The sequence below is a fragment of the Salmo salar genome, chromosome ssa04 (genome assembly GCF_905237065.1).
Source record: "Salmo salar chromosome ssa04, Ssal_v3.1, whole genome shotgun sequence".
NCBI lineage: Eukaryota > Metazoa > Chordata > Actinopteri > Salmoniformes > Salmonidae > Salmo > Salmo salar.
This window is the reverse complement of record NC_059445.1, coordinates 4,419,356-4,481,523: the sequence shown is the minus strand read 5'-3', so window position 1 is coordinate 4,481,523 and position 62,168 is coordinate 4,419,356. Positions and strand designations below refer to the sequence as shown.

The window sequence follows — 62,168 nt, the reverse complement described above, 5'->3', positions numbered from 1 at the left end:
TATAGTTAGATCAGCCAGTGCATCACCATGAATATATCACCAGTACATCACCATGAATAGTCTGCTATGTTAGATCCCAGTGCATCATCATGAATATCAACCATACATCACCATGAATACGTTAGATCCCAGTCATCATCTGAATAGATCAACAGTACATCACCTTAATTTTATATATCACCAGTACATCACCATTATAATCAACTACATCACCATTATTAATCCCAGTACATCACCATTATCCCAGTCATCACCATAATATCACCAGTACATCCCTGTTTAATCACCAGTGCATCACCATGAATAGATCAACCAGTACATCACCATGAATCATCAACCAGTACATCACCATGAATAGTCTAGCTTATAGTTGATCAACCAGTATATCATCATGAATAGTCTAGCTATAGTTAGATCAACCAGTACATCACCATGAATAGTCTAGCTATAGTTAGATCAACCGTACATCACCATGAATAGTCTAAGTTAGATCAACCATTACATCACCATGTATAGATCAACCAGTACATCATCATGAATAGTCTAGCTATAGTTAGATCAACCAGTATATCATCATGAATAGTCTGCTATAGTTAGATCAACCAGTACATCACCATGTAGATCACTCTCACCATGTAGTCTCTATAGTTAGATCAACCAGTACATCACCATGTATAGATCAACCAGTACATCATCATGAATAGTCTAGCTATAGTTAGATCAACCAGTATATCATCATGAATAGTCTAGCTATAGTTAGATCAACCAGTACATCATCATGAATAGATCAACCAGTACATCACCATGAATAGTCTAGTTAGATCAACCAGTGCATCATGTAGATCAACCAGTACATCACCATGAATAGTCTAGCTATAGTTAGATCCAGTCATCATCATGAATAGATCAACCAGTACAGCAGCTCTGAGCACCAGAAAGTTCACCACACACCGTTCGAGTAGTACCAGTGCGTCCTCACTCTGAGCCCTCTGCCTCAGCACTGCATTCCTGAACTGTATCTCCCATTCCTCTCACGCTTCAGGTGACTCCTCAATTCATGTTTTCAAAAGACCAGGAACAGGCAGCCAGGGTGAAACAAAAAAGCTGGTACAGTGTCTAGATGCATCATTCAAACAAAAAAACATTAGCCAGCTAGCTAGTGTAGTGTCGTGGTTTTCATTAATCTGGTGACTGTTATGTATCGAATCAACTAACTAGGTGTAATTGTTACTCGATTAAATGAATCATGAAACAATTAACTATTTAAAATTTGGGGGCACCACGGAAGGAGTTGTTTACCGAGTTGCCATCTCCCGAATTAAACCCTAGATGATCTATAAGATATATATCGATAACATTCATCTAATTAATCACTTCCTCATATCAGTCTCATAATTCTGAACGTCACATACTCCCTGCATCTGCACAAACCCCAGCCTTACTGATCATTCCGTACCACACAAATTGATTTAATTATTTATTTACTAAATAATTAATGATAACACAGGATACCCACACGCAAACACATGGTATAGGTTATTGATTAGAAACTTAATACAATGGAAACAGGTCCCTAGCAGACTGACACATTACGACACTTGTTACATAAGATGGAGAGGTAAAGAGAGGGAGAGAGAGAGAGAGAGAGAGAGAGAGAGAGAGAACACTTGGATACATTTGGAAAGTACGCTCACAGTAATCACAATACTTTGCCCCGAACCACCGCACGTTTGGGTAAGAAGTAATGAATGTATTTACGTGTTGAATGTCTTCCTTGATCGTGTATCTCTGTTGGAACCAGTCCTTCGTGAAAAGGGTTCCGCTTCGTGAAAAGGTTTCCGCTTCATGAAAAGGGTTCCGTTGGGCCTTAGTTCTTAAGTGTAAGGCTCTGATTGTCCACAAGAGGTCACAATGTCCTTCTTCTTCGTTGTCCGTGTTTACTTTCACTCATTCTGGAAGAGTGGTCCAGTAGAGCTAATCAGCCATGTCGATGATCCCCAGTGGGGTGATGAAGGCAGTCTAGCCAGCAATGGTTTGAAGAGAATAACGGATGGTCTTACTTAAATTCACTTTCTTAGGTACAGTACTTAGAACAGCTATTTAGCCGGAACATTGACTGTTAGAGGCTACTTTGTCATCTTCACCTTGTGTTGATTTTCAGGGTCATAACCAATGGAGACCTAAGCTACAGCTAGAGTCTTTCTGGTGTGGTATGTTAATTCTCAACTCAACCTTTATGCACTCTGGTAAAAAGGGGGGTGTTTCCGTCATGCTGAAGCGCTCTCTGAGCTCCCTCGGGCGTGGCTACTTACTGGGCAAAGTATCATCAAAACTATGATCTCGTTAGGAAACTAAAATCACATTCCTATATTAACAAAAATATTCTCTTCATCCCTGGTATTTCATATACAACGTAAAGGATGGAAACCTGACATACAGTGTGAAAACTCTTCATGTTACAATATTTTTGTTATATCATTTTTATACAATTTTTTAATGACATCACAAAATAAACATTAATTTCCCATATTCCATCTCTCATCATACGCATTCATTCGGATGTTAAAATTATTGTCCCAGTGTTCACTGTTGGACGTTAGAGTTTTTGGGCGGCAAAACGTCTCTGTAACAAAAAGATTCCAATCTCAATACTAAAAGGGTAGAGAGAGAAAGTTTCTCCCATCCTAGAGATTTACAATTTACGACCGGGCGTGAGGTGTCATGAAACCCCCACATCAATCCCTCCTCCCCTCTGCGGGTGAGAGGGGTCTGATGGGTGTTGATCCATTGTAACCCGGTCTTTGGATCCTCACAGGGAAGTCATGACACTAGCTAGCCAAAAAGTGTTCCCCTGTCAGTCAACCTGTAAATCCATGGCTCAAAAAACACCAGATACATGCAATAAAAACTCGATGTTATCAAAAAACGACAGAGCTGATTTGAAAAACAACAATTACAAACAACTGAATATGTACTTAGGCTGCTAGCAGGGCTTCTAGGGCGCCATGGCAACTCATAGGACTCGAAGATAGGAAGAGGGAAGGGAGATATAGATAAGGGGGAACAGAGAAACTAGAGGGGGAAGAGGGAAGGAGAGAGAGATAAGGGGGAAGAGAGAGAGGGGAAGGGGGAAGAGCGAGAGGCTGTGTGGGGGAAGCAGAGAGTATTGTTTAACTCTGTAATCTGTTATCAAACAGAGAGAGTATTGTTTAACTCTGTAATCTGTAGTGGGCTGTTTCTTTACTCTGATCAAACAGAGAGTAGACCTTTGTCTCTGACAGAAACAGGCACAGAAACACAGTATATGGTATTTTCTGCGTTTTATTGTTGAACATTTGGTCAGTGTCTTTATCAAACACCGTTGTTTATATAATAAGATGTTTCTCCCCTGTCTATTTAACTCTTCTCTCTCTCTTCACTCCTCTCTTTTCTCTCTCTCTCCTCTCTTTTCTCTCTCTCTTCTCTTTCTTCTCTCCTCTCTCCTCTCTTTTTTCTCTCTCTCCTCTTTCTTCTCTCTCTCTTTTCTGTCTCTCCTCCTTCAGTCATTGCATACAGCAGATTGTAGAGAGTGTTCATCACTGCCATGTCAATGGTATCGTTCACAGGGACCTGAAGGTTTGTATGGTCAGACCATCACCATCATCATCACCATAATTATCACCATCACCATAACCCCATGTTTTACATTGTACATCTGAAGGTGTCTGTGTGTGTGTGTGTGTGTGCGTGTGTGTGTGTGTGTGTGTGTGTGTGTGTGTGTGTGTGTGTGTGTCTGTGTGTGTCTGTCTGTGTGTCTGTCTGTGTGTTTGTGTGTGGGTTTCTTTGTCTGTGTGTGTGTCTGTATGTATTTATGCCACAGTGTGTTGTTGTGTTATTGTGTGTGTGTCTGTATGTATTTATGCCACAGTGTGTTGTTGTCTTAGTGTCTGTCTGTGTGTCTGTATGTATTTATGCCACAGTGTGTTGTTGTGTTAGTGTGTGTCTGTCTGTGTGTCTGTATGTATTTATGCCACAGTGTGTTGTTGTGTTAGTGTGTGTCTGTTCAACCGTTGTCTCTTTGTCTCTCTTTGTGTGTGTCTGTAGGATCAAGTTGCCCCTAGACACTGATCTAAGCTCAGTTTAGTCCTAATGGTTGCCACTAGATGGCCAAGCTGCAAACTCAAAAATTGTCAAAATCTTAAAATTGTATGAAAATATACTGTATATTTGAATTATTTGGTCTTAATTTAAGGTTAGGGGTAGGCATAAGGTTAGCAGTGTTTTTAAGTTTAGATTTAAGATAAATTGTAGAAATAGATGGGTGGGAGGGGCAGGTTCTGACTTTGCAGCTTGGCCAGATAGTGACATCCTTGCGTGAAGCTAAAGCTGATTGTACATCTGTGTCTACGGCCAACGGTTACCCGGAGCGTCTTGTTACCTCTAACCCATTTGACTCCGCCCCCCTCCAGCCTGAGAACCTCCTATTGGCCAGTAAGCTGAAGGGGGCGGCGGTTAAGCTAGCTGACTTTGGGCTCGCCATCGAGGTGCAGGCCGACCAACAGGCATGGTTTGGTGAGTACCGTGGACTGGCTTCTCTCCTATGGGACGGGACACAGTGTGTGTTTTCACTGAGCTGAACCAAGCCGAAACACTGTAGTTTCTGGTACTGTGATGGAAAGGCTAATGGGAAAATGAATAATGCAAGCCAGCACAGTGCAGGTCGGGTCGGGTCTGCACACTAGTGTGAGTGTTAGAGGACATACAGACCTGGCCTAGAATTGACCCCTAACCTCTTACCACTTTTAAATTGTCAGGGCAGCAGGTAGCCTAACGGTTAAAAGAAAGGTCACTGGTTCGAATCCCCGAGCTGACTAGGTGAAAATCTGTTGATTTGCCCTTATTTGTCCTGTAAGTCACTCTGGATAAGAATCACTAAAATGTACAAATGTACTGATTAATCGATTTAATCAATCAATCAATGACTCACTCAAGTAATCAATTAATTATTTGCTGAAACAATTACTCAAATCAATCAATCAATCAAACCATTGATACACTCATCCATGTATTCTCCCTCCCTCCCTCCCTCCTCCCTCCTCCCTCCCTCCCTCCTCCCTCCCTCCCTCCCTCCTCTTCCTCCCTCCCCTCCCTCCCTCCCTCCCTCCCTCCCTCCCTCCCTCCCTCCCTCCCTCCTCCCTCCCTCCCTCCCTCCCCCCCCCTCTCTCCCCCTCCCTCCCTCTCTTCCCTCTCCCTCCTCCCTCTCTCCTCCCTATCCCTCCCTCTCTCCCCCCTCCTCTCTCTCCCTATCCCTCCTCCCTCCCTCCCTCTCTCTCTCCTCCCCTACAGGTTTTGCTGGTACTCCAGGCTACCTGTCTCCAGAGGTCCTGAGAAAAGACCCATATGGGAAGCCTGTGGACTTGTGGGCCTGTGGTAAACAAACAACCTTTAATCTCTAACCTTTGACCTTTACCCTGTAACTAAACTAAATAACATACTTCTATGTGATTTTTCCAAATCATTGTTCCCTGCTGAAAGTTGGCTCAATTCTATTCCAATTCAGGAAGTGAAATTTCAAAAAGGGGTCAGTTTGGGGTCAAGACTGTGTTGTTTTGATCTGTGGGTGATGATTAGCGTGTGTGTTTTCCTGTCAGGGGTGATCCTGTACATCCTATTGGTCGGTTACCCTCCCTTCTGGGACGAGGACCAGCACAGACTGTACCAGCAGATCAAGGCTGGAGCCTACGATGTGAGAACTACCAACCTCTATCTATCTGTCTGTCTGTCTCTCTCCCCTCTCTCTCTGTCTGTCTGTCTGTCTGCCTGTCTGTCTGTCTGTCTGTCTGTCTGACTCTCTCCCCTCTACGACGTGAGAACTACCAACCTCTATCTATCTGTTTATGTTTATCTGTTGTTCTCTCTCTCCATCTCGCCCCCTCTCTCCCTCCATCTCACTCTCTCTCACTCTCTCTGTCTCTCTTTCTCTCTGTCTCTCTCTCTCTCTGTCTCTCTCTTCACTTGTGTTGGAAATTAATGAATTGACAGAATGGTGGAATGTGATTGATTGATTGATTTTATGACTGACTGATTGTGTGTAATGTGTGTGTCTATAGTTCCCATCTCCAGAGTGGGACACGGTGACTCCTGATGATTGATTGATTGACTGACTGATTGTGTGTAATGTGTGTCTATAGTTCCCGTCTCCAGAGTGGGACACGGTGACTCCTGATGCCAAAGACCTGATCAATAAGATGTTGACCATCAACCCCGGCAACGCATCACACACACGCACCACACACCCCAGATGTATCACACACACACACACACACACACACACACACACACACACACACACACACACAGAAACACACACACACACACAACACACACACACACACACACACACACACAGAAACACCACACACACACACACCCACACACACACACACACACACACACACACACACAGAAACACGCGTACACACACACACACACACAGAAACACACACACACACACACAAGAAACACACACACACACACACACACACACACACACACACACACACACACACACACACAGGGGACAGTTGTAATACTCACCACTACATCCTGTATCACTTTATCCAAGGTTGTCTGGTCCCTCAGTAAAGTCCTGTAGATCTCTTCATTACTCGGTTGTCTGCCCAAATCTCCTTTCTCCCACTTTGTTTACAAAGCTCTGCTCCAACATACCTCACTTCACTTCCTAGTTGAAATATACCACTATAAGGGTTGGTTACCTGTTGAGGTCCCTCTTGTCTCCACTAAGTTTGGTAAATCCTCCTTGTAGTTTGAGCTCTCCTCATCTGGATTCCCCAGTGCCACTAGGGCAGTTTAAAACCCTAATGAGATTTCTAATTGTTTTGATTAAATGTCATGTAATGTATCTGTATCTGTTACTGTATCTTGTAGTTTAAATATTTGTATTGTTTATTGTATTGATCATATTGATTATTGGAATTGTTGTCCTCACAACATCATTGGAAATGAGACCCTTCGTCTCAATGGAATCCCCTGTATAAAATAACATTCTCTCTCTATTCAATTACATTCAATTCAAGGGGCTTTATTGGCATGGGGAAACATATGTTAACATTGCCAACGCAAGTGAAGTAGATAATATACAAAAGTGAAATAAATAATAAAAATGAACAGCAAACATTATGTTCTCTGTCTGCAGCAACGGTCCACTGTAGCTTCCATGATGCACAGACAGGAGACTGTGGAGTGTCTGAAGAAGTTCAACGCCAGGAGGAAACTCAAGGTAACACTCCTCTTTCACTGTCCTCTGTTCTAATCAGAAACTCAAGGTAACACTCCTCTTTCACTGTCCTCTGTTCTAATCAGAAACTCAAGGTAACACTCCTCTTTCACTGTCCTCTGTTCTAATCAGAAACTCAAGGTAACCCCTGTCCACTCAAGCTCTTTCACTGTCCTCTGTTCTAATCAGAAACTCAAAGTTCCTCTTCCTATCTCATGTACTCTGTTCTAACCAGAGCTCTATATTTCTCCCTATACCGTGTACTACTGTCTACCCAGAGCTCTATATCCTATTCCCTATACCGTACTCTACTGTCTACCCAGAGCTCTATACCCTATTCCCTATACCGTACTCTACTGTCTACCCAGAGCTCTATACCCTATACCGTACTCTACTGTCTACCCAGAGCTCTATACCCTATACCGTACTCTACTGTCTACCCAGAGCTCTATACCTATTCCCTATACCGTACTCTACTGTCTACCCAGAGCTCTATACCCTATTCCTTATACCGTACTCTCTGTCTACCCAGAGCTCTATTCCCTATACCGTACTCTACTGTCTACCCAGAGCTCTATTCCCTATACAGTACTCTACTGTCTACCAAGAGCTCTATACCCTATTCCCCTATACCTACTCTACTGTCTACCCAGAGCTCTATTTCCTATTCCCTATACCGTACTCTACCTGTCTACCCAGGCTCTATATCCTATTCCCTATAGTACTCTACTGTCTACCCAGACTCTATATCCTACTCCCTATCCTACTTTTCTCCCGAGTTTCCTATTCGTACTCTACTGTCTACCGGAACTCTATTCCCTATACCCTATACCCTACTCTACTGTCTACCCAGCTCTATGCCCTATTCCTATACCCTACTCTACTTTCTGCCCCTCTATATCCCTATTCCCTATACCGTACTCTACTGTCTACCCAGAACTCTATATCCTATTCCCTATACCGTACTCTACTGTCTACCCAGAGCTCTATTCCTATCCCTATACCGTACTCTTGTCTACCCAGAGCTCTATACCCTATTCCCTATACCGTACTCTACTGTCTACCCAGAGCTCTATACCCTATTCCCTATACCGTACTCTACTGTCTACCCAGAGCTCTATACCCTATTCCTATACCGTGCACTACTGTCTACCCAGAGCTCTATATCCTATTCCTTATACCGTACTCTACTGTCTACCCAGAGCTCTATATCCTATTCCCTATACCGTACTCTACTGTCTACCCAGAGCTCTATATCCTATTCCCTATACCGTACTCTACTGTCTACCCAGAGCTCTATATCCTATTCCCCTATACCGTACTCTACTGTCTACCCAGAGCTCTCATATCCTATTCCCTATACCGTACTCTACTGTCTACCCAGAGCTCTATATCCTATTCCCTATTCCGTACTCTACTGTCTACCCAGAGCTCTATTCCCTATACCCTATACCGTACTCTACTGTCTACCCAGAGCTCTATATCCTATTCCCTATACCGTACTCTACTGTCTACCCACAGCTCTATATCCTATTCCCTATACCGTACTCTACTGTCTACCCAGAGCTCTATACCCTATTCCCTATACCGTGCACTACTGTCTACCCAGAGCTCTATATCCTATTCCCTATACCGTACTCTACTGTCTACCCACAGCTCTATATCCTATTCCCTATACCGTACTCTACTGTCTACCCAGAGCTCTATATCCTATTCCCTATACCGTACTCTACTGTCTACCCAGAGCTCTATATCCTATTCCCTATACCGTACTCTACTGTCTACCCAGAGCTCTATATCCTATTCCCTATACCGTACTCTACGTCTACCCAGAGCTCTATATCCTATTCCCTATACCGTACTCTACTGTCTACCCAGAGCTCTATATCCTATCCCTATACCGTACTCTACTGTCTACCCAGAGCTCTATATCCTATTCCCTATACCGTACTCTACTGTCTACCCAGAGCTCTATTCCCTATACCGTACTCCGTCGTCTACCCAGAGCTCTATACCCTATTCCCTACACCGTACTCTACTGTCTACCCAGAGCTCTACCCTATTCCCTATACCGTGCACTACTGTCTACCCAGAGCTCTATGCCCTATTCCTATACCGTGTACTACTGTCCACCCATGACTCTATACCCTATTCCCTATACCGTACTCTACTGTACTACCCAGGCTCTATTCCTATACCATGCCTGTCTACCCAGGCTCCTATTCTATACAGGTATTACTACTGTCTACCCAGAGCTCTATTCCCCATACCAATGTACTACTGTCTACCCAGGGCTCTATACCCCTATTCCCTGCCGGCCTCTACTGTCTACCCAGGCTCTATTCCCTATACCGTGCTCTACATTCTGCAGAGCTCTAATCCCTACCCATGTACTACTGTCTACAGGGCTCTATACCCTATTCCCTATACCATACTCTACTGTCTACCCAGGAGCTCTATACCCTATTCCCTATACACATTCCCTGTCTACCCAGAGCTCTATACCCTATCTACCGTACTCTACTGTCTACCCAGAGCTCTATCTTCCCTATACCGTGTACTACTGTCTACCAAGAGCTCTATATCCTATTCCCTATACCACTCTACTGTCTACCCAGAGCTCTATACCCTATTCCCTATACCGTACTCTACTGTCTACCCAGAGCTCTATTCCCTATACCGTACTCTACTGTCTACCCAGAGCTCTATACCCTATACCCATACCGTACTCTACTGTCTACCCAGAGCTCTATACCCTATTCCCTATACCTACCATTTACTGTCTACCCAGAGCTCTATACCTATTCCCTATACCGTACTCTACTGTCCACCCAGGCTCTCCCTATTCCCTATACCATTGCGTACTGTCTACCCAGAGCTCTTATCCTATTCCTATACTGTACTCTACTGTCTACCCAGAGCTCTATATCCTATTCCCTATACCGTACTCTCCGTCACCCAGAGCTCTATATATTCCCTATACCGTACTCTACTGTCTACCCAGAGCTCTATATTCCCTATACCGTACTCTGTCTACCCAGAGCTCTATACCCTATTCCTATACCGTACTCTACTGTCTACCCCAAGAGCTCTATCTACCATTCCCTATACCGTACTCTTACTGTCTACCCAGAGCTCTATATACCCTATACTGTACTCTACTGTCTACCAAGAGCTCTACTATCCTATTCCCTATACCGTACTCTACTGTCTACCCAGAGCTCTATATCCTATTCCTCTACCGCTCTACTGTCTACCCAGAGCTCCTATATCCTATTCCCTATACCAGTACTCTACTGTCTACCCAGAGCTCTATATCCTATTCCCTATACCGTACTCTACGTACCCAGAACTCTATACCCTATTCCCTATACCGTTACTCTACTGTCACTACCCAGAGCTCTCTATTCCCTACACCTGGAATACTGTCTACCCAGGAGCTCTATACCCTATTCCCTATACCGTGCTACTGTCTACCCAGAACTCTATTATTCCCTATCCTGTACTACTGTCTACCCAGAGCTCTATACCCTATTTCCCTATCCTCTACTGATTCTACCGTTCACGAGAGCTCTATTCCTTATAACTTACTCTACTGTCTACCCAGAGTCCTATTCCCTATACCATGTACTACTGCAAGGGCTCTTACCTATCTTCCTATACTACCATACTCTACTGTCTACCCCGGGCTCTATACCCTATTCACACTCCGTGCACTACTGTCTACCCAAGCTCTATACCCTATTCCCTATACCACACTCTACTGTCTGCCCAGAGCTCTATTCCAACGTGTACTACTGTCTACCCAGGGCTTTATGCCTATTCCTATACACGTGCTCTACTGTGAGCTCTATACCCTATTCCCTATACCGTACTCTACTGTCTACCCAGAGCTCTATTCCCTATACCCCGTACTCTACTGTCTACCCAGAGCTCATTCCCTTACAGTACTCTACTGTCTACCAAGAGCTCTATATCCTATTCCCTATAACGTGCACTACTGTCTACCCAGAGCCTCTATACCTATTCCCTATACATGCTCTGCTGTCTCAGGGCTCTATACCCTATTCCTATACCGTGTACTACTGTCTACCCAGAGCTCTAACTATTCCCTATACCCGTGCTCTACTGTCTACCCAGAGCTCTATATACTATTCCCACATTGCTCTACTGTCTACCCCCCTCCTATTCCCTATACATGCTCTACTGTCCCCCCAGAGCTCTGCTCCTATTCCCTATACCGTGCTCTACTGTCTGCCTACCCAGGCTCATCCTATTCCCTATACAAGTACTCTACTGTCTACCCAGAGCTCCTATTCCTATACATCTCCTCACCCAAGCTCTATACCCTATTCCCTATACCTACTCTACTGTCTACCCAAGGAGCTCTATACCCCTATTCCTGTACTCTACTGTCTACCCAGAGCTCTATACACTATTCCCTATACCGTTGCACTACTGCCTACCCAGGCTCTATACCCTATTCCCTATACCGTGCACTACTGTCTACCCAGAACCTCTATTCCCTATACCGTGTACTACTGTCCAAGAGCTCTATACCCTATTCCCTATACCCGTACTCTACTGTCTACGACAGAGCTCTATTCCCTATAACATGTACTACTGTCTACCCAGAGCTCTATTCCCTATACGTGGTACTACTGTCTACCCAGAGCTCTATTCCCATACTCATGCTCAACTACTGCTACCCAGAGCTCTATACCCTATTCCCTATACCGTACTCTACTGCCGACCCAGAGCTCTATTCCCTATACCGTACTCTCTGTCTACCCCCAGAGCTCTATTCCCTATACCATGTACTACATGTCTACCCAGAGCTCTATACCCTATTCCCTATACCGTACTCTACTGTCTACCCAGAGCTCTATACTTATTCCCTATAGCACTTTACTGTCTACCCAGAGCTCTATACTTCCTATACCGTACTCTACTGTCTACAGAGCTCTATTCCCTATACCGTACTACTGTCTACCCAGAGCCTCTATCTTCTATACCGTGCATCTACTGTCACCCAGAGCTCTATACACCTATCCTACCGTACTCTACTGTCTACCCAGACCTCTCTTCCCTATACCACTCTCACTGTCTACCCAGAGCCTCTATACCCTATACCCTATCACCGTACTCTACTGTCTACCCAGAGCTCTATACCCTCATTCCCTATACCGTGCTACTGTCTACCCAAGCTCTATACCCTATTCCCTATACCGGCCTCTACTGTCTACCCAAGCTCTATACTATTCCTATACATTTTCTGTCTACCCAGAGGCTCTATATCCTATTCCCTATACCGTACTCTGTCTACACCCAGGCTCTGTCTATTCCTATACCGTACTCTACTGTCTACCCAGGCCTCTATATCCTATTCCCTACCGTACTCTACTGTCTGCAGAGCTCTATATCCTATTCCTATAAGTACTCTACTGTCTACCCAGGCTCTATATCCTATTCCCTATACCGTACTCTGATTCTACCCAAGCTCTATATCTATTCCCTATACAGTACTCTACTGTCTACCCAGGCTCTATATCTCTTCCCTATACAGCACTCTACTGTCTACCCCGGCTCTATATCCTATTCCCTATACCGTACTCTACTGTCTACCAAGAGCTCTATATCCTATTCCCTATACCATACTCTACTGTCTACCCAGAGCTCTATATCCTATTCCCTATACCGTACTCTACTGTCTACCCAGAGCTCTATTCCCTATACCGTACTCTGTCTACCCAGAGCTCTATACCCTATACCCTATACCGTACTCTACTGTCTACCCAGAGCTCTATACCCTATTCCCTATACCGTACTCTACTGTCTCCCCAGAGGCTCTATTCCCTATACCCTATACAGTGCACTACTGTCTGCAGGCCTATCCTATTCCCTATCCATTGCACTACTGTCTACAGAACTCTATTCCATACCCGTGTACTACTGTCACCCAGAGCTCTATACCTATTCCCTATACACGTACTCTACTGTCTACCCAGAAACTCTATTCCTATGAAGTGCTCTACTGTTTGCGAGGCTCTATTCCCTATATATGTACTACTGTCTACCCCAGAGGCTCTATACCTATTCCTATGCCATACTCTACTGTCTACCCAGGGCTCTATGCCTATTCCTATGCAATGCTACTGTCTGCAGGGCTCTATGCCTATTCCTATACCGTGCTCTACTGTCTGCAGAGCTCTATTCCTATGCAGTATTACCACTGTCACAGAGCTCTATGCCTACTTCCCTGTCACTCTGTCTACCCAGAAACTCGTATACACCTTTTCCCTACTTCGTGCTCTGTCTGCCAGACTCTATTCCCTCTTCTACCGGCTCTGCTATACTGCCCAGGAGCTCTATGCCCTATTCCCTATACCGTGCTCTACTGTCTGCCCAGAGCTCTATGCCTATTCCACCTACCCATACTCTACTGTCTACCCAGGAGGCTTATATCCTATACCACTGTCTACCCAGAAGCTCTATATCCTATTCCCCTATACGTGCTCTACTATCTGCAGTGCTCTATACTATTCCTATACCGTACTCTGTCTGCAGAACTCTATTCCCTATACCTATACGTACTCTACTGTCTACCCAGAGGCTCTATACCCTATTCCTATACATGCTCTACTGTCTACCCCAACTCTATACCTATTCCCTATTCCTCTTTCCATGTTCTATGTCTCCCTCGTATCTTTCACCGTCTTTCTGTCTACCCAGAGCTCTAACTTTCCCTTTCACTGTCCTCTGTTCTACTCAGAAACTCAAGGATGTCCTTCCCTATACCATACTACTGTCTACCCCAGAGCTCCCTATTCCCTATGTACTCACTGTCTACCCAGAGCTCTATTCCTATACCGTACTACTGTCTACCCAGAGCTCTATACCCTATTCCCTATACCGTACTCTACTGTCTACCCAGAGCTCTATACCCTATTCCATACCGTACTCTACTGTCTACCCAGAGCTCTATACCCTATACCGTACTCTACTGTCTACCCAGAGCTCTATACCCTATACCGTACTCTCTACTGTCTACCCAGAGCTCTATTCCCTATACCGTACTCTACTGTCTACCCAGAGCTCATTCCCTATACCGTACTCTACTGTCTACCAAGAGCTCTATATCCTATTCCCTATACCGTACTCTACTGTCTACCCAGAGCTCTATATCCTATTCCCTATACCGTACTCTACTGTCTACCCAGAGCTCTATATCCTATTCCCTATACCGTATTCTACTGTCTACCCAGAGCTCTATATCCTATTCCCTATACCGTACTCTACTGTCTACCCAGAACTCTATATCCTATTCCCTATACCGTACTCTACTGTCTACCCAGAACTCTATTCCCTATACCCTATACCGTACTCTACTGTCTACCCAGAGCTCTATATCCTATTCCCTATACCGTACTCTACTGTCTACCCACAGCTCTATATCCTATTCCCTATACCGTACTCTACTGTCTACCCAGAGCTCTATATCCTATTCCCTATACCGTACTCTACTGTCTACCCAGAGCTCTATATCCTATTCCCTATACCGTACTCTACTGTCTACCCAGAGCTCTATATCCTATTCCCTATACCGTACTCTACTGTCTACCCAGAGCTCTATATCCTATTCCCTATACCGTACTCTACTGTCTACCCAGAGCTCTATATCCTATTCCCTATACCGTACTCTACTGTCTACCCAGAGCTCTATATCCTATTCCCTATACCGTACTCTACTGTCTACCAAGAGCTCTATATCCTATTCCCTATACCATACTCTACTGTCTACCCAGAGCTCTATATCCTATTCCCTATACCGTACTCTACTGTCTACCCAGAGCTCTATTCCCTATACCGTACTCTGTCTACTACCCAGAGCTCTATACCCTATACCCTATCGTACTCTACTGTCTACCCAGAGCTCTATACCCTATTCCCTATACCGTACTCTACTGTCTACCCAGAGCTCTATACCATATTCCCTATACCGTACTCTACTGTCTACCCAGAGCTCTATACACTATTCCCTATACCGTGCACTACTGTCTACCCAGAGCTCTATACCCTATTCCCTATACCGTGCACTATTGTCTACCCAGAACTCTATTCCCTATACCGTGTACTACTGTCTTCCCAGAGCTCTATACCCTATTCCATATACCGTACTCTACTGTCTACGCAGAGCTCTATTCCCTATAACATGTACTACTGTCTACCCAGAGCTCTATTCCCTATACCGTGTACTACTGTCTACCCAGAGCTCTATTCCCTATACCATGTACTACTGTCTACCCAGAGCTCTATACCCTATTCCCTATACCGTACTCTACTGTCTACCCAGAGCTCTATTCCCTATACCGTACTCTACTGTCTACCCAGAGCTCTATTCCCTATACCATGTACTACTGTCTACGCAGAGCTCAATACCCTGTTCCCTATACCGTACTCTACTGTCTACCCAGAGCTCTATACCCTATTCCCTATACCGTACTCTACTGTCTACCCAGAGCTCTATACCCTATACCGTACTCTACTGTCTACCCAGAGCTCTATTCCCTATACCGTACTCTACTGTCTACCCAGAGCTCTATACCCTATTCCCTATACCGTACTCTACTGTCTACCCAGAGCTCTATACCCTATTCCCTATACCGTACTCTACTGTCTACCCAGAGCTCTATACCCTATTCCCTATACCGTGCTCTACTGTCTACCCAGAGCTCTATACCCTATTCCCTATACCGTGCACTACTGTCTACCCAGAGCTCTATTCCCTATACCGTGTACTACTGTCTTCCCAGAGCTCTATACCCTATTCCCTATACCGTACTCTACTGTCTACCCAGAGCTCTATTCCCTATAACATGTACTACTGTCTACCCAGAGCTCTATTCCCTATACCGTGTACTACTGTCTACCCAGAGCTCTATTCCCTATACCATGTACTACTGTCTACCCAGAGCTCTATACCCTATTCCCTATACCGTACTCTACTGTCTACCCAGAGCTCTATTCCCTATACCGTACTCTACTGTCTACCCAGAGCTCTATTCCCTATACCATGTACTACTGTCTACGCAGAGCTCAATACCCTGTTCCCTATACCGTACTCTACTGTCTACCCAGAGCTCTATACCCTATTCCCTATACCGTACTCTACTGTCTACCCAGAGCTCTATACCCTATACCGTACTCTACTGTCTACCCAGAGCTCTATTCCCTATACCGTACTCTGTCTACCCAGAGCTCTATACCCTATACCCTATACCGTTCTCTACTGTCTACCCAGAGCTCTATACCCTATTCCCTATACCGTACTCTACTGTCTACCCAGAGCTCTATACCATATTCCCTATACCGTATTCTACTGTCTACCCAGAGCTCTATACCCTATTCCCTATACCGTGCACTACTGTCTACCCAGAGCTCTATACCCTATTCCCTATACCGTGCACTACTGTCTACCCAGAGCTCTATTCCCTATACCGTGTACTACTGTCTTCCCAGAGCTCTATACCCTATTCCCTATACCGTACTCTACTGTCTACCCAGAGCTCTATTCCCTATAACATGTACTACTGTCTACCCAGAGCTCTATTCCCTATACCGTGTACTACTGTCTACCCAGAGCTCTATTCCCTATACCATGTACTACTGTCTACCCAGAGCTCTATACCCTATTCCCTATACTGTACTCTACTGTCTACCCAGAGCTCTATTCCCTATACCGTACTCTACTGTCTACCCAGAGCTCTATACCCTATTCCCTATACCGTACTCTACTGTCTACCCAGAGCTCTACTCCCTATACCGTGCTCTACTGTCTACCCAGAGCTCTATTCCCTATACCGTGTACTACTGTCTACCCAGAGCTCTATACCCTATTCCCTATACCGTACTCTACTGTCTACCCAGAGCTCTATTCCCTATACCGTACTCTACTGTCTACCCAGAGCTCTATACCCTATTCCCTATACCGTACTCTACTGTCTACCCAGAGCTCTATACCCTATTCCCTATACCGTGCACTACTGTCTAGCCAGAGCTCTATACCCTATTCCCTATACCGTACTCTACTGTCTACCCAGAGCTCTATACCCTATTCCCTATACCGTACTCTACTGTCTACCCAGAGCTCTATACCCTATTCCCTATACCGTGCACTACTGTCTACCCAGAGCTCTATACCCTATTCCCTATACCGTACTCTACTGTCTACCCAGAGCTCTATACCCTATTCCCTATACCGTACTCTACTGTCTACCCAGAGCTCTATATCCTATACCACTGTCTACCCAGAGCTCTATATCCTATCCCTATACCGTACTCTACTGTCTACCCAGAGCTCTATATCCTATACCACTGTCTACCCAGAGCTCTATACCCTATACCATGCACTACTGTCTACCCAGAGCTCTATTCCCTATACCATGTACTACTGTCTACCCAGAGCTCTATTCCCTATACCGTACTCTACTGTCTACCCAGAGCTCTATACCCTATTCCCTATACCGTGCACTACTGTCTACCCAGAGCTCTATACTCTATTCCCTATACCGTGCACTACTGTCTACCCAGAGCTCTATACCCTATTCCCTATACCGTGTACTACTGTCTACCCAGAGCTCTATTCCCTATACCATGCACTATTTACCCAGAGCTCTATTCCCTATACCGTGCACTACTGTCTACCCTGAGCTCTATTCCCTATACCCTATACCGTGTACTACTGTCTACCCAGAACTCTATTCCCTATACCGTGCACTACTATCTACCCAGAGCTCTATTCCCTATACCGTGCACTACTATCTACCCAGAGCTCTATTCCCTATACCGTGTACTACTGTCTACCCAGAGCTCTATTCTCTATTCCCTATACCGTACTCTACTGTCTACCCAGAGCTCTATACTCTATTCCCTATACCGTACTCTACTGTCTACCCAGAGCTCTATACTCTATTCCCTATACCGTGCACTACTGTCTACCCAGAGCTCTATTCCCTATACCATGTACTACTGTCTACCCAGAGCTCTAGTCCCTATACCGTGCACTACTGTCTACCCAGAACTCTATACCCTATTCCCTATACCATATTCCCTATACCGTGCACTATTGTCTACCCAGAGCTCTATACCCTATTTCCTATACCCTGTTCCCTATACCCTGTACCGTGCACTACTGTCTACACAGAGCTCTATACCCTATTTCCTATACCCTATTTCCTGTTCCCTGTTTCCTATACCCTATTCCCTATACCCTGTACCCTATTCCCTATACCCTATTCCCTATACCGTGCACTACTGTGTACCCAGAGCTCTATACCCTATTCCCAATACCATATTCCCAATACACTATACCTTATTCCCTGTACCCTATTCCCAGTACCCTATTCCCTGTACCCATACCCTATACCCTGTACCCATACCCTATTCCCTATACCGTGCACTACTACAAGGCCCATAGGGGTCTGATCAAAAGGAGTGCACTTTCCAATCATTTTTCATTTGTTCATAATATTTCATTCTACAGTTCTGTTTCAGTTTTATATTATTGTCAAAAAGAAAATATCACAATAAATATCCTTTAAAAAAAAGAGCAGTGCCTTATATAGAGAATAGGGCACCCTTTGGGATGCAGCCAAGCACACACCCTTCCCTCTCTCTCTCTCTCTCTCCCCCTTTCCACCTGCTTTGAAATGATCAGCCCTTCAGTAGACTATAGTACCACTGCTGTTGTCTGTTGAAATGATCAGTCCTTCAGTAGAGACTATAATACCACTGCTGTTGTCTGTTGAAATGATCAGTCCTTCAGTAGAGACTATAGTACCACTGCTGCTGTCTGTTGAAATGATCAGCCCTTCAGTAGAGACTATAGTACCACTGCTGTTGTCTGTTGAAATGATCAGTCCTTCAGTAGAGACTATAGTACCACTGCTGTTGTCTGTTGAAATGATCAGTCCTTCAGTAGAGACTATAGTATCACTGCTGTTGTCTGTTAAAATGATCAGTCCTTCAGTAGAGACTATAGTACCACTGCTGTTGTCTGTTGAAATGATCAGTCCTTCAGTAGAGACTATAGTACCACTGCTGTTGTCTGTTGAAATGATCAGTCCTTCAGTAGAGACTATAATACCACTGCTGTTGTCTGTTGAAATGATCAGTCCTTCAGTAGAGACTATAGTACCACTGCTGTTGTCTGTTGAAATGATCAGCCCTTCAGTAGAGACTATAGTACCACTGCTGTTGTCTGTTGAAATGATCAGTCCTTCAGTAGAGACTATAGTACCACTGCTGTTGTCTGTTGAAATGATCAGTCCTTCAGTAGACTATAATACCACTGCTGTTGTCTGTTGAAATGATCAGTCCTTCAGTAGAGACTATAGTATCACTGCTGTTGTCTGTTAAAATTATCAGTCCTCCAGTAGAGACTATAGTACCACTGCTGTTGTCTGTTGAAATGATCAGTCCTTCAGTAGAGACTATAGTACCACTGCTGTTGTCTGTTGAAATTATCAGTCCTCCAGTAGAGACTATAATACCACTGCTGTTGTCTGTTGAAATGATCAGTCCTTCAGTAGAGACTATAGTACCAGTTCTGTTCTTCTCTCTTTTTTATTAGCATTCCTCTTTTCTAACAATCTTTAATTAGTGAATTGTTCTCTCCTTCCCTCCTCTCCTCTTTTCTGCTCTCTCCTCCCCTCCTCTTTTCTGCTCTCTCCTCCCCTCCTCTTTTCTGCTCTCTCCTCCCCTCCTCTTTTCTGCTCTCTCCTCCCCTCCTCTTTTCTGCTCTCTCCATCCTTCCCTCCTTTCTTTCTGTCCCCTCCACTCTTTCAGGGAGCCATTTTGACCACACTGCTGGTAACAAAAAACTTCTCAGGTACGTCCTCACTCTCGCTCTGTCTCCTTCTCTCTCTGTCCTTCTCTCTGTCCTTCTCTCTTTCTCTCTGTCTCTCTCTCTCTCTCTTTCTGTGTGTAAAACTCCAAAAGTAATTTCACTTTACTCCCCATATCTGACTGTTTTGCAGTTATATTTATTTATGCTTTTCTTTAGAATTAAATAATCAGATTTTCTTTTTTCTTTACAATTAATCATTTTCTTCTTTTTAATTGTTTTTTTATTTCTTTACGTCCTTTGTTTGGGATGTGGTACCCTCGAGGTAAGAACTCACTTCCTCTCTGTCAGCCAATCAGTGGCCAGGGTTTCATGTCACTTGCTCTCTGTCAGCCAATCAGTGGCCAGGGTCTCATGTCACACCCTTTGTCGGTACTTTTATACCCCTTTCACACTATCGGGCCGACCCCAACCAAACTGTGCGGGCTCTGATATTTTCTTTACACATTGTCTCTTGTCGGCACGGTTACAGTAACTATGGAGGGTGCATAACCAGGCCAGCTCAGTACAGCTTGGTTTGGTTCGACTCAGTAGTGTGAATATCCCTTTTAACACAACTTGATTTTATAATAGTACATATACACAGTGCATTGGGAAGAATGTGGATCCCTTGACTTTATCCAAAAATTTTTACGTTACAGCCTTATTCTAAAATTGATTAAATTGTTGTTTTTCAATCTACACACAATACCCCATAATAACAAAGCAAAAATGTATCTTAAAAAAAACAACTGAAATCTTGTTTCTCGTGGTCTGAGAGTCCTTTTGGTGCCTTTTGGCAAACTCCAAGCGGGCTGTCATGTGCCTTTTACTGAGGAGTGGCGGCCACTCTACATAACGGCCTGATTGGTGGAGTGCTGCAGAGATGGTTGTCCTTCTGGAAGGTTCTCCCATCTCCACAGAGGAACTCTGTAGCTCTGTCAGAGTGACCATTGGGTTCTTGGTCACCTCCCTGACCAAGGCTCTTCTCCCCCGATTGCTCAGTTTGGCCGGGCGGCCAGCTCTAGGAAGAGTCTTGGTGGTTCCAAACTCCTTCCATTTAAGAATGATGGAGGCCACTGTGTTCTTGGGGACATTCAATGCTGCAGAAATGTTTTGGTACCCTTCTCCAGATCTGTGCCTCGACACAATCCTGTCTCGGAGCTCTACGGACATTTCCTTCGGACCTCATGGCTTGGTTTTTGCACTGATATGCTCTGTCAACTGTGGGACCTTGTATAGACAGGTGTGTGCCTTTCCAAATCATGTCGAATCAATTGAATTTACCACAGGCTGACTCCAATCAAGTTGTAGAAACATCTCAAGGATGATCAATGGAAACAGGATGCACCTGAGCTCAATTTTGAGTCTCATAACAAAGGGTCTAAATACTTATGTAAATAAGGTATCTGTTTTTCATATTTAATACATTTGCAAACATTTCTAAAAACCTATTTTCACTTTACCATTATGGGGTATTGTGTGCAGATTGCTGAGGATTTTTTAAATTTAATACATTTTAGAATAAGGTTGTAACCTAACAAAATATGGAAAAAGTGAAGGGGTCTGAATACTTTCCGAATGCACTGAATATAAACAGGATGTTATGAATAGTGAATAAAGTACATTCACATCTACAGAATACTTCATGTAGTGTATATATACAGTATATAAATGGTATATTATGAATAGTAAATACAGTACATTCACATCAACAGAACACTTCATGTAGTATATACACAGTATATATACAGTATATAATGAATAGTGAATATAGTACATTCACAGAATAGTTCATGTAGTGTATATACAGTATGTTATGAATAGTGAATATAGTACAATCACATTCACAGAATACTCCATGTAGTGTATATATACAGTATATGTGCAGTATGTTATGAATAATGAATATAGTACATTCACATAATACTTCATGTAGTATATACTGTATGTAGAATATGTTGTAGCATGACGATGCAGATGCATGCAATGATTTTATACAATTACTTTATACAATTACTTTAATACTGACTTTAATACCATGACTTAATACTATGACTAACACCATGACTTTAATACTGACTTTAATTCTGACTTTAATACTATGACTTTAATACTGACTTTAATACTGACTTTAATACCATTACTTAATATCATGACTTTAATACCATGACTTTAATACTGACTTTAATTCTGACTTTAATACTATGACTTTAATGCTGACTTTAATATCATTACTTTAATACTGACTTTAATTCTGACTTTAATACTGACTTTAATACCATGACTTTAATACCATGACTTTAATACTATGACTTTAATACTGACTTTAATACTGACATTAATGCCATTACTTTAATACTGACATTAATATCATTACTTTAATACTGACTTTAATTCTGACTTTAATTCTGAATTTAATACCATGACTTTAATACTATGACTTTAATACCATGACTTTAATACTGACTTTAATACTATGACTTTAATACTGACTTTAATTCTGACTTTAATACTATGACTTTAATACTGACTTTAATACTGACTTTAATACCATGACTTTAATACTGACTTTAATTCTGACTTTAATACCATGACTTTAATACCGACTTTAATACTGACTTTAATGCCATTACTTTAATACTGACTTTAATTCTGACTTTAATACCATGACTTTAATACTGACTTTAATACTATGACTGTAATACTGACTTTAATACCATGACTTTAATATCATTACTTTAATACTGACTTTAATTCTGACTTTAATACCATGACTTTAATACTGACTTTAATTCTGACTTTAATACCATGACTTTAATACTGACTTTAATACCATGACTTTAATACTGACTTTAATATCATTACTTTAATACTGACTTTTATACCATGACTTTAATTCTGACTTTAATACCATTACTTTAATACCATGACTTTAATACTATGACTTTAATACTGACTTTAATGCCATTACTTTTATATCACTTTATATTTGAAACGTTTTGAAACACAAGGAAACGTGTCTCTGTCATTTAACAGATTCAGCCATTTAGTCCCTGCCTGTTTCAAAACGTTTCCTCTTGTTTTGAGTCTAATGAACACAGCCTTGTTGCACTATGGAGGCTGTCTGTCTCTGTGTGAAGCACTGGTGTTTACCTTCATCTCTCTCTCTCTCTCTCTCTCTCTCTCTCTCTCTCTTCCTCTTCCTCTCTACAGCAGTCAAGAGTCTGCTGAACAAGAAGGCTGATGCCGTCAAGGTGAGTTTCTGTGGCAGTGTTCCAAATGGCTCCCTTTGTTTCCCTACATCGTACACTACCTTTGGCCAGAGCCCTCTGCAGAAAGCAGTGCACTAATTAGAGAGTAGGTTGCTGATTGGCCCTCTGAAGAAAGCAGTGCACTAACTAGAGAGTAGGGTGCTGATTGGCCCGCTGCAGAAAGTAGTGCACTAACATAGACAGTAGGATGCTGATTGGCCCTGTCTTTTAATGTAACATAGAGAGTAGGGTGCTGATTGGCCCTGTCTTTTAATGTAACATAGAGAGTAGGGTGCTGATTGGCCCTGTATCTTTTTCTGTAACAACTGATCACCTGTTCTCCTTAACACCTCCCATTTCCTGTAGTTTTGTCTCTGGTTTCCTGTAGTCACTAAGTTCTGCCATCTCAGTACTCTGGTATAGATAGTCCTGTGTCAGTACTCTGGTATAGATAGTCCTGTGTCAGTACTCTGGTATAGATAGTCCTGTGTCAGTACTCTGGTATAGATAGTCCTGTGTCAGTACTCTGGTATAGATAGTCCTGTCTCAGTACTCTGGTATAGATAGTCCTGTGTCAGTACTCTGGTATAGATAGTCCTGTGTCAGTACTCTGGTATAGATAGTCCTGTGTCAGTACTCTGGTATAGATAGTCCTGTGTCAGTACTCTGGTATAGATAGTCCTGTGTCAGTACTCTGGTATAGATAGTCCTGTGTCAGTACTCTGGTATAGATAGTCCTGTGTCAGTACTCTGGTATAGATAGTCCTGTGTCAGTACTCTGGTATAGATAGTCCTGTGTCAGTACTCTGGTATAGATAGTCCTGTGTCAGTACTCTGGTATAGATAGTCCTGTGTCAGTACTCTGGTATAGATAGTCCTGTGTCAGTACTCTGGTATAGATAGTCCTGTGTCAGTACTCTGGTATAGATAGTCCTGTGTCAGTACTCTGGTATAGATAGTCCCGTCTCAGTACTCTGGTATAGATAGTCCTGTGTCAGTACTCTGGTATAGATAGTCCTGTGTCAGTACTCTGGTATAGATAGTCCCGTGTCAGTACTCTGGTATAGATAGTCCTGTGTCAGTACTCTGGTATAGATAGTCCCGTCTCAGTACTCTGGTATAGATAGTCCTGTGTCAGTACTCTGGTATAGATAGTCCTGTGTCAGTACTCTGGTATAGATAGTCCTGTGTCAGTACTCTGGTATAGATAGTCCTGTGTCAGTACTCTGGTATAGATAGTCCTGTGTCAGTACTCTGGTATAGATAGTCCTGTGTCAGTACTCTGGTATAGATAGTCCTGTGTCAGTACTCTGGTATAGATAGTCCTGTGTCAGTACTCTGGTATAGATAGTCCTGTGTCAGTACTCTGGTATAGATAGTCCTGTGTCAGTACTCTGGTATAGATAGTCCTGTGTCAGTACTCTGGTATAGATAGTCCTGTGTCAGTACTCTGGTATAGATAGTCCTGTGTCAGTACTCTGGTATAGATAGCCCTGTGTCAGACCGGTGAGATGAATGAATGGGAGCCTGACACCTTAATAATACATTTGAAAACAATTAGCTGATCCTGTCGTCTCTTGAATACAGTTTGGCTCTCACCCATTCAACTGACTAGGCAGGCTAGCTCGATGGCCACTGTAGCTTGAGAGAGTGTGAAGTAACCACTAGAGCGAGTAGCCCCCTCTGCTGGCAGACAAAAGCACAACACCCCTTGACTAAGTGATTACTAAATGACAAAGATTACTTTATACACAGGGTCCCATTAAAAGCCGAGGACCCATTCTTCCTCCTTCTTCCGGTCAGGAGGCCGTAACATACTTATGAATCATTTGTACACTGCAAATTGACCACAAGAATCCCAAACAGATCCTAATATTTGACTTAATAATTTACAACATTGATTACGTTGGAATACAATTGCATGTTTTTTATTTTATTTATTTCACCTTTATTTAACCAGCTAGGCAAGTTGAGAACAAGTTCTCATTTACAATTGCGACCTGGCCAAGATAAAGCAAAGCAGTTCGACAACATACAAAAACACAGAGTTACACATGGAGTAAAACAACATACAATCAATGATGCAGTAGAAAAAAAAATAAGTCTATATACAATGTGAGCAAATGATGTGAGATAAGGGAGGTAAAGGCAAAAAAGGCCATGGCGGCAAAGTAAATAAAGTATAGCAAGAAAAACACTGGAATGGTAGATTTGTAGTAGAAGAAAGTTCAGAGATAAAATATAAATAATATGGTGCAAAGGAGCAAAATAAATAAATACAGTAGGGGAAGAGGTAGTAGTTTGGGCTAAATTATAGATGGGCTATGTACAGGTGCAGTGATCTGTGAGCTGCTCTGACAGCTGGTGCTTAAAGCTAGTGAGGGAGATAAGTGTTTCCAGTTTCAGAGATTTTTGTAGTTCGTTCCAGTCATTGGCAGCAGAGAACTGGAAGGAGAGGCGACCAAAGGAGGAGTTGGCTTTAGGGGTGACCAGAGAGATATCCCTGCTGGAGCGCGTGCTACAGGTGGGTGCTGCTATGGTGACCAGTGAGCGGAGATAAGGGGGGACTTTACCTAGCAGGGTCTTGTAGATGACCTGGAGCCAATGTGTTTGGCGACGATTATGAAGCGAAGGCCAGCCAACGAGAGCGTACAGGTCGCAGTGGTGGGTAGTATATGGGGCTTTGGTGACAAAACAGATGGCACTGTGATAGACTGCATCCAGCTTGTTGAGTAGGGTATTGGAAGCTATTTTGTAAATGACATCGCCAAAGTCGAGGATTGGTAGGATGGTCAGTTTTACGAGGGTATGTTTGGCAGCATGAGTGAAGGATGCTTTGATGCGAAATAGGAAGCCAATTCGAGATTTCACTTTGGATTGGAGATGATTGATGTGAGTCTGGAAGGAGAGTTTACAGTCTAACCAGACACCTAGGTATTTGTAGTTGTCCACAAATTCTAAGTTAGAACCGTCCAGAGAAGTGATGCTGGACAGGCGGGCAGGTGCAGGCAGCGATCGGTTGAAGAGCATGCATTTAGTTTTACTTGTGTTTAGGAGCAGTTGGAGACCACGGAAGGAGAGTTGAATGGCATTGAAGCTCGTCTGGAGGGTTGTTAACACAGTGTCCAAAGAAGGGCCAGAAGTGTACAGAATGGTGTCGTCTGCGTAGAGGTGGATCAGAGATTCACCAGCAGCAAGAGCGACATCATTTATTTATACAGAGAAAAGAGTTGGCCCAAGAATTGAACCCTGTGGTACCCCCATAGAGACTGCCAGAGGTCCAGACAGTAGGCCCTCCGATTTGACACACTGAACTCTGTCAGAGAAGTAGTTGGTGAACCAGGCGACGAATCGTTTGAGAAACCAAGGCTACTGAGTCTGCCGATGAGGATGTGGTGATTAACAGAGTCAAAAGCTTTGGCCAGGTCAATGAATACGGCAGCACAGTATTGTTTCTTATCGATGGCGGTTACGATGTCGTTTAGGACCTTGAGCGTGGCTGAGGTGCACCCATGACCAGCTCTGAAACCAGATTGCATAGCGGAGAGGGTGCGGTGGGATTCGAAATGGTCGGTAATCTGTTTGTTGACTTGGCTTTCGAAGACCTTAGAAAGGCAGGGTAGGATGGATATAGGTCTGTAGCAATTTGGGTCAAGAGTGTCACCTCCTTTGAAGAGGGGGATGACAGCAGCTGCTTTCCAATCTATGGGAATCTCAGACGACACGAAAGAGAGGTTGAACTGGCTAGTAATAGGGGTTGCAATAATTTCGGCAGATCATTTTAGAAAGAAAGGGTCCAGATTGTCAAGCCCAGCTGATTTGTAGGGGTCCAGATTTTGCAGCTCTTTCAGAACATCAACTGAATGGATTTGGGAGAAGGAGAAATGGGGGAGGCTTGGGCGAGTAGCTGTGGGGGGTGCAGTGCTGTTGAATGCAGTAGGGGTAGTTAGGTGGAAAGCATGGCCAGCCGTAGAAAAATGCTTATTGAAATTCTCAATTATAGTGGGCTTATCGGTGGTGACAGAGTTTCCTATCCTCAGTGCAGTGGACAGTTGGGAGGAGGTGTTCTTATTCTCCATGGACTTTACAATGTCCCAGAACTTTTTAGAGTTGGAGTTGCAAGAAGCGAATTTCTGTTTGAAAAAGCTAGCCTTGGCGTTTCTAACTGTCTGTGTGTATTGGTTTCTAACTTCCCTAAAAAGTTGCATATCGCGGGGGCAGTTCGATGCTAATGCAGAACGCCACAGGATATTTTTGTGTTGGTTAAGGGCAGTCAGGTCTGGGGAGAACCAAGGGCTATATCTGTTCCTGGTTCTAAATTTCTTGAAAGGGGCATGCTTATTTAAGATGGAGAGGAAGGCATTTTTAAAAAATAACCAGGCATCCTCTACTGACGGGATGAGGTCAATATCCTTCCAGGATACCAGGGCCAGGTCGATTAGAAAGGCTTGCTCATTGAAATGTTTCAGGGAGCGTTTGACAGTGATGAGTGGAGGTCTATGTGGATCTATGGTCTATGTGGAGGTCTATGGAGGTCTATGTGGATCTCTATATATATGTGTGTGGAATACTTGGGAACAGATTTCCTACATTAAGATCAATTATTGCCGGTTACCTGATGATTTTATAGTCTTTTTGTCTGACAATGAAAATACTTACTTAAGGGGTCAAATAAAATGACCGGCGGGCCGTCTATTGAACCCTGTTATACAGGATCTATATACACTATGAAACCATTAGGGGGACTGTCTATTGAACCCTGTAGGATCTATATACACTATGAAACCATTAGGGGGCTGTCTATTGAACCCTGTTATACAGGATCTATATACACTATAAAACCATTAGGGGGCTGTCTATTGAACCCTGTAGGATCTATATACACTATGAAACCATTAGGGGACTGTCTATTGAACCCTGTTATACAGGATTTATATACACTATAAAACCATTAGGGGACTGTTTATTGAACCCTGTTATACAGGATCTATATACACTATGAAACCATTAGGGGGCTGTCTATTGAACCCTGTAGGATCTATATACACTATAAAACCATTAGGGGACTGTTTATTGAACCCTGTAGGATCTATATACACTATAAAACCATTAGGGGACTGTTTATTGAACCCTGTTATACAGGATCTACATACACTATGAAACCATTAGGGGGCTGTTTATTGAAGCCTGTAGGATCTATATACACTATGAAACCATTAGGGGACTGTCTATTGAACCCTGTAGGATCTATATACACTATGAAACCATTAGGGGACTGTTTATTGAACCCTGTTATACAGAATCTATATACACTATGAAACCATTAGGGTACTGTCTATTGAACCTTGTTATACAGGATCTATATACACTATAAAACCATTAGGGGACTGTTTATTGAACCCTGTTATACAGGATCTATATACACTATGAAACCATTAGGGGACTGTCTATTGAACCCTGTTATACAGGATCTATATACACGATAAAACCATTAGGGGACTGTCTATTGAACCCTGTAGGATCTATATACACTATGAAACCATTAGGGGACTGTTTATTGAACCCTGTTATACAGGATCTATATACACTATAAAACCATTAGCAGACTGTCTACTGATTCCATTGTACAGGTAAGGCTAAAAGCTAAAGAAAAGTTGACAGAATAGATTTGTCCCAGGTCAGATCAGGTCAGGTTTATGATGTGATGTTCCCTCTACACTACTTGCTTTACAGGCGAACAACAAAGCCAACACAGTGACCAGTCCTAAAGACACCAGCTTAACCCCAGCACTGGTACATACTACACCCTCCTCCTCCATACCTCCCTTTACTCCCTCCCCAGCACTGGTACATACTACACCCTCCTCTATACCTCCCTTTACTCCCTCCCCAGCACTGGTACATACTACACCCTCCTCTATACCTCCCTTTACTCCCTCCCCAGCACTGGTACATACTACACCCTCCTCTATACCTCCCTTTACTCCCTCCCCAGCACTGGTACATACTACACCCTCCTCCTCCATACCTCCCTTTACTCCCTCCCCAGCACTGGTACATACTACACCCTCCTCCTCCATACCTCCCTTTACTCCCTCCCCAGCACTGGTACATACTACACCCTCCTCTATACCTCCCTTTACTCCCTCCCCAGCACTGGTACATACTACACCCTCCTCCCCCCCTCCCCCTCCTCCATACCTCCCTTTACTCCCTCCCCAGCACTGGTACATACTACACCCTCCTCTCACCCCCCCTCCCCTCCCCCCCTCCTCCTCCATACCTCCCTTTACTCCCTCCCCATCACTGGTACATAATGCACCCTCCTCTCACCCCCCCTCCCTCCTCCATACCTCCCTTTACTCCCTCCCCATCACTGGTACATAACACACCCTCCTCTCACCCCCCTCCCTCCTCCTCCTCCTCCATACCTCCCTTTACTCCCCTCCCCATCACTGGTACATAATGCACCCTCCTCTCACCCCCCTCCCTCCCCTCTTTCTCCCTGTATTGACCTTGCGGTAGGATTTTACCACAGATTGAACAATGACACAGATATTTCACTGGATCTATGAATGTGAAGCAGCCATTAACTGTTAAATAAACAATGTCTGGTCATTAATACAGACACAATGTCTGGTCATTAATACAGTCACAATGTCTGGTCATTAATACAGTTACAATGTCTGGTCATTCATACAGACACAATGTCTGGTCATTAATACAGTTACAATGTCTGGTCATTAATACAGTTACAATGTCTGATCATTAATACAGTTACAATGTCTGGTCATTCATACAGACACAATGTCTGGTCATTAATACAGTTACAATGTCTGGTCATTAATACAGTTACAATGTCTGATCATTCATACAGACACAATGTCTGGTCATTCATATAGACACAATGTCTGGTCATTAATACAGACACAATGTCTGGTCATTAATACAGTTACAATGTCTGGTCATTCATACAGACACAATGTCTGGTCATTCATACAGACACAATGTCTGGTCATTAATACTAGAGGTCGACTGATTAATCGGAATGGCCGATTAATTAGGGCCGATTTCAAGTTTTCATAACAATCGGTAATTGGTATTTTTGGCCAACGATTTTTTTTTTTTTTTTACACCTTTATTTAACTAGGCAAGTCAGATTAAGAACACATTCTTATTTTCAATGAAACGGGGGTTAACTGCCTTGTTCAGGGGGGATTTGGGGATTCGTATTTGCAACCTTGGTTACTAGTCCAACGCTCTAACCACCTGCCTTACATTGCACTCCACGAGATGAGATGATAGTTTCCGGATTCGACCATATTAATGACCAAAGGCTCGTATTTCTGTGTGTTTATTATGTTATAATTAGGTCTATGATTTGATAGAGCAGTCTGACTGAGCGATGGTAGGCACCAGCAGGCTCGTAAGCATTAATTCAGACAGCACTTTCGTGCATTTTGCCAGCAGCTCTTCGTTGTGTTTCAAGCTGTTTATGACTCAAGCCGGGTGGGTATAATTTGCGGAACGTTCCAACAGGAATCTATTCCAAAAACTTCGTAAATAACAAGGTTGCCAAAAAACAACGCATACAAAGTTGTATAGCGGCAGAATAAGATACCGGGTAGTGAGTGGTCTATTTCATTGCGTTTTTCACTCATCACGTTTATTCCGAAAAATGTCTGTCCTCACTCTGGTTGCCTATGGACAAACATTAAGAATAAGCTACGTCGTGAGTTGATGCCTATTCGGCAGCTAGTTAGCTTGGTTTGTATGCGTTGCTACTTTGTATGCATTGTTGGTTGGCAACCTTTTACTTTACGTTTTTTCGGAACAGTTTCCTGTTGGAATGTTCCACAAATTATACCCACCCCTTCAAGCCTGTCAACTCCCAAGATTAGGCTGGTGTAACCGATGTGAAATGGCTAGCTAGTTAGCGGGTGCGCGCTAATAGCGTTTCAAACGTCACTCGCTCTGAGACTTGGAGTAGTTGTTCCCCTTCCTCTACATGGGTAACGTTGCTTCGAGGGTGGCTGTTGTCGATGTGTTCCTGGTTCGAGCCCAGGTAGGAGCGAGGAGAGGGACAGAAGCTATACTGTTACACTGGCAATACTAAAGTGCCTATAAGAACATCCAATAGTCAAAGGTATATGAAATACAAATCGTATAGAGAGAAATAGTCCTATAATTCCTATAATAACTACAACCTAAAACTTACCTGGGAATATTGAAGACTCATGTTAAAAGGAACCACCAGCTTTCATATGTTCCCATGTTCTGAGCAAGGAACTTAAACCTTAGCTTTTTACATGGCCCATACTGCACTTTTACTTTCTTCTCCAACACATTGTTTTGCATTATTTAAACTAAATTGAACATGTTTCATTATTTATTTGAGGCTAAATTGATTTTATTGATGTATTATATTAAGTTAAAATAAGTGTTAATTCAGTATTGTTGTAATTGTCATTATTACAAAAAGAAGAAAAAATTGGCCGATTAATCGGTATCGACTTTTTAGGTACTCCAATAATCGGTATCGGGCGTTGAAAAATCATAATCGGCCGACCTCTCATTAATACAGTCACAATGTCTGGTCATTCATACAGTCACAATGTCTGGTCATTAATACAGTTACAATGTCTGGTCATTCATACAGTCACAATGCCTGGTCACTAATACAGTCACAATGTCTGGTCATTCATACAGTCACAATGTCTGGTCATTAATACAGTTACAATGTCTGGTCATTCATACAGTCACAATGTCTGGTCATTCATACAGTCACAATGTCTGGTCATTAATACAGTCACAATGTCTGGTCATTCATACAGACACAATGTCTGGTCATTCATACAGACACAATGTCTGGTCATTCATATAGACACAATGTCTGATCATTAATACAGTCACAATGTCTGGTCATTCATATAGACACAATGTCTGGTCATTAATACAGTCACAATGTCTGGTCATTAATACAGTTATAATGTCTGGATATTCATATAGACATAATGTCTGGTTATTCATATAGACATAATATCTGGTTATTCATATAGACATAATGTCTGGTTATTCATATAGACATAATGTCTGGTTATTCATATAGACACAATGTCTGGTCATTCATATAGACATAATGTCTGGTCATTCATATAGACATAATGTCTGGTTATTCATATAGACATAATGTCTGGTTATTCATATAGACATAATGTCTGGTTATTCATATAGACATGTCTTCAGATTAAGTGACGGTTGACATGACAATCATCACACTCCCCATATTATTTTTTACCCAGAATGCAGCATAACAATCATTAAACTAATCTCTAACACCAGTCATTTGTTTTGCTGGCTTTGTGATGCGTTACTGTTGCTAACGTGTACCTGGCTGAATATCAACAATACTCCTTCCTTCCTTCCTTCCTTCCTTCCTTCCTTCCTTCCTTCCTTCCTTCCTTCCTTCCTTCCTTCCTTCCTTCCTTCCTTCCTTCCTTCCTTCCTTCCTTCCTCCCTCCTCCCTCCTCCCTCCCTCCCTTCCTCCCTTCCTTCCTTCCTTCCTTCCTTCCTCCTCCCTCCTTCCTTCCTTCCTCCCTTCCTTCCTTCCTTCCTTCCTTCCTTCCTTCCTCCTCCCTCCCTCCCTTCCTTCCTTCCTTCCTTCCTTCCTTCCTTCCTTCCAGCCGAAGGACCAAAGGACGCTGGTTCCTTAGTCTGGTAGTGATGGTCTGATTGGTTGCAACTTGTGCATGGTGTGTGCTGATTCGTTGGCTGTGTTGGTCACATGACTGATGCCCTGCATGACCTCAACATCTTTATATGCCTTTTTTCCCATGATGACCCACACACACAAATAAACAGTTATACACGCACACACACACACACACTAATGACAGTGTGTAATCTGTCTCAGTGATTACAGCTGGAACATCATCAGGATCCATTTTGCCAAGACTTGGTACAGTCACGCACACACACACACACACGCACACACACACACACACACACACACACACAGAGTCACACTCCTCCCCCTCCACGTCATCTACCTCCTCCTCCTCTACCTCCTCCTACCTCTACCTCCTCTACCTCCTCCTCCTACCTCTACCTACTCTACCTCCTCCTCCTACCTCTACCTACTCTACCTCCTCCTCCCTCTACCTCCTCCTCCTTTACCTCCACGTCCTCCACCTCCTCCTCCTCCTCCTCCTACCCCTCTCTATTCTCACCTCCTCCTCCTCTACCTCCTCCTCCTCCTACCTCTCACCTACTCTACCTCCTCCTCCTACCTCTACCTACTCTACCTCCTCCTCCTCTACCTCCTCCTCCTACCTCTACCTACTCTACCTCCTCCTCCTCCCCTACCCCACCCTACCTCCTCCTCCTCTACCTCCTCCTCCTACCTCTACCTACTCTACCTCCTCCTCCTCCTACCTCTACCTCCTCCTCCTACCTCTACCTACTCTACCTCCTCCTCCCTCACCTCCACCTCCACTACCCTCCACTACCACCTCCTCCTCCTCCTACCTCTACCTATTCTACCTCCTCCTCCTCTACCTCCTCCCTCCTACCTCTACCTCTCTACCTCCTCCTCCTCTACCTCCTCCTCCACCTCCTCTACTTACTCTACCTCCTCCTCCACCTACTCTACCTCCACCTCCTCCGCCTCCTCCTCCTACACACCTCCTGTACCTCTTCTACCTCCTCCTCCTCTACTTACTCTACCCCATCCTCCTCCACCTACTACACCTCCTGCTCCACCTTCTCTACCTCCTCCTACTCCACCTCCTCTACCTCCTCCACCTCCTTCTCCCCCACTGTTGTCTCTTTCTATTCTCTGTTTGTATTGTTTCATCTCTCTCTGTCTCCCTAGGAACCCCAGACCACAGTGATCCACAACCCAATAGATGGGAACAAGGTACAGCACTGACAGAGTGTGTGTGTGTGTAATGTTTGTTTGTGTATACATGTATATACTTTATATTAAATGTATGTAGTTCTGTCCTTGAGCTGTTCTGGTCTATTAATGTTCTGTATAATTTAATGTTCTATCTGATTTAAGTATTAGGCAGCGTTTACACAGGTAGCCCAAATCTGATACTCGGTGTACACCAGGCTACAGATCAAGCTATACGTTCTTTCCCCCAGGAGTCTATAGAGAGCACCAACACCCCCATCGAGGACGAGGATGTCAAAGGTAGAGACAGTTGTCTGTCCCCTTCTCTCTCTCTTTATCTTTCTGTCTTTGTCTGTCTGTCGCCTTCTCTCTCTCTTTATCTTTCTGTCTTTGTCTGTCTGTCCCCTTCTCTCTCTCTTTATCTTTCTGTCTTTGTCTGTCTGTCCCCTTCTCTCTCTCTTTATCTTTCTGTCTTTGTCTGTCTGTCGCCCTCTCTCTCTTCGTCTTTCTGTCTCTATCTTTGTCTGTCTGTCGCCCTCTATCTTTCTCTCTCTCTCTCTCTCTTTGTCTGTCTGTCGCCCATGCTCTCTCTCCGTCTTCCTGTCTCTCTATATCTTTGTCTGTCTGTCACCCTCACTCTCTATCTTTGTCTGTCGCCCTCTCTCTCCATCTGTCTTTGTCTCTTTGTCTGTCTGTCGCCCTCTCTCTCTCTGTCTTTCTGTCTCTATCTTTGTCTGTCGCCCTCTCTCTCTCTCTCTTCGTCTTTCTGTCTCTCTCTCTCTCTTCATCTTTCTGTCTCTCTCTCTGTCTGTCGCCCTCTCGCTCTTCATCTTTCTGTCTCTCTCTCTCTCTTCATCTTTCTGTCTCTCTCTCTGTCTGTCGCCCTCTCTCTCTTTGTCTTTCTGTCTCTCTATCTGTCGCCCTCTCGCTCTTCATCTTTCTGTCTCTCTGTCGCCCTCTCTCTCCTTCCATCTCTTTCCACCTCTCCTTTCACTCTGTCTTCAGCTACTTTCTCCTCTTCCTTCCCTTCTCCTCTTCTTCTTCCTCCTGATGATTGAGGCTCCATATACATGATGTTTTGATGTATTTATTATTATACACACTTATCTGTTATATTTTCTTTATTATTTAACACATTTACCTGTTATCATTTCTTTATTATTAAACACACTTACCTGTTATCTTTTCTTTCTGTGAATTGAATTATTTTCTACATTTGAAAATCATGTTAACCCCCCTACACACACACCTGCCCTCTCTGCCAGTCCTCTGTTTTGGGAACTTGGTGGGTAGTGTGTGGAGCTCTAAGGGTCGTTCCACCCAGTCCTCTGAGCCCAGGCAGACTCCCTCCTCTTCAGGACAGAGCAAGTCCCCTGGCTATGTCCCCCCTGTCCCCCAGCCAGCGTCCCCCTGGGTCTCTCCTCAACTACTCTGGAGAAACCTGTCCACTGTCTCCTGGGTCTCCCCTCGGCCACTCTGGAGAAACCTGGCCACTGTCTCCTAGGTCTCTCCTCAACCACTCTGGAGAAACCTGACCACTGTCTCCTAGGTCTCTCCTCAACCATTCTGGAGAAACCTGTCCCCTGTCTCTACTCAACCACTCTGGAGAAACCTGTCCCCTGTCTCCCCTCAGCCACTCTGGAGAAACCTGTCCACTGTCTCCTGGGTCTCTCCTAAACCACTCTGGAGAAACCTGTCCACTGTCTCCTGGGTCTCCCCTCAGCCACTCTGGAGAAACCTACCCCCTGTCCACTGTCTCTTCTCAACCACTCTGGAGAAACCTGTCCCCTGTCTCCCTCAGCCACTCTGGAGAAACCTGTCCACTGTCTCCTGGGTTTCCCCTCAACTACTCTGGAGAAACCTGTCCACTGTATCATGGGTCTCCCATCAACCACTCTGGAGAAACCTGTCCACTGTCCCCTGTCTCTCTCCTCAACCACTCTGGAGAACCCTGTCTCCTGTCCACTGTCTCCTGGGTTTTCCCTCAACTACTCTGGAGAAACCTGTCCACTGTCTCATGGGTCTCCCCTCAACCACTCTGGAGAAACCTGTCTCCTGTCCCTCTGTCTCCTGTCCCCCTGTCCCTCTGTGTCCTGTCCCCCAGTCTCCTGTCCCTCTGTCTCCTGTCCCCATGTCTCATGTCTCCTGTCCCCCTGTCTCCTGTCCCTATGTCTCCTGTCCCCTGTCTCCTGTCCCCTGTCTCCTGTCCCCATGTCTCATGTCTCCTGTCCCCATGTCTCCTGTCCCCCTGTCCCCCTGTCTCCTGTCCCCCTGTCTCCTGTCCCTCTGTCTCCTGTCCCCCTGTCTCCTGTCCCTCTGTCCCCCTGTCTCCTGTCCCCCTGTCTCCTGTCCTCCTGTCTCACTGTCCCTCTGTCCCCTGTCCCTCTGTCCCCCTGTCTCCTGTCCCCTGTCTCCTGTCTCCTGTCCTCCTGTCTCCTGTCCCTCTGTCTCCTGTCCCCCTGTCTCCTGTCCCCCTGTCTCCTGTCCCTCTGTCTCCTGTCCCTCTGTCTCCTGTCCCTCTGTCTCCTGTCCCTCTGTCTCCTGTCCCCCTGTCTCCTGTCCCCCTGTCTCCTGTCCCTCTGTCTCCTGTCCCCCTGTCTCCTGTCCCCCTGTCTCCTGTCTCCTGTCCTCCTGTCTCCTGTCCCTCTGTCTCCTGTCCCTCAGTCTCCTGTCCCCCTGTCTCCTGTCCCCTGTCTCCTGTCCCTCTGTCTCCTGTCCCTCTGTCTCCTGTCCCTCTGTCCCTCTGTCTCCTGTCCCTCTGTCCCCCTGTCTCCTGTCCCCCTGTCTCCTGTCCCCCTGTCTCCTGTCCCTCAGTCTCCTGTCCCTCTGTCTCGTTGTCCCCCTGTCTCCTGTCCCTCTGTCTCCTGTCCCTCTGTCTCCTGTCCCTCTGTCCCCCTGTCTCCTGTCCCCCTGTCTCCTGTCCCCCTGTCCCTCTGTCTCCTGTCCCTCTGTCCCCCTGTCTCCTGTCCCCCTGTCTCCTGTCCCCCTGTCTCCTGTCCCTCAGTCTCCTGTCCCTCAGTCTCCTGTCCCTCTGTCTCCTGTCCCTCTGTCTCCTGTCCCTCTGTCTCCTGTCCCTCTGTCTCCTGTCCCTCTGTCTCGTTGTCCCCCTGTCTCCTGTCCCTCTGTCTCCTGTCCCTCTGTCTCCTGTCCCTCTGTCCCCCTGTCTCCTGTCCCCCTGTCTCCTGTCCCCCTGTCCCTCTGTCTCCTGTCCCTCAGTCTCCTGTCCCCCTGTCTCCTGTCCCCCTGTCTCCTGTCCCTCTGTCCCCCTGTCTCCTGTCCCTCTGTCTCCTGTCCCTCTGTCTCCTGTCCCCCTGTCTCCTGTCCCTCAGTCTCCTGCCCCCCTGTCTCCTGTCCCCTGTCTCCTGTCCCTCAGTCTCCTGTCCCTCAGTCTCCTGTCCCTCAGTCTCCTGTCCCCCTGTCCCTCTGTCCCCCTGTCTCCTTGTCCCTTGAGAAGATAAACCATAAACACGCGCAATATTTCTGGCTAAGTGATTGAGTCAAAGTCCGCATTTCCAGGCTGATTACATTGCAGACGCCTGCCAGATCTCACAACACCTGGATAGATATTTAACATATCAGCTAACCACATCACATAGTAATCTGATACCCGACTGCGCAGTTGATGACGTGGCCCGCAACCATTGGTTGATGCAATGCAACGTCTGCATGTAGTCGGCCTGGAACACGACCATAGATATGTTTGTTAAGCAAATGACAAGTGGTTTTGTTGTCACTAACCCCCATCCCAGCCTGCACTAACACCAGTAAACAAGTGGTTTTGTTGTCACTAACCCCCATCCCAGCCTGCACTAACACCAGTAAACAAGTGGTTTTGTTGTCACTAACCCCCATCCCAGCCTGCACTAACACCAGTCAGTTCAAATCAGGGTTTGGGGTCAATTACATTTAAAATTCCAGTCAATTCAGAAAGTTAACCAAATTCCACTTCCATATTTTCCTTATTGAATATAATTGGATGTCCTGAATTAACTTGAATGGAATTGACCCCCAACCCCAGGTCAAATTCCCATACTAATAGCTTTTCTCCCAAATGGCACCCTATTCCCTACCAGTAGTAGGGTACTATAACGAATAGGGTTCCAGAGCCCATTGGGTTCTGGTCTAAAGTAGTCCACTATGTTGGAACAGAACCAGCAGCCATGATTTAATGTATGTCAGATTGGGTTATGTTGGACTAATGTTGACCTAAGGTTGTGGTGATATTGTGGTGATGTTGTGTTTGTGTGTTTCCAGCTCGGAAGCAGGAAATTATCAAAGTCACAGAGCAGCTGATCGAATCCATCAACAACGGAGACTTTGAGGCCTACGCGTGAGTCCTGCTCTGTCTGTGTGTTTAGGGCTAGGACGTGTGTGTGTGTGTGTGTGTGAGGTGTGTGTGTGTGTTTAGGGCTAGGCCTACGCGTGAGTCCTGCTCTGTCTGTGTGTTTAGGGCTAGGACGTGTGTGTGTGTGTGTGAGGTGTGTGTGTTTAGGGCTAGGCCTACGCGTGAGTCCTGCTCTGTCTGTGTGTGTTTAGGGCTAGGATGTGTGTGTGTGTTTGTTTAGGGCTAGGTCGTGTGTGTGAGGTGTGTGTGTGTTTAGGGCTAGGTCGTGTGTGTGTGTGTGTGTGTGTGTGTGTGTGTGTGTGTGTGTGTGTGTGTGTGTGTGTGTGTGTGTGTGTGTGTGTGTGTGTGTGTGTGTGTGTGTGTGTGTGTGTGTTTAGGGCTAGGCCTACGCGTGAGTCCTGCTCTGTCTGTGTGTGTTTAGGGCTAGGTCGTGTGTGTGTGTGAGGTGTGTGTGTGTTTAGGGCTAGGACGTGTGTGTGTGTGTGTGTGTTTAGGGCTAGGACGTGTGTGTGTGTGTGTGTGTGTGTTTAGGGCTAGGACGTGTGTGTGTGTGTGTGTGTGTGTTTAGGGCTAGGTCGTGTGTGTGTGTGTGTGTTTAGGGCTAGGTCGTGTGTGTGTTTGGGGCTAGGGGGTGTGTGTGTTTAGGGCTAGGACGTGTGTGTGTGTGTGTGTGTGTTTAGGGCTAGGTCGTGTGTGTGTGTTTAGGGCTAGGACGTGTGTGTGTGTGTTTTAGGGCTAGGTCGTGTGTGTGTGTGTTTAGGGCTAGGTCGTGTGTGTGTTGTGTGTGTGTGTTTAGGGCTAGGTCGTGTGTGTGTGTGTGTGTGTGTTTAGGGCTGGGTCGTGTGTGTTTGTGTGTGTTTAGGGCTAGGACGTGTGTGTGTGTGTGTGTGTGTTAGGGCTAGGTCGTGTGTGTGTTTAGGGCTAGGACGTGTGTGTGTTTAGGGCTAGGACGTGTGTGTGTGTGTGTGTGTTTAGGCTAGGACGTGTGTGTGTGTGTTTAGGGCTAGGTCGTGTGTGTGTGTGTGTGTGTGTTTAGGGCTAGGTCGTGTGTGTGTGTGTGTTTAGGGCTAGGTCGTGTGTGTGTGTGTGTGTTTAGGGCTAGGACGTGTGTGTGTGTGTGTGTGTGTGTTTTAGGGCTAGGACGTGTGTGTGTGTGTTGTGTGTGTGTGTGTGTGTTTAGGGCTAGGGTCGTGTGTGTGTGTGTGTTTAGGGCTAGGTCGTGTGTGTGTGTGTGTGTGTGTTTAGGGCTAGGGTCGTGTGTGTGTGTGTGTGTGTGTTTAGGGCTAGGACGTGTGTGTGTGTGTGTGGTGTGTGTGTGTGTGTGTGTTTAGGGCTAGGACGTGTGTGTGTGTGTGTGTGTGTGTGTGTGTGTTTAGGGCTAGGACGTGTGTGTGTGTGTGTTGTGTGTGTGTGTGTGTGTGTTTAGGGCTAGGGTCGTGTGTGTGTGTGTGTTTAGGCTGGACGTGTGTGTGTGTGTGTGTGTTTAGGGCTAGGACGTGTGTGTGTGTGTGTGTGTGTGTGTGTGTGTTTAGGGCTAGGACGTGTGTGTGTGTGTGTGGTGTGTGTGTGTGTGTGTTTAGGGCTAGGTCGTGTGTGTGTGTGTGTGTGTTTAGGGCTAGGTCGTGTGTGTGTGTGTGTGTGTTTAGGGCTAGGACGTGTGTGTGTGTGTGTTACTCTGGTTCTTTGGGATTGTTGTTCCACCACATTGCAGCTGACAGATCTACTACAAATCACCTTGATGATCATACAGTAACAATTTACCCACAATGCCCATTTACCCACACCTCTATTTTTGTGTTACTATGGTTACTAGTAGTTCACTATATAGGGAATAGGGCTCTGGTCTAAAGCAGTTCACTATATAGGGAATAGGGCCCTGGTCACTAATAGTTCACTATATAGGGAATAGGGCTCTGGTCACTAGTAGTGCACTATATAGGGAATAGGGCTCTGGTCACTAGTAGTTCACTATATAGGGAATAGGGCTCTGGTCACTAGTTGTAGTTCACTATATAGGGAATAGGGCTCTGGTCACTAGTAGTGCACTATATAGGGAATAGGGCTCTGGTCTAAAGCAGTTCACTATATAGGGAATAGGGCTCTGGTCTAAAGTAGTGCACTATATAGGGAATAGGGCTCTGGTCTAAAGCAGTTCACTATATAGGGAATAGGACTCTGGTCTAAAGCAGTTCACTATATAGGGAATAGGGCTCTGGTCACTAGTAGTTCACTATATAGGGAATAGGGCTCTGGTCACTAGTAGTTCACTATATAGGGAATAGGGCTCTGGTCACTAGTAGTTCACTATATAGGGAATAGGGCTCTGGTCTAAAGCAGTTCACTATATAGGGAATAGGACTCTGGTCTAAAGCAGTTCACTATATAGGGAATAGGGCTCTGGTCACTAGTAGTTCACTATATAGGGAATAGGGCTCTGGTCACTAGTAGTTCACTATATAGGGAATAGGGCTCTGGTCACTAGTAGTTCACTATATAGGGAATAGAGCTCTGGTCACTAGTAGTTCACTATATAGGGAATAGGGCTCTGGTCACTAGTAGTTCACTATATTGGGAATAGGGCCCTGGTCACTAATAGTTCACTATATAGGGAATAGGGCTCTGGTCACTAGTAGTGCACTATATAGGGAATAGGGCTCTGGTCACTAGTAGTTCACTATATAGGGAATAGGGCTCTGGTCTAAAGTAGTTCACTATATAGGGAATAGAGCTCTGGTCACTAGTAGTTCACTATATAGGGAATAGGGCTCTGGTCACTAGTAGTTCACTATATAGGGAATAGGGCTCTGGTCACTAGTAGTTCACTATATAGGGAATAGGGCTCTGGTCTAAAGTAGTGCACTATATAGGGAATAGGGCTCTGGTCTAAAGTAGTTCACTATATAGGCAATAGGGCTCTGGTCACTAGTAGTTCACTATATAGGGAATAGGGCTCTGGTCACTAGTAGTTCACTATATAGGGAATAGGGCTCTGGTCACTAGTAGTTCACTATATAGGGAATAGGGCTCTGGTCTAAAGTAGTTCACTATATAGGGAATAGAGCTCTGGTCACTAGTAGTTCACTATATAGGGAATAGGGCTCTGGTCACTAGTAGTTCACTATATAGGGAATAGGGCTCTGGTCACTAGTAGTTCACTATATAGGGAATAGGGCTCTGGTCTAAAGTAGTGCACTATATAGGGAATAGGGCTCTGGTCTAAAGTAGTTCACTATATAGGCAATAGGGCTCTGGTCACTAGTAGTTCACTATATAGGGAATAGGGCTCTGGTTACTAGTAGTACACTATATAGGGAATAGGGTGCTGGTCACTAGTAGTTCACTATATAGGGAATAGGGCTCTGGTCACTAGTAGTGCACTATATAGGGAATAGGGTCCTGGTCACTAGTAGTTCACTATATAGGGAATAGGGCTCTGGTCACTAGTAGTTCACTATATAGGGATTAGGGCTCTGGTCACTAGTAGTGCACTATATAGGGAATAGGGCTCTGGTCTAAAGTAGTTCACTATATAGGGAATAGGGCTCTGGTCACTAGTAGTTCACTATATAGGGAATAGGGCTCTGGTCACTAGTAGTTCACTATATAGGGAATAGGGCTCTGGTCACTAGAAGTTCACTATATAGGGAATAGGGCTCTGGTCACTAGTAGTTCACTATATAGGGAATAGGGCTCTGGTCACTAGTAGTTCACTATATAGGGATTAGGGCTCTGGTCACTAGTAGTTCACTATATAGGGAATAGGGCTCTGGTCACTAGTAGTTCACTATATAGGAATAGGGCTCTGGTTACTAGTAGTTCACTATATAGGGAATAGGGCTCTGGTCACTAGTACTTCACTATATAGGGAATAGGGCTCTGGTCACTAGTAGTTCACTATATAGGGATTAGGGCTCTGGTCACTAGTACTTCACTATATAGGGAATAGGGCGCTGGTCACTAGTAGTTCACTATATAGGGAATAGGGCTCTGGTCTAAAGTAGTTCACTATATAGGGAATAGGACCCTGGTCACTAGTACTTCACTATATAGGGAATAGGGTGCTGGTCACTAGTAGTTCACTATATAGGGAATAGGGCTCTGGTCTAAAGTAGTTCACTATATAGGGAATAGGGCCCTGGTCACTAGTAGTTCACTATATAGGGAATAGGGCTCTGGTCACTAGAAGTTCACTATATAGGGAATAGGGCTCTGGTCACTAGTAGTTCACTATATAGGGAATAGGGCCCTGGTCACTAGTAGTTCACTATATAGAGAATAGGGCTCTGGTCTACTAGTAGTTCACTATATAGGAATAGGGCTCTGGTCACTAGTAGTTCACTATATAGGGAATAGGGCTCTGGTCACTAGTACTTCACTATATAGGGAATAGGGCTCTGGTCACTAGTAGTTCACTATATAGGAATAGGGCTCTGGTCACTAGTACTTCACTATATAGGGAATAGGGTGCTGGTCACTAGTAGTTCACTATATAGGGAATAGGGCTCTGGTCACTAGTAGTGCACTATATAGGGAATAGGGTCCTGGTCACTAGTACTTCACTATATAGGGAATAGGGTGCTGGTCACTAGTAGTTCACTATATAGGGAATAGGGCTCTGGTCTAAAGTAGTTCACTATATAGGGAATAGGACCCTGGTCACTAGTAGTTCACTATATAGGCAATAGGGCTCTGGTCACTAGTAGTACACTATATAGGGAATAGGGTGCTGGTCACTAGTAGTTCACTATATAGGGAATAGGGCCCTGGTCACTAGTAGTTCACTATATAGGGAATAGGGCTCTGGTCACTAGTAGTTCACTATATAGGGAATAGGGCTCTGGTTACTAGTAGTTCACTATATAGGGAATAGGGTGCCATATGGGACTCAGTCTGTGTTTGTTTCCAACAGGAAGATCTGTGATCCTGGTCTGACGTCGTTTGAACCAGAAGCTCTGGGGAACCTGGTAGAGGGACATGACTTCCATCGCTTCTACTTCGACAACGGTAACACATTCATCAGTAAAGTCATTTCGAAGATACAGTTATTGATTAGAGGTATTGATTAGTAGAGGTATTAATCAGCTGTTGATTAGTAGAGTTATTAATCAGCTATTGATTAGTAGAGGTATTAATCAGCTATTGATTAGTAGAGTTATTAATCAGCTGTTGATTAGTAGAGTTATTAATCAGCTATTGATTAGTAGAGTTATTATTCAGCTATTGATTAGTAGAGGTATTAATCAGCTATTGATTAGTAGAGTTATTAATCAGCTATTGATTAGTAGAGTTATTAATCAGCTATTTATTAGTAGAGGTATTGATTAGCTATTCATTAGTAGAGTTATTAATCAGCTATTGATTAGTAGAGGTATTGATTAGCTATTCATTAGTAGAGGTTTTTATTAGTATTGGTATGGTTTAGTAGAGGTATTGATTAGCTATTGATTAGTAGAGTTCTTGATTAGTAGAGGTATTGATTAATAGACTTGATTAGCTATTGATTAGTGGAGTTATTGATTAGAGGTATTGATTAGCTATTGATTAGTATAGGTATTGATTAGTAGAGTTATTGATTAGTATAGGTATTGATTAGCTATTGATTAGTAGAGTTATTGATTAGTAGAGTTATTGATTAGTATAGGTATTGGTTAGTAGAGGCATTGATTAGCTATTGATCAGCTATGGATTAGTAGATGTATTGATTAGTATAATTTATGAATCAGGTATTGATTTGTAGTTATTGATTAGCTATTGATGAATAGTTATGTCTGTTACTGAGAACTACAACTCCCACTAGCTAACTAAGGCCTGTCTGTCTCTCTCTCCATCTCCCTCGTCCTCCCTCCTCTCCTTCCAGCCCTGTCTAAAGGTAACAAGCCGGTGCACACCATCCTCCTCAACCCTCACGTCCATCTGATAGGTAGGAAATCAGCCATTTCTAATTATTAGAACAATAATATATGCTACTTAGCAGACGCTTTTATCAAAAGACACTTACAATAATGTGTGTATATATTTTCCATATGGGAGGCCCTGGGAATTGAACCTAGTATCCTGGTATTGCAAGCACCATGCTTTACCAACTGAACATTATGTTGATTTTTCTGGGCTATGTTTTTTGAAATCTTGTTTCTGGTTGGTATTCAAATATACACTGTAAGTACATTTCAATTCAAGTCGGAAAGTAGACCATATTCAAATTTCCCATTCCAAATTGTCCTGAAGCATTGAAGTGAATATTGGAATGGGAATTCCAGTGTACTTCCTGAATTGAAACAAGATGGATGCCAACCCCCTGGGAACATATGTACAATGTGTTTATGATGTTGACATGAAACAAGGAAAGGTGAACTAATGAGAAGGTCTATCTAGCGGAGAACGCTGCGTGCATCGCCTACATCCGCCTGAGCCAGTACATGGACGGGGGGATGCCTCGCACCATGCAGTCTGAGGAGACCCGCGTCTGGCATCGCAGAGAGGGAAAGTGGCAGAACATTCACTTCCACCGCTCCGGCTCGCCCAGCGTACCATCCCAGTAAGAAACATATATTAATCAATCAATGAAAACATACATTAATCAGTTATAATGATTATAAATAAACCGATTTCAGAACATTCACTTCCACCAGTCTGTAGTGTCCAGTGTAGACTACCTTCCCAGTCTGTAGTGTCCAGTGTAGACTACCTTCCCAGTCTGTAGTGTCCAGCGTAGACTATCTTCCCAGTCTGTAGTGTCCAGTGTATACTACCTTCCCAGTCTGTAGTGTCCAGTGTAGACTACCTTCCAGTCTGTCGTGTCCAGTGTAGGCTACCTTCCCAGTCTGTAGTGTCCAGTGTGGACTACCTTCCTAGTCTATAATGTCCAGCATAGACTACCTTCCCAGTCTGTAGTGTCCAGTGTAGACTACCTTCCCAGTCTGTAGTGTCCAGTGTAGACAACCTTCCCAGTCTGTAGTGTTCAGTGTAGACTACCTTCCTAGTCTGTAGTGTCCAGCGTAGACTACCTTCCCAGTCTGTAGTGTCCAGTGTAGACAACCTTCCCAGTCTGTAGTGTCCAGTGTAGACTACCTTCCTAGTCTGTAGTGTCCAGCGTAGACTACCTTCCAGTCTGTAGTGTCCAGCGTCGACTACCTTCCCAGAAAATTGTCTTGTGGTGCAATAACTAATCTCCACCACAGGAGGGCGCCACGTACATGCTTACCATGCTACTGTAATGGTTACTGTACTGTTTCCTCATCCTGGTACTGGGGACATTGTAGTTGTTGCCCTAGCATTAACACACCTGATTTAACTAATCAACTCATCAAGCCTTTAATTATTTGATTCAGGTGTGTAGTGTTAGGGTAACAACTACAAAGTTCACCTTTGGGGTTCCCAGGACCAGGATGAAAGAAACACTGGGTTAGAGTCGACTCTACCTCTCCCACTAGTCTAAAACAACCTCTACAGGCAGACCCTGACTACACGGATATCACTCTGATTCTGGGTTGAATCTCATTTCCTTTCCCCCTGTGTGTGTGTGTGTGTCTGTGTGTGTATTTTACAGTTAATGGAATATCAAGCTTCAGTCTAAACTCCCAAGACAGGCAACAATCAACTAGCCAACCCGTGGTCACCATTTTACCTCTAACCCCTCTGTATGGACATGACATCACACAGGAAAAGGAAATCAACCCTAAAGGTCGTCAGTCATCCTAACCACCTAGGCTGCGTCCCTAATGGCACCCTATTCCCTACATAAGGCCCATGGGCTCTGGTCAAAAGTAGTGCACTATATAGGGAATAGGGTTCCGTTTGGGACTTAGCCCCCCCCTAGAGCGGCCTGCAGCAGACCATGGCCATTATCCACTGGAGCATATTACCTGACATCTGGTTTTTAAACTGTTTTTGGTGCATTTTAAATGTATAGAGATGTTTAAAAATCTACTGCTGTCACTCCTCCCATTTTGAACTTGTATTTGTACGTGTGTTTTACGTGTTGCACTACGAAATATTTAAAGATCAGAATGTTAAAATCGAGCTTGCTTTTGTTCTGGTGAAATGTATATATATTATATATTGTGATTGTTGATTAAAAAAATTTAATAAAATAAACATTAAATTGCTATTCTTGCTATATCATAGGAGTTTTAAGAAAATTCGTAAAAATTCTGTATGTAAGTTTATGTTTGCGTTGAGCTAGTTGCTAATGTTTTGTTGAGCTAGGTGCTAATGTTTGGTTGAGCTAGGTGCTAATGTGTTATTGAGCTAGGTGCTAATGTGTTATTGAGCTAGGTGCTAATGTTTGGTTGAGCTAGTTGCTAATGTTTGGTTGAGCTAGGTGCTAATGTTTGGTTGAGCTAGGTGCTAATGTTTGGTTGAGCTATGTGCTAATGTTTTATTGAGTTAGGTGCTAATGTTTGGTTGAGCTAGGTGCTAATGTTTGGTTGAGCTAGGTGCTAATGTTTGGTTGAGCTAGGTGCTAATGTTTGGTTGAGCTAGGTGCTAATGTTTTATTGAGCTAGGTGCTAATGTTTGGTTGAGCTAGGTGCTAATGTTTGGCTGAGCTAGGTGCTAATGTTTCGTTGGGCTAGGTACTGATGTTTGGTTGAGCTAGTTGCTAATGTTTGGTTCAGCTAGGTGCTAATGTTTGGTTGAGCTAGGTGCTAATGTTTGGTTGAGCTAGGTGCTAATGTTTTATTGAGCTAGGTGCTAAATAAACATTAAATTGCTATTCTTGCTATATCATAGGAGTTTTAAGAAAATTCGTAAAAATTCTGTATGTAAGTTTATGTTTGCGTTGAGCTAGTTGCTAATGTTTTGTTGAGCTAGGTGCAAATGTTTGGTTGAGCTAGGTGCTAATGTGTTATTGAGCTAGGTGCTAATGTGTTATTGAGCTAGGTGCTAATGTTTGGTTGAGCTAGTTGCTAATGTTTGGTTGAGCTAGGTGCTAATGTTTGGTTGAGCTAGGTGCTAATGTTTTATTGAGTTAGGTGCTAATGTTTGGTTGAGCTAGGTGCTAATGTTTGGTTGAGCTAGGTGCTAATGTTTGGTTGAGCTAGGTGCTAATGTTTTATTGAGCTAGGTGCTAATGTTTGGTTGAGCTAGGTGCTAATGTTTGGTTGAGCTAGGTGCTAATGTTTTATTGAGCTAGGTGCTAATGTTTGGTTGAGCTAGGTGCTAATGTTTGGGTGAGCTAGGTGCTAATGTTTGGTTGAGCTATTTGCTAATGTTTGCGTTGAGCTAGGTGCTAATGTTTGGTTGAGCTATTTGCTAATGTTTTATTGAGCTAGTGCTAATGTTTGGTTGAGCTATTTGCTAATGTTTTATTGAGCTAGTGCTAATGTTTGGTTGAGCTATTTGCTAATGTTTTATTGAGCTAGGTGCTAATGTTTGGTTGAGCTAGGTGCTAATGTTTGGTTGAGCTAGGTGCTAATGTTTGGTTGAGCTATTTGCTAATGTTTTATTGAGCTAGGTGCTAATGTTTGGTTGAGCTATTTGCTAATGTTTTATTGAGCTAGTGCTAATGTTTGGTTGAGCTATTTGCTAATGTTTTATTGAGCTAGGTGCTAATGTTTGGTTGAGCTAGGTGCTAATGTTTGGTTGAGCTAGGTGCTAATGTTTGGTTGAGCTATTTGCTAATGTTTTATTGAGCTAGGTGCTAATGTTTGGTTGAGCTATTTGCTAATGTTTTATTGAGCTAGTGCTAATGTTTGCGTTGAGCTAGGTGCTAATGTTTGGTTGAGTTAGGTGCTAATGTTTGGTTGAGCTCGTTGCTAATGTTTTGTTGAGCTCGTTGTTCATGTTTAAGTAATTGGGTTTGGACATTAATGTACTCCTTATTTAACTCATAGGATTGCAAAATTCCCAGGTTTTCCAGAAATCCTGGTTGGAAGAGTCCCAGAATCAGGAGAAAACAAGCAGGAAATCCGTACCCCACCAAACAGGATTCCTGGAAAACCTGGACATTTTGGGAACGTTACCAGAATTTTGCAACCCAACGCCCAACCTACTAGTACTTCACTATATAGGGAATAGGGCTCTGGTCACTAGAAGTTCACTATATAGGGAATAGGGCTCTGGTCACTAGTAGTTCACTATATAGGGAATAGGGCTCTGGTCTAAAGTAGTTCACTATATAGGGAATAGGGCTCTGGTCACTAGAAGTTCACTATATAGGGAATAGGGCTCTGGTCCCTAGTAGTTCACTATATAGGGAATAGGGCTCTGGTCACTAGAAGTTCACTATATAGGGATTAGGGCTCTGGTCACTAGTAGTTCACTATATAGGGAATAGGGCTCTGGTCACTAGAAGTTCACTATATAGGGAATAGGACTCTGGTCACTAGTAGTTCACTATATAGGGAATAGGGCTCTGGTCACTAGAAGTTCACTATATAGGGAATAGGGCTCTGGTCACTAGAAGTTCACTATATAGGGAATAGGGCTCTGGTCACTAGAAGTTCACTATATAGGGATTAGGGCTCTGGTTACTAGTACTTCACTATATAGGGAATAGGGCTCTGGTCACTAGAAGTTCACTATATAGGGAATAGGGCTCTGGTCACTAGTAGTTCACTATATAGGGATTAGGGCTCTGGTCACTAGTAGTTCACTATATAGGGAATAGGGCTCTGGTCACTAGTACTTCACTATATAGGGAATAGGGCTCTGGTCACTAGTAGTTCACTATATAGGGAATAGGGCTCTGGTCACTAGTAGTTCACTATATAGGGAATAGGGCTCTGGTCACTAGAAGTTCACTATATAGGGAATAGGGCTCTGGTCACTAGTAGTTCACTATATAGGGATTAGGGCTCTGGTCACTAGTAGTTCACTATATAGGGAATAGGGCTCTGGTCACTAGAAGTTCACTATATAGGGAATAGGGCTCTGGTCACTAGTAGTTCACTATATAGGGAATAGGGCTCTGGTCACTAGTAGTTCACTATATAGGGAATAGGGCTCTGGTCACTAGTAGTTCACTATATAGGGAATAGGGCCCTGGTCACTAGTAGTGCACTATAGAGGGAATAGGGTGCTAGTTGGGATGTAACCAGTGAGATGTGTTTGTTTGCCTTTATAACAGAAGGCCTCATTATGCCATTATGAGAAATAAAGACCACATTGGTAGGTATGCATGGGGGCGGGGTTATCGGGAGTATGATTATATAATGAGAATATCTTGTTTATATTTGTGAATCACTGAGATGTTTGTTGATAATGATATTGAACATCGGACCTGTCTGTCCTTCCTGTTGTCTTCAACCAGTCCTCCTGTCTGTCCTTCCTGTCGTCTTCAACCAGTCCTCCTGTCTGTCCTTCCTGTTATCTTCAACCAGTCCCGTCTGTCCTTCCTGATCTCTTCAACCAGTCCTGTCTGTCCTTCCTGTTCTCTTCAACCAGTCCTCCTGTCTGTCCTTCCTGTTCTCTTCAACCAGTCCTCCTGTATGTCCTTCCTGATCTCTTCAACCAGTCCTCCTGTCTGTCCTTCCTGTTCTCTTCAACCAGTCCTCCTGTCTGTCCTTCCTGATCTCTTCAACCAGTCCTCCTGTCTGTCCTTCCTGTTGTCTTCAACCAGTCCTCCTGTCTGTCCTTCCTGTTGTCTTCAACCAGTCCTCCTGTCTGTCCTTCCTGTTGTCTTCAACCAGTCCTCCTGTCTGTCCTTCCTGTTGTCTTCAACCAGTCCTCCTGTCTGTCCTTCCTGTTGTCTTCAACCAGTCCTCCTGTCTGTCCTTCCTGTTGTCTTCAACCAGTCCTCCTGTCTGTCCTTCCTGTTCTCTTCAACCAGTCCTCCTGTCTGTCCTTCCTGTTGTCTTCAACCAGTCCTCCTGTCTGTCCTTCCTGTTGTCATCAACCAGTCCTGTCTGTCCTTCCCTGTCCTTCCTGTTGTCTTCAACCAGTCCTCCTGTCTGTCCTTCCTGATCTCTTCAACCAGTTTCATTAGCCCCGTTTATACTTGGTTTGTGCCCACATTTTCAGACATGCAGGTCTACACATGGTATTAAAATGTGTATCTTATTCGTCCACTGTGTTTGCATTGTGACCAGATATCCTGTTCCCTCCCCTGTAGGCTATTTATTTGACAGATATTCTTTCAAAATAACATTTTATTTATTATTTTTAAGGTGTACACAATAACGACGCATTGTGATCAGATCTTCCTGGTAGTCAGACAGGCATTGTGATCAGATAGCTGTGAGTATAGACAGATGTGGACAGAGAAACCATTTAATGCATCATAATGATGGATAATCCCTCTAAAGTCATTGACAGGTGGCACCAATACAGTATGTGTCTTAAAATTAAGAAATATTATTTTGAAAGAATATCTTCTGCTGTACCCAACACACACGGAGAGGCTGAGAAGTGATCTGTCAGTAATCACTAGACTACAGACAGGAGGGAGGGGAGGACTGTCAGTAATCACTAGACTACAGACAGGAGGAGGATCTGTCAGTGACTCACTAGACTACAAACAGGAGGAGGATCTATCAGTAATCACTAGACTACAGACAGGAGAAGTGATCTGTCAGTAATCACTAGACTACAGACAGGAGGAGGGAGGATCTGTCAGTGATCACTAGACTACAGACAGGAGGAGGATCTGTCAGTGATCACTAGACTACAAACAGGAGGAGGATCTATCAGTAATCACTAGACTACAGACAGGAGGAGGGAGGATCTGTCAGTAATCACTAACTACAGACTGGAGGAGGAGGATCTGTCAGTAATCACTAATCAGTGATCACTAGACTACAGACAGGGTGATTTGTCAGTGATCACTAGACTACAGACAGGAGGATCTATCAGTGATCACTAGACTACAGACAGGAGGAGGATCTATCAGTGATCACTAGACTTCATTGACTTGTTGGAAAGGTGACATCCTATGACGGTGCCACGTTGAAAGTCACTGAGCTCTTCATTAAGGCCATTCTACTGCCAATGTTTGTCTATAGAGATCGCATGGCTGTGTGCTCAATTTGATACACCTGCCAGCAATGGGTGTGGCTGAAATATCCGAATCCACTCATTTGAAGGGGTGTCCACATACTTTTATATTATATGTTGTCGGTGACCCCTTCACCTTGAGAAACACATTGAGGTGTGCAGCATTGCAGGATCCAAATAATGGCCTACGTCCTACCACACCATCTCCAGAGATAGCTGTGCACATGGAGATTGTTTCCCCCACGTTGTTCAGGCATTTGGACGGTCGCCCGTTGTGCCGATGAGGTTCCGCCCACGGCGACCAAGTTGAAGCCCGCTTCATCAACAAAGATATAGTTGTGATGGTTCACAGCAGCATCAGGCACCATCACCCTCTAAAAAATATATTTTGGTTAGTTATTTTTTACAGTATAGTTCCAGTATGATATTGTGAAGTAGCATGTGTATTAATAGTAACAGTAATACAGTATATTGTGCTGTAGCTGAACATACTCGGCCCGCGGTTGTTTCACCCGGTCATTGTTTCTCTCAAAAGGCACCAGGTAAATTAGTTTTATAGATACCTGGTGCCTCTTCAAAAGCGCGGGGAGATTGTTGGTAGGCTGATGGATACCACAGAACAAAAGGTGTCATCGTTCTCCTCAATGGCCTGCTTTATTTAAGAGACAGCCGCATGGCATTCCTGACCCTCACCTTTTTTCCACCACTGCCCTCTCTTGCTGATTGGTCAACACACGACCACGCCCACCACCGTGGGGTCTTCTGTCCATTCTGATGGTAGAACAGTAAGAGGACTGTAACATGTTGTGAATTGACACGCATTACAATGTCATGTTCTGTAAATTGACACGCATTACAATATGTAATTTACTGTAAATTGACATTATAATATGTGATGTTCTGTATATGTAATGGAAAAGCATAGTTCATATCCTGCAGACTTAAAGGTTTTCTTATGCGAAATGTTCTCATGATTCAAATTGACAGTTTCAGATTGGGGTGAACTAATCTGTCAGCTTCTGCCATTCTAAGGCCTCTGTTAACCACGTGGTCAACAACGATGGTTCGGACTTCATTAGAAACAACAGTTCCCTGCCGTCTGCCTCCCTCTCTCTCTCTCTGATGCCCACCTCGCTGATGGGGACCATGCCCGCCTCGCTGATGGGGACCATGCCCGCCTCGTTGATGGGGACCATGCCCACAAGCTCTTTAAATTTCTTTCTCTCCCTTGCTGTCTATCCTTGTAACGACGTAAGCTGAGAGTCGGGAAGCAAGTTCAGGGAGTGAATACATAAAATAAATAAATAAAACAAACACGTAAACACAAACAGCGCACCGGCATGAAACAGAAACAATGACGACTGGGGAAGAAACCAAAGGGAGTGACATATAAAGGGCAGGTAATCAAGGAGGTGATGGAGTCCAGGTGAGTGTCGTTATGCGCATAATGCTGGTGACAGGAGTGAGCCCTAACACGCAGCCTGGTGACCTAGAGGCCGGAGAGGGAGCACACGTGACAGTACCCCCCTCCCTGACGTGCGGATCCAGCCGCAGGACGCCGACCAAGATGACGATCCCAGGGATCTGGAGCGGACCGGTCACCTCGGCTGAGGCACGGGAACCTGCTCACCCTGCTTCGGCATGGGAGCCTATCAAACCCGCTGAGGCATGGGAGCCTACAAACCGGCTGAGGCCTCCCAGGTAGCTCCGGCTCCAACACCTGGACCCGAAATCACCCCCAACACAAAAACAGAAAAAACACTCCCTGATGCTTCCTTTTGTTGAGTCGTCAGTGTTTCTGTTCCTGTTTCACGTCGGTGCGATGTTGGTGTTTCTAGTTGTGTTCATTTATTCATTTAATGTATTCCCTCCTGAACTTACTTCCTGACTCTCAACGTACATCCTTACAATCCTGCTCCATGGTGAAAGAAATTGCAAGTGTTCACACACCCCCTTTAATTTTGTATATATATATATATATATATATGTTAGCTGAATGTGTGACAGAACTCCACCAGTCCTATTTATGATATAATTTACGAAGACTATACCTTTTGAAAATGTTTTTATTTTATTTATTTTTTATCAATTAGTATATTTGAGCTTAACCATAATATTTCTTGTAATATTGGTTCTGTCTTTTCTGGTGGATTAAACTGAAATTACAAACAACTTTCTATGACTTGTTTTAAAAAGCTATTTTTGGGGGGAGGTTATTTAATTTTCAAATAACCGAAAGGGAGAGGTTGTAATCTGAAAAGGGAAAAAGGCCATTCTTGAACATGGGGTGAGTCATTCTTACTAATCTGATAGAGAACCAGTTCGGATTTAAGAATATTTTTTTTTATATGACTGAAGCATTTAGTGAGAGGTGTAATGCTTTAATATTTAATCATTTCTGCCCTCTGAATTCATAGTCATTATATGAATAGGCCTGTTTAATTGTCTGACTTGCCATTCCAAATAAAATGTAATCTTTTTTGCTCATATAATTTAAAAAACTAAGAAAATTGTGAAATCAAATTAGCAATAACGAGTAGTCATTCTGTATGGTTATCATGTATCATACATGTAATTTAAATGTTAATGCTTTACAGACACACATTTTGTTTCTGTAGTTCTCAAAATCCATAGATAGTAGACAAAAATCTACAGGTTTACCAAACGGTTAAGTGGTTAACCATTAAGCACAGTTGGATTAAGTGATGGTCAAATGTATTTAAACAAATGAGAAGAGAATCATATGAAAAGTGTTGTGAAGAATTGCATTGTGAAAGGCAATTACTTTTATATGAAAGGTATTTCTAGATGAAACACTGACTAGGTTTTGGTGAAAAAGTTACGGTGTGATTTTGTGTCTTGTACTTTAGTCAATTGAAAATGTGCATAAAGTAATAAAAAAAAAGCCTTTTTGATGATCTGTTTGGAGTTTCGTACTAAAGAGTTGTGAAATTTTACCACATGCTTGTGAAAATAGTACAAAAGCGATAAAAAAATAAATATACAAGCTTTTTAGGACGTGGTTTTGATGGTATTTACAGCGTTTCAAATCATATTTAAATAAAGCTTTCTGAAATGTTACTGTTTCATCCACAAGTGGTGCCTGGAGAAGTAGGTATTCTCTAATTTTACAAACGACCCGTGAAGGAAAGGAGCCCGGTGTGAAAAGTTCTGTTTTCCTACAGTTCCTACAGCTTTGGTGTGGGTTTTCCTATAGTTTTGTGTGGGTTTTCCTATAATTCCTATAGTTTTGTGTGGGTTCTCCTACAGTTTCTATAGTTTTGTGTGGGTTTTCCTACAGCTTTGTGTGGGTTTTCCTACAGTTCCTATAGTTATGTGTTGGTTTTCCTACATATTTTGTTATAAAAAATTACCAAAATTGATTGATTGATCTCAGTCCTTAACAATGCTTAAACCACATAAGGATATTTTTGTGAGGCTGTAGTTTCCCTTTAATGAAATGGATGAATGAATCTCCTTGCAAGAGTTTTTGGATAACAGTGTTTCTGTGGGCGACAATTGTCAAGTCGCGTCATTAAGAATCTGGTATTAGGATATAAACAAACCAACTTAGTTTTGCAATGATTATTTAATTCATCTTTAAGTAAATAGAATGATAGTACAAATGGAAAATATGATGTTCGTATATACGGTCTCCCTGTAACACCACGCAGGGCAGACAGAGAAGAGAGCGACACATCCTTTGTTCATCCTTAAATTCTCTGACAGAGATAGTTCCCGCTCATTGCTGGCCTGTCAGAGCGAGGATGAGCGTGGTTTAAACTTCCTCATCCTATCGTCGGCGTGCAGGCTGGTCCCAGCCTCATGACGCACTTCCTGTTGCCGGGTGTAGTTCTTGTCTTCAGCAGTTGACTTATCCGTAGTTTATATACTTAATATTGTAACATAGCTTCCCCGGTATATTATATAGGTTATGCAAACAAATAGCCAGTTCAACCCTAACAATCCCCCTTTTCACACCCCCTGGGGTGTGAACATACTCCAATAAGAAATTTCAGAGAAATTTAGGATTCCCCCTTTTGACACCCCCTAGTGTGTCACTAAACACAATTTGTATATCTCCATTTTAATGATTAGATATTTAGATGAAAAAAAAAACCCTCACATCCTTCCGGCTACACCTCACTTGTAGGTTGACTACCAGTCACCCAGGAACTTCAAACCTTCACATAAGGAAAGACAAATAGTACACAGGATAAATTCAAAACATATTATTTAAAAAACGTATAAAAAGAAGACCTTCTTGCAACAGTGGCTACACCTAACATGTGTGGGACAGACACTTTGTCCCATGGTTTAAACCTTCACATCCACCTGCCACTACATTCAATACATATGAAATTACTGTGGATAGGCTTTATTCAACCACTTCCTCAACAGCAAACCAAGGATCGTCCTCGGACAGACCCATCTTTTGCCCAGAGCTGGATTTAGTGTTCTCCGGGGTCAATACTATCAAAGGCATCATTCCGGTTGCTCTGACAACATCTGTAAAATACTTTCTTAAGCATGGGATTATACAGGCAGCACAACACATCAATAATAGGAACACAAGCACTAGGGTCAGAAATCCAGTAACCACCATAGATGTGTACTTGCCAAAAAAGATATTCATCCAATTCCCTTCGTCTACCCCCGCTACACCCTTCATTTCAGCAGGTAGCTTGTCAAGTCTCAGTAGGGCTTAAAATCATATCATTTCCATTCCAATCCACCCGATTGGCTAAATATTTCACATACATTATAACACATCTATTTTTATTGGATTCAGAAATTTCACACAAAATCTAACTAATTCAGGAATCTCTAAAGATGGTCTCATCTAACATGGGCTCCTCATAATTGAATGAATCCTCCACCTGGCTCGGTGGTAGGTATTTGTCATCCCATTGGTCTGAACTTTGACTCGGTCCGTATCTCACCATCTTCTCCGTTGTCGATCTCCCTATAGTTCTGGTGATTAAACCTCATACAGGTGAAAGCAGCCCATAATACAGTTCTTACAACACTTTTCCATTTCCCAAACATGAGCTGTGTTATCAGGAATGTACGTACAGCAATGAACCTAATCATTCTACCTACACCATCCTCTTTTGCCAATAACATATCGAGAGTCAGTCTATTTTACCAGGTCATGAGGGAGGTGGAGGATAATTGGTCAGAGAACCTCTTTACTGCATCCTCGTTTTCATTCATGAATCTCTGTTGATTATAAAAGATGTCATTAATCCAATCCACATTTTTATTTATTGTCAACCACCATAATAATGTAGTGTTAAAGCCTTCACATGTTTGATTCATAGCTTTGTATTCATCTGGAACTTCCCTGTGGATGCCTATAGCATCAATCTAGACAAAGCTACTCCCATCCTGGTCAAAACTCCTCCTGTGCCAACTTTAGCTTCCTATCAAATCAAATTTATTTTTTATATAGCCCTTCGTACATCAGCTGATATTCTCAAAGTGCTGTACAGAAACTCCCTAGGAAAAACTCCTAGAAAGGCCAAAAACCTAGGAAGAAACCTCAGAGAGGAACCAGGCGCTATGAGGTGGCCAATCCTCTTCTGGCTGTGCAGCAGGTGGATATTATAACAGAACATGGTCAAAATGTTAAAATGTTAAAATGTTCATAAATGACCAGCATGGTCGAAATAATAATAATCATAGTAGTTGTCGAGGGTGCAACAAAGCACGTCCGATCCCGAACAGGTCAGGGTTCCATAAGCCGCAGGCGAGAACAGTTGAAACTGAGCAGCAGCACGCAGCAGGTGGACTGGGGACAGCAAGGGGAGTCATCATACCAGGTAGTCCTGAGGCATGGTCCTAGGGCTCAGGTCCTCCGAGAGAAAGACAGAAAGAGAGAAAGAGAGAATTAGAGAGAGCATATTTAAATTCGCACAGGACACCGGATAAGACAAGAGAAATACTCCAGATGTAACAGACTGACCCTAGCCCCCGAACATAAACTACTGCAGCATAAGCTCCTGGAGGCTGAGACAGGAGGGATCAGAAGACACTGTGGCCCCATCCGATGATACCCCCTGACAGGGCCAAACAGGCGGATATAACCCCTATTCCTATAACTGGCCTCTGATGACTAACTCGAACTGGTTGGACCAATAACCACAGGGCGCAAGTTCCTAACCACCCTTTGTGGTAATTTCTGGCGTATGCGTCCTTTGCTGGTACTAGCCCACCCTACATCAGTTATAGGTGCTGTGAGGTTAAGAATTTTCTATTCATCTTTCAAACCTAAGTCAGTCACATTAACGATTACCTTTCAGCCAATAAAATCATCTAAGTTCTCGGTGCCATTCTTGTATCTATAACACTGGTACTCATCAGGAGTTAAGGTGAACCGAGGTGGGTTGGCTGAGTACTTCTATCTGGCCAACCCCAATTCCTGTACAGTTTTCTGCTTCCCCAGGAAATTGTTTAATGTTTACCTTAAATTCTACATCCTGATCTTCTTTGATTCCTTATTTTGTACGTCACTCATCAGTGTATTATATAGTTTATCTTTTCATTCTCATAAATGACAACAGTGTTGTATGATTAGTACCGGAAGGTGGTGGATCTGAATGTTCAACTGCTATAACATTGTTGATCTAGTGTATATATGCATTAAATTAAGGTTTGTATTGTTTATCTAGTGTATCTATGCATTTAATTCAAGTCTTATTATGTTTATCTATGCATTTAATTAAAGTCATATGATGTACTGATGAGACTTGATTGCCTACGGAGCTGTGAAGGGAACGGCACCTCCATACCTTCAGGCTCTGATCAGGCCCCTACACCCAAACAAGGGCACTGCGTTCATCCACCTCTGGCCTGCTGGCCCCCTACCTCTGAGGAAGCACAGTTCCCGCTCAGCCCAGTCAAAACTGTTCGCTGCTTTGGCACCCCAATGGTGGAACAAGCTCCCTCACGACGCCAGGACAGCGGAGTCAATCACCACCTTCGGAGACACCTGAAACCCCACCTCTTTAAGGAATACCTAGGATAGGATAAAGTAATCCTTCTAACCCCCTTAAAAGATTTAGATGCACTATTGTAAAGTGGTTGTTCCACTGGATATCATAAGGTGAATGCACCAATTTGTAAGTCGCTCTGGATAAGAGCGTCTGCTAAATGACTTAAATGTAATGTAATGTAACTTGCTCCCTCTGATAGAACACTTTGTCACGGCTGTTGAAAGGAGCAGACCAAAGTGCAGCGTGGTTGTAGTTCCACATTTTATTAAATCCGTGAAACTTTCCAAACATAAACAACTGAATTTACAAAACAACAAACTGTGATGCAGCGAGAGAAACAAACACTACTCAAAATATAGTCACCCACAAACCCAGGAAGAAAACCCTACTTAAATATGATCTCCAATCAGAGGCAACGAGGATCAGCTGCCTCCAATTAGAGATCAACCCAAAAAACAACATAGAAATAGAAAAACTAGAACTAAAACATAGAAAAACACAAAACACCCCCTGTCACGCCCTGACCTACTCTACTATATAAAATTACATCTTACAAGGGTCAGGACGTGACACACTTCCTTTTTGTCCATGTGTTCTGGAATTACACACATATGCTGTTGTTCCATGTCCTGTTATTTAGCAGTAGACTGAACTAAGCTGTGATAGACGAGGATGACAAATAGTTTCGGAGCCATTTCTCAACAAGACCTCACCACAGGCCAACCGCAGCCTCTCAGTTCCATAGTCCTTTGGCTGTACATTTGAGTCACCAGCCAGTGCTTCCTCATGGCTATTGTTCTGTCTGGTTTGTCACAGCAACCAAAAAAAACAAACTGAGACCCAACTCTATTTCGTTTTGCTCTTAATTCTGCATCTTTTGAGTGATTGTTGACCGCTCCAGATTTGCAAATCTAATAATAAAATAAATTGTTTTGAAGAATCAAATCAAATCAAAATGTATTAGTCACATGCCCCAAATACAACAGGTGTAGACCTTAGTGAAATGCTTACTTACAAGCCCTTAACCAACAACGCAGTTTTAAGAAAAATAAGTGTTAAGTAACAAATAGATAAGTAAAAAGTTGTAATAACAAATAATTAAAGAACAGCAGTAAAATATTTGTATAGGCTCAACCTGATAGAACCCAGGTCTTATCTCTCTATAGGTTCCACCTGATAGAACCCAGGTCTTATCTCTCTATAGGCTCCACCTGATAGAACTTAGGTCTATTACTGCCATTCACCTACAGTATATACAGTTGAAGTCGGAAGTGTACACACACCTCAGCCAAATACATTTAAACTCAGTTTTTCACAATTCCTGACATTTAATCCTAGTAAAAATTCCCTGTCTTAGGTCAGTTAGGATCACCACTTTATTTTAAGAATGTGAAATGTCAGAATAATAGTAGCGAGAATGAGTAACGCTTCTCCAGCCGCGGTGACAACCTGGTTTAGTTTACTACAACTCTCCTGTCCCCATGACAACCTGGTTTAGTTTACTATAACTCTCCTGTCCCGGTGACAACCTGGTTTAGTTTACTACAACTCTCCTGTCCCCATGACAACCTGGTTTAGTTTACTACAACTCTCCTGTCCCTATGACAACAACCTGGATAAACTTAACACTACAACTCTAATGCAGAATCTTACTCCAGAATGAGCACTTCCCAATCTCAGGTATGTTGATTAATCAATATAAGACTATGGCATATTGTTGCCTTATGTAACTACTATTATTAATATAGTGTAGCTAGGTTAACCGTGCAAAGAAGTTTTGGGGTGGGGCGGTCAGCGGTTTACTACTATGAGGGGGGCAGCAACCCTAATTCCCACGGCTATGCTAGCTGGGACTATAAGACTATATGGTAGCTACTATGAGACTATATGGTAGCTAGGATTATAAGACTATTTGGTAGCTAGGACTATAAGACTGTATGGTAGTTAGAACTTTAATAGACTATATGCTAGCTCGGACTTCAATACTATTTTGTAGCTAGGACTGTAATATTATATTGTAGCTAGGACTGTAAGACTATATGGTAGCTAGGTCTGTAAGACTATATGGTAGCTAGGACTACAAGACTATATTGGAGCTAGGACTGTAAGACTATATTGGAGCTAGGACTGTAAGACTATGATTGGTAGCTAGGACTATAAGATTATATGGTAGCTAGGACTATAAGATTATATGGTAGCTAGGGTGTCACGTCCTGACCAATATAAGTTGTTATTTTCTATGGTAGAGTGGTCGGGGCGTGACAGGGGGGGGGGTGTTTATGTGTTTGTTCTATGTTTTCTATTTCTGTGTTGGATTTCTAGTTTTTCTATTTCTAGGTCGGGGTTTATTGGGTTGACCTTCAATTGGAAGCAGCTGTTCCTCGTTGCCTCTAATTGGAGGTCAAATTTAGTAGGGGTGTTTCTCATGTTGTTTTGTGCATAGTTGTATCCTGTTTAGTGTATGTTCACCTGACGGAAGTTGTCGGTCTTTTTGTTGTTTTTGTATTAGTGTTTCATTATTAAAAGTAAATTATGAGCACTTCATACGCCGCGCCTTGGTCCCCTTTGTACGCACCCGCTGTTACACTAGGACTATAAGAATATATGGTAGCTAGGACTATAAAACTATATGGCAGCTAGGACTATAAGACTATATGGTAGCTAGGACTATAAGACTATATTGCAGCTAGGACTATAAGACTATATGGTAGCTAGGACTTTAATACTATATGGTAGCCTGGACTATAATACTATATGGTAGCTTGGACTATAAGACAATATGATAGCTAGGGCTAAAAGATGATATGGTAGCTAGGACTATAAGATGATATGGTAGCTAGGACTATAAGATGATATGGTAGCTAGGACTATAAGACTATATGGTAGCTAGGACTATCAGACTATATGGTGGATAGGACTATCAGACTATATGGTAGCTAGGACTATAAGACTATATTGTTGCTAGACCTTTAAGACTATATGGTAGCTAGGGCTATAAGATGACTTGGCAGCTACTGTAAGACTATGGTAGCTAGGACTATAAGACTATATGGTCACTAGAACTTTATTGTAGCTAGGACTTAGACTATATGGTAGCTTGGACTTAACTATTGTAGCTAGGACTGTAAGACTATTTGGTAGCTAGGACTACAAGACTATATGGTAGCTAGGACTACAAGACTATATGGTAGCTTGGACTTTAATACTATATTGTAGCTAGGACTATAAGACTATATTGTAGCTAGGAGTTTAATACTATATTGTAGCTAGGACTATATTGTAGCTAGGATTATAAGACTATATTGTAGCTAGGACTATCAGACTATATGGTAGCTAGGACTATCAGACTATAAGGTAGCTAGGAGTTTTAGACTATATGATAGCTAGGACTATTAGATTATATGGTAGCCAGACAATAAGACTATTTGGTTGCTAGGACTATCAGACTATATAGTAACTAGGACTATAAGACTATATGGTTGCTAGGACTGTCAGACTATAGGGTAAATTGCCTTAGCTACTAACAGTGTCATTGAATTACTGTAGTAATAGTGTAATAACCATGTCATAGCCTGAGTGTAT

General features: G+C 43.5%; 2 protein-coding genes across 3 annotated transcripts; both read left to right on the top strand.

Moving 5' to 3' along the window:
* The first annotated feature begins 2,269 nt into the window (after positions 1–2,269).
* LOC123742545 (calcium/calmodulin-dependent protein kinase type II delta chain) lies at positions 2,270–6,843 on the top strand. The gene is made up of 7 exons (XM_045717604.1): positions 2,270–2,320; positions 3,265–3,615; positions 4,449–4,551; positions 5,326–5,409; positions 5,631–5,725; positions 6,171–6,251; positions 6,835–6,843. Exons 1-7 carry the CDS (start codon positions 2,270–2,272, stop codon positions 6,841–6,843), a joined length of 774 nt encoding a protein of 257 aa, XP_045573560.1.
* Positions 6,844–7,147: 304 nt separating this feature from the next.
* LOC106597935 (calcium/calmodulin-dependent protein kinase type II delta 2 chain) lies at positions 7,148–46,760 on the top strand. 2 transcript variants are annotated; one of them, XM_045716337.1, is made up of 11 exons: positions 7,148–7,279; positions 20,123–20,165; positions 23,376–23,416; positions 29,147–29,206; positions 34,287–34,331; positions 34,562–34,610; positions 38,565–38,640; positions 43,565–43,659; positions 44,513–44,575; positions 45,028–45,190; positions 46,202–46,757. In XM_045716337.1, the coding sequence occupies exons 1-11, from the start codon at positions 7,163–7,165 to the stop codon at positions 46,203–46,205; spliced, it is 756 nt and encodes a 251-aa protein (XP_045572293.1). In that variant the 5' UTR covers positions 7,148–7,162; the 3' UTR covers positions 46,206–46,757. The 2 variants fall into 2 exon arrangements, with proteins under 2 accessions (XP_045572293.1, XP_045572294.1); XM_045716338.1 differs by lacking the exon at positions 29,147–29,206 and having other exon boundaries at positions 46,202–46,760.
* The last annotated feature ends 15,408 nt before the right edge of the window (positions 46,761–62,168 follow it).

Excerpts from the sequence above, each read along its gene's own strand:
- LOC123742545 (XM_045717604.1), top strand. The coding sequence starts at position 2,270 with ATGCTGAAGCGCTCTCTGAGCTCCCTCGGGCGTGGCTACTTACTGGGC. Across the intron at positions 3,616-4,448 it reads TCGTTCACAGGGACCTGAAG|CCTGAGAACCTCCTATTGGC; the intron begins GTTTGTATGGTC and ends GCCCCCCTCCAG. Across the intron at positions 4,552-5,325 it reads CGACCAACAGGCATGGTTTG|GTTTTGCTGGTACTCCAGGC; the intron begins GTGAGTACCGTG and ends CCTCCCCTACAG.
- LOC106597935 (XM_045716337.1), top strand. The coding sequence starts at position 7,163 with ATGAACAGCAAACATTATGTTCTCTGTCTGCAGCAACGGTCCACTGTA. Across the intron at positions 20,166-23,375 it reads GGTAACAAAAAACTTCTCAG|CAGTCAAGAGTCTGCTGAAC; the intron begins GTACGTCCTCAC and ends TCCTCTCTACAG. Across the intron at positions 44,576-45,027 it reads CCCTCACGTCCATCTGATAG|CGGAGAACGCTGCGTGCATC; the intron begins GTAGGAAATCAG and ends AGGTCTATCTAG.